Source organism: Benincasa hispida, chromosome 1, assembly GCF_009727055.1.
Source record: "Benincasa hispida cultivar B227 chromosome 1, ASM972705v1, whole genome shotgun sequence".
Classification (NCBI taxonomy): Eukaryota; Viridiplantae; Streptophyta; class Magnoliopsida; order Cucurbitales; family Cucurbitaceae; genus Benincasa; species Benincasa hispida.
This window is the reverse complement of record NC_052349.1, coordinates 17384928-17457016: the sequence shown is the minus strand read 5'-3', so window position 1 is coordinate 17457016 and position 72089 is coordinate 17384928. Positions and strand designations below refer to the sequence as shown.

Sequence of the window (72089 nt, the reverse complement as noted above, 5' to 3'; positions counted from 1 at the left end):
TAAATTATAACCAGACAACCCAACCCAACCCGAATTTTAAGGGTTGGGTTGGATTGGGTTAGAGACTTTATTTAGGTTCTTTAGGTTGCCAACTCGACCAACCAGAATTTACATATTTTTAATTAAAAAGAAAAAAATAAATTATAACCAGACAACCCAACCTGAATTTTAAGGGTTTGGTTGGATTGGGTTAGAGACTTTATTTTGGTTCTTTGGATCATCAACTCGAGTTGGTCCAAAAAAACACACTCAACCCAACCCATGTACACCTCTATCCACTTGTAGAACTGACCTTGTCATTATCAAATACCCAGTTTGCATCACAATAGCCTTCTAATACAACAGAGAATTTTTTAAAATGCAAACAATAGTTCATGGTTCCTTTAAGATATCCTAACAAACAACGAAGAGAACTCCAATGATCCTTATCAAGATTATGTGTATATCTACTCAATCTACTCACAAATATGCAAAATCAGGTCTGGTATAGTTCATTAAAAACATAACACTACCTACAATCATTGCATATTCAAACTGAGATACACAATCACCTTTATTTTTCTTAAGACTTATACTAGCATCATAAGAAGTTATTGTAGGAGGATCATCAAAGCGGTTAAACTTCTTTAATAATTTTTCAATATAGTGTGATTGACATAGAGAAAAACCATTTTCAGTTTTTCTTATCTTAACACCAAGTATTACGTCAGCTTCCCCTAAATCTTTCATTTTGAAATGGGAAGACAATAACAATTTGGTATTATGTATCTTCTCCATGTTTGTTCCAAAGACGAGCACGTCATCAACATACAAACATATAATCACACACTCAGCTCCAAACAACTTTGAATAAACACATATCTGAGGAGTTTACCTTAAACTCATTGTTTATCAAAGTATCATTGAATTTTTCATACCATTGTTTAGGAGCTAGTTTAAGACCATAAAGAGATTTTTTTTTTTTTTAGTTTACATACTTTGTTTTCTTGACCGGAAACTATAAAGCCTTCAAATTGTATCATATAGATTTCTTCTTCTAGATCACCATTGAGGAATATTGTTTTTACATCAATTTGGTGGATTAGAAGTCTGTGGATAGCAACCAGTACAATCAAGGCTCTAATAGTAACTATTTTTGTTACAGGGGAATACGTGTCAAAGTAGTTAATATATTTTTTTTGTGTATACCCTGCTACTACCAATCTAGCCTTGTATCTTTCAATTGAACCATCTGGTCTCATTTTCCTTTTGGAAATTCACTTGCACTTAATGAGTTACTTTCTTTTGGAAGATCTACTAAGTTCCAAGTTTGAATCATGATTAGAGAATCCAGTTCACTCTTAATAGCTCCCTTCCATAAACTAGAGTCTACATAACTTGGTAGGGTTGAGTTTACCGTCGCTCGTAAACCTGCACCTACGTAAATAATATTTATAAATCACCGAACTAACTACTTATACTAACTGGTAGTACAAGCGGCAAGTTTGGGGTCAAACCTCAGGGAAGAGCGAAAGATTAGTTCATCAAAGCTTGTTTTCAGTTAAAGAGATAAATTGGGGGAAAAAGGGTTGGTGTGGATGGATAATTGAAATTGCATAAAATAAAGTGCAAGAAAAATAAAAGATAGAAGCGCAATTAATCGAGATATCTTAGTTTAGAGGAATGGATTCACCCAATATAATTTAGATCATTGAACCAATTTATGATTTAAACTTCTTATTTATGCTTGGCACAATTAATTGGAATCCCAACCAATGGTCCAAATTATCTAATTAATCAAAATGCATAGAAAATGAGTCCACTCCATACAAATTAACAAATCGCATTAAATTCTAGGGATTATGCTAAGATCAGTGTTTAACTTCCAATGTCTAATTAAACAATCACTGTGGTTTTTCTTCAAGTTGCTAGGAGCGGTCCTTTTTGCCTAAGAAACCTATTGCTTCCATTGGGATTAACTTATAAATATGTGTCAAATATTACAAGTTAATCATAAAGCATTACAATCACACAACAAAATTATTGGGCGTCAATCAATAATTAAAATTATGCAATTCATAAATGTAAATTCGAATTAAACCCATAGACAAGTTTGTATACATCAATAAATCGAAATCTCAAGAAATTACATTGAGTTCCTCCGAATCCCTAAACTAATAAACCAAAATCTTACCTTTCCATGGAGGATGAAAAGCTACAATCTAGCATCTACTCGATTAACCACTAAAGAAACGCCCAAAATACAAAGTGGAGGTGAAACAATAGGGGAAATTCAACTAGAGGCTGAAGGTGGGCGCGCTCTTGGCTTATATATAGGGCAGTGTCGCAGCGTTGCAACGCTGCACAGATTAGCGTTGCAACACTACTCTGCCTTGTAGCGCACTTCCGTCTTCAATTCATAGCGTTGCAACACTGCTCTGTTTTGCACAAAATAGGTAGCTACTGCCTTATAGTATTGCGCAACGCTCATTTGAGCGTCGCAACGCTCCAGGGGTGTTTTCGTCTGTTCACATCCCTTTGAAGTCCGATTGCTCAAATTAGCTTCTAATTGCTCCAAATTAATCTCAAATAGCTCGTAGCAACTCATTTTAACTCCAAGATGCTCAATACCTACAAAATCATCAAATAAACACATTAAACATAGTAACGACCTAGAATTAAGATGAGGAAAAGCACATTTTTTGTGCTATCAGAACTTAAGGCTTTTTGGTAAGTTTTAGGAACCTCATCTATTAGATACAGATATGCAAACTGATAATCAATATTATTTGGCCTCTCAACTAAAAAAGTAATTAAAAAATCAGGACCAAAATTTTTCTCAATTCCTTATCTCTTACTTCTTCTAGGTTCTATATCATACATTCTATCTATGGTGCTAACATCTACAATGTCATATATACTACTAGAAGCTATATCATGCATACTATTAGACAAAGAAGGCATGGACACATAATCACTCACAATTAGTCGTTCTAAAAGATTCAGTGTTTTCCTTTTTCAATGGAAAAACATGCTAAAAAAATTATGCATCCCTATATTCACATACAGATCTATAATTCAAGCACATAAACCTGTATGCAACACTATGTTATGCATAACCAATAAACACACAATCAAAAGTTTTAGATTCTACTATAGGTTTCTTGAATACAGGATATGTTACCTTAGCCAAACATCCTCACACCCTTAGATATTGAGATTAGGTGCATATCTTTTCCAGTGTTCATAAGGTGTCTTATCCAGTTTCTTATATGGTGCCCTGTTAAGAATAAAACAGGCAGAAAGCACAGTTTCCCTCCACATGTTATCAGACTAGCATTCATCATTTCCTTAAGAGTTCTATTTTTACATTATGTTATACCATTTTGTTGTGGTAAATAAGGTACATTAAATTCATGAATAATTCTATTTGATTCACAAAATTATTTAAGCGTATTATCACTATGTTCACCACCTCAATCTGATCTTAACCTTTTAATCTTATTATCTACCTAGTTCTCTACTTCTACTTTATATTTCAAAAACATAATACCAATTTCATCTTTTGTCTTTGAAAAATAGATTTTAATATATCTATAAAAAAAATCATCAACAAAAGAAATGTAGTAACTTTTTAAACTCTACTTGTCGTGTTTTTTAAATCAGCTAAATCAGAGTGAATCGGTTTTAGTAATTCTATACTTATAGATGTGACAAGTGTAAAAGATTTCTTGATAAACTTTGTTTCTACACAAACAGGACATACTAGTTTTATATGTTTCAGATGCAACAATCAATTTTAAATCCTTAAGTTTCTTAACTAATGCAATATTCATGTGACCTAGTCTACCATGCCACATATCAAGTGACTCAACTATGTAAGCAGAATTAGAAGCACTTGCATTCAGCATATTTGTAAAAGGGACAGTATTTAGTACAAAAAGACCATCAGCAAGATATCCCTTACCAACAAAGTTTCCATTTTTAGTAAGAACAACCTTGTCAGCTTCTAGGACAACCTTAAATCCAACCCGATTCAACAGATTCCCAGATACCAAGTTCCTACATAAGGAAGTTACATACCATACATTACTTAGCGATAAAGTTTTTCCAGAGGTTAATTTTAAAAGAACCTTTCCTTTTCCAAGCACTCATGCGTGGTCGAGTTACCCATAAAAACACACTCTCTGTCAGTAGTGTTCTCGTAGTCATAGAAGCGCTCTTGGTTTGAACAGAAATGTTTCGAAGCTCTAGTGTCAAGTATTCAGTAAATTTTGTTTTCCACCAAGTTTCCTTCTACAACAGTAGCGATTACGTCACCTTGTTCAGCAAGATTAGCTTGTGGTGCAAGTTGCTGATTTGGCTTTCCTTTCCTTTAACTACATTGGTAGGATTTATGCCTTAGCTTCCTGCAGATATAGCAAATCAATTTTTTCTTTTCAATCTCCCACCAACAATTTTGTGACGTCCATTCTTCTTAGAAGAATTATTCTTTCCAGATTTCTTCTTATGATTTTTTGACCTGTCTTTATTAACAGCAGAAGATTCAACCAAGTTGCATTAATTGAATTTAGGTTTTCAAAAAAATAGCTTATCTTTTAGCTTGTTGGCTTCTTCCATACGCATGTGAATGGTCAGCTCCTGAAGTGTCAGACCCTTTTGTGTTTAAGATGATTTCTGTAATCGCTCCAAGATGGGAGAAATTTCTCAAGCAGCACATTTTCTTGGGGAATCTCACACGTTTTTATGCCCTCGGCCAGAACGTTGGCCACCAAATTTTCATATTCATGTATCTGCTCCAGTACTGGTTTCTCGTCTGTCATCTAGAATTATAGCCATTTACTAACAACGTACTTTTTGCGACCAACATTATCTCCTCCATATCGGGACTCCAACGTACTCCAAATTACCTTTGCTGACTTTTGGACCACAAACAAATCGAACATCGAATTTGTCATATGATTCAACAAATGGCCACGAACTGTTTTGTTGTCTTTTTCGTACTTATCAAAATCAATCGTGGAGGACTACTTTGATTGATCAGAAACATCAGAAGGTTGTTTGGAGGATTCTGGATTAAAGATAGTGATCACCTTTTTAGTATCAATAGGCATTTATGTGGTGAAGATGTAATCAATCTCCAGCTGCTCGAAGAAGATCAATAACTTTTGAGACCAGCGGCAATAATTTTCTTCGTCCAGTGGTTCGAGTTTAGACAAATCGGGGAAAACCTTACCATTCTTGATTGACATTTGGATAATTGCTTTTAGATTGTTAGAATAGATGTCTAGAACATATGTCACGAAGTGTTGCTGCGCCGTGGAGAAACCACTACCCTGAAAGCAATTACGGCGCGACTTTGGTGCTAAACACTAATGTTGATTGCTCTCCAAGGTTAACGCAACCTCCAAATTCAGACGTGCACTCGTCAAAGAATGGACTAGAACCAATGAGAAGATTGCTCGGAACAAAAGAAGAAGAAATGAACGGTCAAAATCCGAACGGTCCGATAACGAGCAAAAATGAACAACCAACAAAATAATAATAAACAGATTTAATAATACTTTTTTAAAAAAATTAAAAGGATAAGTAATAAAATTTTAGTTCTTTTTTCATGCAAGCGCAGTTACCCGAATCCACCCGTTCGATTAGACGAACGGTGGCAATGCCCACGTGTGGTGAAAGGATTATACTGCCACCATCAACACACTTTGGATTCTCAACTGGAATGCCTTGATATTTATATCCTTTAGGCAATTCTAAACCTATCCATGTGGGGACAAAACTTAACACTCTTCTTAACTTTTCCTCCGGACCTAACCCTAAAAGCCATTTCCAACCAGAAGTTTATCTAACTTCTTTGGCTCGTCCTCTCTCCTGCCAATCATGGAGGAATCTGACGTTGAGGATATTATCAAGCTCCTTAACAAAGAGTTGACTGTTCTCTCAGAAAACAACAATATTGTTGATGATATTAAAGAAACTGCACTTCAACTGGGGCATGTTTCTTTTGTTAAATGCTATAGAAAAATCAGTTTAGTGGTGCATTTTTTGGCGAGGGAAGGATTTTTTTTTTTTTTTTTTTTAAATATACTAATGTGTCGCTTGATTCTTCCTCTTTGGGAGAAGGTATCATTTTTTGGGCTCTTGATTTTCCCTCGTGAATTTCCTCTATTCTTGAAAATGATGTATTATGTAACTAAGTGGTTGTGGGTTTTGTTATAGTCTCTTATTTGTTAAAAAAAAATGAAGATATATTTTGGTTAAATGATGGGTGGAAATTTAATAAATTAAATGGTATAAATATCAATATCAATCTAAGTTGAGAGTCTAATTTCAATAAATTGAAAGTTTTCAATGAAAATTGATAATTTAGGCTTTGTTTGGTAATCTTTTTATTTTTAAGTCTATGTACACTACTTCCACTTCCAAAATTCTTCATTTGTTATCTATTTTTCACCAATAGTTTAAAAAACCAAGCCAAAATTTGATAACTAAAAAAACTAGCTTTCAAAATATTATTTTTATTTTTGAAATTTGACTAAGAATTCAACCATTGTACTTAAGAAAGATGCAGATCCTAAGAAATATGAATAAAATAGACTTAATTCTAAAAAAAAAAAACAAATAGTTAGGGAACAAAACCTTAATTAACTAGTTTGGAGATAAAAGAAAAATAATTTTGTTGTGTCTTTTTTAAATTCTTAATAAAGATGTTGCAAGGTATGGATATTAAATATTTGGGCAGAATTATTGATGCGTCTTCAGGTAACATTTCTTTTCTTATTTTTATGTTTATATTTCTCCTTTTAATAAAGAAAAATGGAGCAATGTTTGTATTTGTTTCATATTTTTTTTAACCAAATTTGTATTTTATTAAAACAAAAGGCATAAACATGCTTGGTTTGGTAACACGTGCTCGAGCGCACACAAGTCTTTGATGTTTTCAAAATTAACACATTAGAAAACTAGTTAGACATGTTTTCAATTTTAAGAATCTACTTAGGTACAATTAAAAGTTTAGACATTTTTTATATTACTTTAAACACAAATCTAAAAACTTAAAAACTAATTAAGGATTAAACAAAGTTTTAAAAAAGATCAATAAACAATTGAGAAGTTGTTGATTTGTGATTTTAGTGAATGACAATAAAATTTTGTAAGAATCCATTTATATTCAAAAGAAAAATATTACAAATCTGAATACGATAAATTCCAACTTTTTTCCTCCACTAAGGAGATAGAAGGAGGTGAACAAGAGAAGATGGTGAACTTGCTAAACAATTGCTCAAAAGATTTTACTGAGGTAAAGAATGCAATTGTCGAGATTTGGAATTTGGCGAGTCAGTTGGGTCCTATCTCCTTCTCGTTTTGTCCTCGTAAGTATAATAGGGTTGCTCACTATATAGCCCTTAATATTGTTGGTAAATTCTACTAGTTTTTGTGATTCTTTCATTTTGGAAGATGTTGGGTGTAGTCGGTCTTTCTATTTTCTGAGTTGGATCTTGGATATTATTTTTGGTGACTTATATCGGTTCTATTACTCTTTTGAAGTGAACTTTTATGAATGTCTTTAAAAAAGATTTTTTTATTATTATTATAAAATGAAAGAAAAAGGAGAAAAACACGTAATCCAATGGTAGTTGCCGTAGGTGGCCAGATTTTGACTAAAGAAAAGGTAATTAAAGTATTGTAAAATAAAAATCAGTTGATTTAGAGGATAAATCAAATATCCTTTTCAAATTTTAGAGTTTGCTCACAATTTTCAAAGCAATGTTACTTGCGAAACAATCCTTTGATTTTAATATAATTTTAAAAAAATGTTTCCATTTCCATCACATTTTTTTTAATTTTCTTTTTTCTATTTGTTCAGAAAAATAATTAAAAAAATAACGAACCACCAAGCATCAAAGAAGTGCTTCATCGTTGAAGATATTGTCAATCATTTTATGATTATCTCACTGACTATCATTTTAATAATATGAATATAATTTTAATTAATTTAGATTTTTTTAATTTGAGTTGGGCAATTGTTGGTTAAAAAAAAAAAATTAATTTGTATTGTCGTCTCTAGCTAAGATATGATTAAAGCTCATAACTTATTATTTATTTGTTTTTAGTAAATAATAGCAAGCTATAAATTAATAGTGATAAAGACGTTTAAACCAACGAAAAATGTAAATGAAAAGATATTTAACTCAATTTTTTTTTTTTGGAAAATTAATTTTATAGAATAAAATTCTAATTTCATCAAGATAAACGAAGAGATCCTCCAACGATGACATCTCCATTATGGAAGTTCTGGACAAATGAACAACTAAATCATTTCCTTAAATAGATTGGTATTGACTTTCATACAAGCGTTGCATGGTTGTCATCGATATATATGTTGTCAAAGCCTGATATAAAGATGAGCTAATAAGAAGTAAGCTTTTCTTTTTGGCTTCCTTTAAAATACACATGCCCCCAAGAGAACACAATCGGTCCCGTTTATCTTACAAACTTAATGTGATAGTTTTCCATCTAAGACTTTCTATAACACACGTTAAGTCATTACTAAGCATTCACTCGTTTATATAAATGTAATTTTATTTTTTTATTTATATTTTTTTAATGTTCATGAGCGTATGAGTCAATTTGTGCACACTTCAATTAATTCTTCTGAACAATCCGCTTCATCCTACAAATTAGGGTTGACTTTTTATTTTCACATTGGAATTTGACTTTTTAATAAATTAGATTCCAAGAAAATGCATAGGATATGATCCTCAACTTTTTTTTTTTTTCTTTTTCTTTTACTATATCCAAAAAAAGTTGCACTTCAAAACAATCAACATTTTTCAAATGGGTTTCCAAATGGGATATTCTCAAACCAAACTTAACCTTATCTTATTAGCTAAAGAAGCTGATGATCAAACTCTTTTTGTTAATTAAACCACTTCTTTCTAAATTTGATACCAAACTCAACACAAGTCCTACCTAATCTCATAAAATTTCATCTAAATAAAATATGAATTATCTAATTTTATGATGGATCTAGAGATATTGCCTTCAAAAAGCCACTTTTAATTATAGTTTATAGTACTGATATTTTCCCTATAGCTAGTTTGAAGAAATATGTATTTTAAATGTACTAAAAAATAAACAAATAAATTGTCAGGGGAAAATTTTACATATAACATGATTTATCAGATGTATAATATGTAGTAAAAATATATTATAATTAATAAAAAAAATAATAATTAAATACATCATTTAAAAAATATATTAAAGGTACCAAATAATGACACGAGGCAATTCTTAGACTCATATTTTAATAAGTTAGTCTCTAAACTTTTTGTTACTTAGTCTCTAAACTTTTTGTTGTAGTAACAATTTAAATTTCATACTTTAATTTATAATAAATTTTCAATTTTGTAACAATTTAGTTCATTTTGAACTTTAACATATATATATAAACAATTGAAATTGTCTTAAATTCATTGGACTGAAAATCATGTTTGTGTCAAGATGTTAGTAATTAGTTAGTACACATACTCGAAGTCAAACCATTAATTTGTCAAAATTAAATTCGATTTCATCCCTATATATATATATATATACACACATGAAAAACAAGGTATAATCCTTCCCTTGATAGGGGTTAATATTTTATTGTCCTCCAAGTTTTTGTTTCTTAATTTTTATTTGGTTATTAAGTTATCAAAATGTTCTACTTTTAGTCTTTAAATTTTGAGTTTAATTTCGATTTAATCTTTAAATTTCAAAATTAATATTATGATTTACTCTTAAATTTAAGTTTTGTTTCAATTTAGTGACTAGATTTCAAGATTTATTTTATAATTTTGATTTTTTACTAAGTACCTAATTTGATTAGTTATGAAGTGAAATTTAAATATTAATTCAATAGTCTTGAAACATAAGAAAACTTAGTTAATTATAATTTTTCAAGTTCTTTAATTCTTTTAAATTAATTTATAGAAATTAACATTAAACAATAAAAGTGAGTATTAGTAAAAGAAAATCGGTATTAAAAGTATAAGGCTCCGTTTGGGATTGCATTTGCAGTTATAGAAAGTTATTTTGTGAAAATCTTAACCACTTTTTTTTTTCTAAAAAAAAAAAATAACTAACTTGTGAAAGTTGATAGTAGTCGTTATTAAATTCGGCTCTAAGAATATGCTAAAGTTTTAATCATTTAAATATTATAATAATAATTGAAAATTTTTCATAGATAGAAAAAATGTTAAATTATTTACAGAAATAGCAAAAAAAAAAACATACTGATAGATACTAACTACTATCAGCATCTATGAATGATAAACTTCTATCAGTTTCTAACACGGATAAGTACTGATAGACTTCTATCCACCTTTATTAAATAAAATTAAAATTTTACTATTTTTTGTAAATAATTTTCTTTATTTTTCTATTTTTAAAAATCTCCATAATATTTTTCCATATTAATATATTTTTTCAAATATATTTTCAAATTTTAATTGATTCATTTTTAATAACAATTATTTTTCTTAAACTTTTATCAAATAATTTAAATTTAACAAAATTATCTTAAATTCAAATCATATAAATTTTTTTAAAAATATGTAATATAATAAATTATCAATTAGGAAAATTATTTCAAATTACAAAACTACTCAAAATATTTACAAATAATAACAAAATATCACAGTCTATTAGACCGCAATAGATCACGATAGACTACTATCTGCATCTATCCTGACAGATAGATAGACACATATACTAATTTATCGCAATTTATTGCAATCTATGACAGATAGACTTTTAAATTTTACTATTATTTGTAATTTGTAAACAACCCCATCAATTAATTATCGATGTGAAAATGATTAAAATAATAAGTTTACTTTGATTCATATAATTAAACTCCACCAATTTAATATTAATTTATTTAACAACGTAACTAGTTTTTCTAATTTTAAATAAAATTTATCAAATACTATTTTACTTCCTTCCATAACTGTTTTTTAAGAAAGAAATGCTAACCGCAACGATTTTAAAAGCTACCGTTATCCTAAACGAAACCTAAATCTTGAAACGTATAAATCAAATTGAAAAAAAAAAAAATCCAAATTTAAGGATAAAACGATTACATTTTGAAACCTATAAACTAAATCTAAAACTTTTAAATAAAAAGAAAATACAATTTTCTTGGACACGAACTAACATTTTAATGCAAAAATATCCCTCCAACGAGGCACAAAATCTCTCCTTTTTTTCTCTCTCTGTATGGGCTTTCACCCAAAAAAAAAAAAAAAAAAAAAATTAAAAAGAAAAAAGAAAAAATCCAAACAAATCTCACCAACAACATATAATTAATTACAAAAAAAAAAAAAAAAAAAAAAAAGGATATAAGAAATTTCCTCGTTTCATACACGAAATTTTACAAATTTGAACAAAAGAATATAATTATCCATATTCACATTTTAGTTGACGTGCAGGAAACTCCAACCAAATTAAAAAATTATTAATCCATTTCTTAATCCGTAATTAACTATATATAATACACCCCAGTTTCCCTCTCTTTCGTAAATACATCCATTTTTCTTTCCTTCTTTCTTTCTGAAACTAATTTAATTCTCTTTATCCACTTTTTTCCTTCCCATAATGGCCTCAGCCGAGCCTGAGTCTGCCAAGGCCGCGCCGCCACCTCCGCCGCCCTCAACCGCTGCTAGTGGTGGAGCGAACTTGTTTCTAGCCAGTGTAGGGCTGAGATTAGTGGTTTTTGCGGCGGCGGTGTCGAGTGTGGTGGTCATGGTCAATAGTAAACAGACCGTCGTCAATAAACTCCGGGGCGTCCCGCCGGGCATCCCTGTCCAGGCCAAGTTCGACCATTCCCCTGCTTTCATGTGAGTTTTTTTTTTTTTCTCCTCTCTTTCGAAACTTTTCCTTTTTTGGTTGAAATATATTTTTTTCTTGTTAAAAAATATTTTGGTCTAAACTTTCAAATGAACTTAAATTGATAGGGATTTAATTAGTCTCTACTCTAAACAATTTCATCAAAATTATGTTGTAATTTTTACAGCATAGTAAGTTAATCTTCATAATTTAAAAGTTAATTTGATTCTCAATTAATTTATCATTCTACACCTACACAAAATTTTATTAAATCATATTTATATTCTCCAGGATGGAAACTAATAGTTGTCTAATTGTAAAATAAATGAACTAAATTTATATTATTAAATCGTTACCCATTAAAATTTCGGAATTAAATTACTAAAATAAAAGTGTTTTTAACTTTAAAATATTGAAAGTATATAAATTTAATATAATATTTATCCTTTTTGTTTGGAGGGATTAAAAAATCTGATATTCCTAGAAGCACCTACTAATTTTAGTACTTAAATTATTTGTTAATGTGAACATAACTTAATTGGTATAAAGTCTTTAGTTTCAACTCATTTTTATTGTACTAAAAAAACTATATAAATTCTTTAAATAGGTAATTTATATGCTATATATATAGATTGTTTACATGTATTTTACTTTTCCTATTTTCTAATCATTAAAATAAATTAGAAAAAAAATATCTTTTAAAAAGTGTTGTTTTCAAACATACGAGAATGAGTCAATTTCTTTATAAATCAGTGATGGACAATCTATCATAATAGACAACAACATTTTACTATATTTAAAAATATTTCTAATTATTTAACTATTATAAATATTTATCTCTTAAGAATATAGTTTTTAAAATAAAGATAAAATATGTTTCCATATTAACAGTTTGTAATAGTGTAGAATAATATTGGGATAATTGATTGTTTGCATGAAAGTTAAATTGAATAATATTATTGTTTGCAATTTGCATATACCTAATAATATAAAGAAAAACCCCCGAGAGAAGTTGTATGGTGACCAAAATAGTCCAAATTCAACTCTATTATCATAGACCTCTTTTTTTTTTTTTTTTTCCTTTTTTTAATTAATAATAAATTAAATCTAATAAATATTATTGGCATTTGTGGTCAATTATTTATTATCGATTTAAATACTACTTTGGTCTTTGTATTTTTTTTTATTTTGGTTTATTTTGGTATTTGGACTTTTAAAATGTTCATTTTGATCCCTATATTTTCAATCTTGGCTCATTTTTATTTTTGTATTCTCAAAAAATAACTATCGATCTCTTGAAAGTGAAGTAAAAATGGAAATGAATAGACCATAATGGTCACTTTTTAAAAATTCAACGACTAAAATGAACATTTTAAAAATACAAAAATCAAAATGAATTAAAGTTGAAGGTATAGATAACAAACTTAACATTTTGAAAGTATAGAATCAAAATGAACCAAAACAAAAAATATAAGGACTAAAGTAGTATTTAAACTTTTATTATTATTATTATTATTATTATTTTGGTGAGAAAATTCGAAGTAGCAAGCTTGATTTTTCATTTAATTGTTTATTTGGTCATTAGACTCATTATCATACATGCAAGTTTGTTCAACCTTCAACGTTTAATTCCTATTTACCTTTGTGGATTCTTATATATTAATTTTATATATTATAGTCAAACTGCGCATTTAAATATTTTTTCCTATTCAAATTTCGCATAAATGCATTTCCATTCTTTTGTTACTGATTTTTATAGATTAAACTATCATTTTGATTTATCTACTTTAGGTTTCGTATTACATTTAAATATTCAATTATATTTCTTTACTTTTCAATGCATCTTAAAAATATTTTGCATACTTAAAAAAAAAAAAAAATCATCCAAAATTAAATTTTATAAAAACTACTTACAATAATGATAACTTTTATACAACAATGTAAAACTGTTTTTTCAATTCAGAAAGAAAATAGTAAAAGAGGCTAATTTTATTTAATTTTTTTATTGTTTTTCTTATTCTTCTTCTTTTTTTAATTTTTTAAATATCAACAAGAGTGTGACTAATTTTAAATTTATTTAAAATATGAGAAATCAAATTAAACCTTTGGAAAATACAAGAATAAAAATATAACAAATCCCAGACTATTGGGATCAAAATTGCATTTTTAACATTTTTTAGATATTGCATTTTAACCATTCAACTCACGATTAAAAAGGAAGAAAACAATTCAGTGGAGTTAGACCATTCAATGAAATTTAAACATCAATTATTATTTTTTTATTTACTTTTTTTAGTTCAACAAGCATAAAAATTCAATCACTAAATTCTTATTTAAGGACATATATTTAAATAAATTGAATTAGATTCGACTAACATTCCACAAATCAATAGCTATTAAATTTTGTTAGTTTTAATTCGTTTGAAATATGTTGTCCAAATGAAAGTCTAAATTGGCATTATTTTTAGAGTTAATACAATATTTGAATGGATAAATTTGAATCTAAACCTTTTTATTGATAGATTGATTACTTTTCTTTAAATTGGTCATTTTTTAGTTCAATTAATAGGAAGGTTTATTTGATTTTTTTTTAGTTAATCTATTTAATTAAGTTGTTTAAATGTATTTTTTAAAAAATAAATCTGAAATTAAGGATGTGGAGTTAAATTTTACAGATACTTCGTAGCTGCATTATCGTTAGCGGCACTTTACAGTCTTGCTACTATCCTCACCTCCCTTTTTGTCATCACTAAACCCAATTGCTTAACCAAGGTCTTGCTTCATTTTGCTGTCTGGGATACGGTAATGTCTCTCTCCACTATTTGCCGTTAATTAATGGTGATTAAATTTAAACATTTAAAAATCAATATTTTAGACTAATTTTAACCCTCTTAATTTTTCTAATCTATACTTTTTCTACTATTTCTAGTTTTTTTTTTTTTCACTATATTTTAGACGCAATTTAAAACCTCTTTCAAATTGAAAAAACAAATATATTTTTTTAGATTTTTATGTCTGATTTTAATTTTGTTTGCTATGATTTTTAAGACATCTAGTATAATAAAAATCCAAGAAAATTACGTTTGCAATATAGTTCTTTAAAAAAAAAAAAAAAAAAAAATCCACCCTATGAGCTCTCTTTCATGTTACCTTCCAGCTAATTTAAAAATATATTAATAATGTGATATAAAATTGACATAAATAATATGCACATATTTCAATTACTTAAGATGTGAGCATGTCGTGTAAGCTCTAGTTCTGATAATTTCAGGCTAAGAAAATTTTCTTTTGCAATATATTGTATTATATATTTTTTATTTCTTACGACGTTTTTCTTTCTTTATGTTGATGATTGGAATCTCAACTCTACGTGTATTCAATTTTTTTAAAAAATAAAATAAAATACATAAAGCTAACATGATATCATTCGGAGAAATCTAAAAATATCACCAAAAACTTTTTGTTACAAGACATACATTGTTAAATAACAATAACCAAAAAAACAAAAATTAATAGGTACAATGAATATTTACAGGTTTAGTTTTTAAAAATTTAATGATTATCGAATGAATCAAATTCGAAATCTTATTTAAAAAAAAAAAAAGAAAGAAAAGAAAAGTCAATATTCAAATTTACGTTCTTATATTTAAACTGTGATACTAATAGAGTATTTGGGACAATGAAGGTTGTTATTATAGTCTTATGTTACCATAGTTTGGTTATAATAATTTATATTTTGGTGTAGATTATTTTAGTTTAGTTTATAATAGTAGGTATTTGAGGTATAAACTATTTTAGTTTGAGAATAAAATAGTAAATAACGTAGCAAAAAAAAATATGAATGTAAAATAGTAAAAACGGTAGCAAATAGTAAATACTAAAATATATGGGAATTTTGAAATAAGATTGACCATAGCTAATTAGATAATATAAAATAATATTTACGATAGTAAAAGATGGTAATTATAATTTGAGAATAGTTCTTACCAAATAAACCCTACAAAATTTCAAAAAAAATAAAAAATAATGAATTTTTTGGAAATTGTGTGCAGTTGATATTGGGGGTGGTAGCCTCGGCCACAGGGACTGCAGGTGGAGTCGCATACATAGGATTAAAGGGAAACTCGCACGTGCGATGGGACAAAGTGTGTTACGCCTTTGATAAATTCTGCCGTCACGTCGGCGGAGCTTTGGCGGCGTCCCTTTTTGCCTCCGTCGTGCTAGTGTTGCTCGTTTGGATCTCTATTATATCTCTCCACGCGCGAATTCGCAAGTAGATTCACGCTCCTCTTCTCAGGCCTTTATTACCGCGCCTGTTTGTTACTGCTTCAGGATTTTACTTGTAAATGTGTTGCTTTGTGGTCTCGCCGATTTCTAAATATATTCGTTCCCTAAAAAAAACAAATTTTAGATTTAAATTAATTTGTTGTTCATGATTGTTTTTAGGATTTGTGTTTTGTGTTGTTGAATTTGAAGTAGGATTTATATATTATTGTGTTGTACATGCCATTGTTGTGGATTTTTCGAACTCTATTTATTAATAATTCGAATTTGGTTAGTTCATTTTTGTAGTATGATAAATTATTATCGTTGAATGTTGAGGTATGTTCATGTTATTCAATTTGTTTAATTGTTATTATTGTTTTTTTTCAAGATGTGTGTAATTGCTTGCAGTTTCTTTATTTTTTATTTTAATTTATTGTAGACAAAGATTCAAAAATTAAAAAGTCAAATTAGCCTTAAAGTTAATTAAAAATGATTATCCTAAAAAAAAATTATTCTAACTTATTTTTCATTAGAAAAACAATAATTAAACATAAATGTATCGATATGAGGACGATCTTCAATTCAAACATCTAAAATATTGGTCTTCCTTACATGACATGTCAAACGATGAGTTGTACCTATATTAAAGTTTAGGAACTTATTTGATACAGACATAAAAGTTTAAACACTTTTGAGAGTTTATATGCTAAATAGATATAAGTATTAAAATTTTGTAGACTAAACTTCGAATTTAACATTTTAAAAATTTTTAACTTAATAAATCTCTAAACTTGAAAAAAAAAATTAACATGTCGTGCTTTCAAGTTATGTTTAACGAGTTTCATTTTCAAAATTATATAATAATTTAAACTAAGAAATAAAGGAGAAAATGCCTACATTTATGTGTTGCAATTTTTATTCTCTCTCTAATTTTAGCTAAGGTCGCCTTCTCAAGAAAAATTAAGTAGAAGTCTTCCAGAAACCTATGAATGTCAGCAAACTTCAGAACAACCCATGAACTCCAATGAATTTCATTAATGACATCAAATTAAACTCGGATTAATCCATACCATTTAACAAAATTTTCAAAACTTTGTTAAATAATAATAATAACAAAAAAAATAACAATTTTACCAACATGATCATAAATTAACTTACATGAATGGAGGTTATCAATTTTAAAGTCTGAAGTTTGATCCTCACTCTTCGGTCAAAAATAACCATTTTTTATATTATTTTGAATTTATTTTAAAATAATTTTTTTTAATAAATAATGACAAAAATAGGGTTGGAGGAAAAATATTTTTAAAAAATAGGTGTTTTGAAAAAGTATTTGACAGATTTAGGGTAGTGTCCGGTACATGCTTTTCATGTGGCATACTCGTGTACCGGGTACACGAATCCATTTAATCCAGTCAGCTGACCATGTCAGTTGACTAGTTGACCGGTCAAGCGAACATCGTGTACCCGGTACAACCAAGTTCGCTTATAATTTTTTTTTTTTTTTAAGTATAAAAATATCAGTGGCCGGTCAAGCGATTTTTTTTTATTGACCGGTCAAGCGAACTCGTGTACCCACACTTGTAATAGTATCAGTGGCCCTGCTATTTCCAACACTTCTGTAAATGATAAATCAAAATCTCATATTATTGGCCAGAATTATCATTTTATTTGGAAATAGCAGGCATAGCGGGGCCACCAATACTATTACAAGTGTGGCTTATAGTCGATTTTCAATCGTAGCACGACAAGCCCAACTACAGGCCCCAGATCATCGGCCATTTAGTGTCAAGTATTATTTTATTCATATATTTATTTTGTTACCATTTTATATAAGAATATAAATTAATTTTATTTTTTATAATTTTAGATGGAGTGGTGTATTAGCTGTCTCTGAACAGTTAGCAAATATGTTACTCGTGTACAGGAAAACATTCGACATGCTGACGCCCAATCAGGTAGTAAATATGTATATAAATGAATATTTAAAATTTTTTATATGTATACTTATTATTATTATTATTATTTTGTCAGGTTATTTGGACGCCATACTCACAGAGTTGGTCATCATTACTTGATTATTGTCGTGATGGTGAAGACATCTGGTTGACTGTTAGCCCTTTTATATGCTTCTATATAGTAGAGTGGCATCATCCAGATCGTGTGCTGAGACAGTTCGAGATGCGAAAATGATACCTTCGTTGTCCTATACACTCCCAAAACTATGCCAAATCGATTTAAGGGGTAAGCATGACCAAGACTGGCGTTGAATCCATGCGGAGTATTTATCCTACTGGCATGGACGACATGATCATTGTGCACAGGGAGAATTAACAGATGAGCCAGCTGTATCAAACGACTACTTTCCCTGGTACAATTCAATCACGAGGCGATTTATCTCACCAGACGGCGCTTACTATTACTGCATGGTAAGATATTTCAAATTAGACGTTTTCCATATATATAATATGAATATTGTTTAATATTTTTTTTTTTTATTTTACAGAATAATTTTATCGGCGAAGTTCAACAATATTCAATGCAGAACAACCTTCCAAAATTGGGTTCAATGTGTTAGCAAACATTAATGAACGTAGAAGTATTATTCAAAACAATACGACTTAATGTTGCTGACACCGATCGAAGAGGTATTTGTCGTAGACGAGCACGACAACGGGGTGAACCTAATTTAAAGGGACACGAAGACAACCCCCATGAGGAATAAGGGCCAGGGGGTCGTTTTTAAATCTCACATTGTATCATTTTCAAATTGCAAATCTCAAAAGAACTAATTGTAAATATTATTTAATATCAACATAGTCAAGAGTACAAATTTTATGTCCATTGAGTTATACTAATTTTAGTCTTGTTTGTCCAACACATAAATTAGAACATTTTTATTACAAATTTTCCATTCATGAATTTTAGTTTTGTAAGCCAAATATATTTTTGTGTTTTACTTAAACTATTAATTTGAAATAATAGAAATACAAAAGTATTCAAAACTCATCTCAAAGATTTGTACATTCAAATATTTACAAATTTCAAGCTTATAAATTATGCAAACCTTCTAAAACTCATTCTTCTAAATAATACAAACATAAATCATAAGAATCTAAGGGCTTCCCAATTCTAAAGTAATTTTTATACTTTAAATAAAAAAAAATTTATAAGCGAACTCGTGTACCGGGGACACGAGTTCGCTTGACCGGTCAACCAGTCAGCTGACTGAATTAAATGGACTCGTGTACTTGGTACATTAGTATGCTACATGAAAATTGTGTACCGGGTACACGATTTCACTACCCTAAATCTGTCAATATTTTTCCAAAATACCTATTTTTGAAAATATTTTCCCCAAACCCTATTTTTGTCATTATTTATTAAAAAAAATCTATTTTTCTAGAGTTCCATCAATTTATTCCAAAAAATATGTTTCATAATTCATTAAATGTTCAAGATGGTAAAATTTGAAGTAGTAAATATTGCAACATTTAACAAAGTATAAGAAATAATTTGATGGTCAATCCAAACATATCTAAGTGGACAAATGCATAAATTACTATTACTTAATTCAATCTTCACTATATAATTGTTGTTATAAAAAAAAACCATTCATATATACACACAATTACGTGAAATCAATAGAACGTTTAGGGTATAGATTATCCAAATATTATAATAACCATATCTTGCTACAGTAAATATTTTGTAGTCTCTAAAGGGACATTTGAGGCAATGAATTAGTTATTATAATTGAGTTATAATAGTCTGTATTTGAGTATAAATTATTTTAGTTTGGGTTATAATAGTATATGTTTGAAATGTAAACTATTTTAATTTGAGAAGAAAATAGCAAACACCGTAGCAATAAATAAAGAAAATGATAAATGCAAAATAGTAAAAACCATAGTAAATAGTAAATACCGTAGCGAATGAGGATTTTGAAATAGTGTTTATTGTAGCTAATTGGAGAATACAAAATAGTACTTATTATAGTAAGAGATGCTTATTATAGTCCTAGGATAGTTCTCACTCCAAACACACTCTAATTAACTGTAATTAACACTATTTCAAAATTCTCATTTGCTACAGTATTAACTATTAGCTACAATTTTCTAAACATAAATTATTATAATCCAACTATAATAACTTAAGAATTAGGATTATAATAATTATAGTTGGATTATAATAATTAGCTTTGTGTTACAAACGTCCCTAGAAGTTTTGACTTTTGAGTAGCTACTATATATAGTTCAACTATATAACTTGTAACTACGTGGAAATTCATACGGGTTAAAATTAATTTTATTTTTCTTTTATTTTAAAAAAAATACTTTTCTAAAAGAAAAATTACGTAGGAAATTTGATGCGTGCAAGAACTCGCCACGTGTGACGCCATCGTCAAAGGCTTCGCCTCCAGTTCTCAACTTCAGCATACTCCGTTCGGAAGCAAGCTCGGTTAGGGATTCGATCCAATCGGTGGATTTCCTTGTTAGATTTTCTTCTTCCTATGAAATTCATCGTTCCAGGGCTTTGCCAGTTTCAATCTCCATTAACAAGTTTTCCCGGAGAAAGAAGAGAATCGAGAACAATCCAAAATGGGTTTGAATCACCTTCCCATTGACACTGCGCTGAAAATTGCTTCTTCCCTTCAGGTTCCATGGAGTTTTATGTAATTTTGATCCTTTGTACTTTACTGTAATATTGTTTGTGGATTAATCGATCTTTCTCTGTGTAATTCGGGGCTGTGATTCGGAACGAAGGCATCGGACATTTGTTCGTTGGGCTGTTGTTCGCGGTTTTGCAGGCAACTCTGCGATTCCGATTACCTGTGGGAATCTCTGGCAAGGGAAAGATGGCCTTATATCAATGGTTCTTCTCCGTCAACACTTGCACAATCCCCCATCTCCATGGTGCTCTTTCCATTATGTTTATCTCATTTTCTTTTTGGTTCTACTCAATTTAGGAATTCGTAACCCATATTGGATCAAAATTTTACTTATTTTTTTATATTTAGGTTTCTCGAATCAATTGAGTGATTTGAATTGTTCTTTTGTTCGTTCTGCCTCTTAATTCAAGTGTAGCTGAATGAGTCATTTCGGATTTTTCTCTGTCCCTATCTGTAATGTTTTGACTATTTTCTGAAACATACATTGGATATTTATCTAGAGTTGAACGTGAGTTCTGTCTGTCTCATTCCTGCTTTGGTTTTTTTTAGTGTCTGTTTCTCTAATCCATGATCATACTATGTTTAGTTGCCATGAAAACTCGTAAGTTATTAAATCTTAAAGACCTCGTTTCTATTAAACCTATTATGATTTGTATTGGCCCTTATGATCCCTCCCATAATGGTGTCTTGGATTTTTTAGCTTTTTGAAAATCAATTCAGAGATTTGAAAGCTTTTGTTCTTTCTGCCTCGTAATTCAAATGTAGTTGAATTGCTCCCTTTGAATTTTCTCCATCCCTATCTGAAATGTTTGAACTTTTTAGGGAAACGTGTACCGGTTTTTATCTTGAGTTTGAACTTAAGTTTTGCCCGTCTCATTCGTGAATTTACTTATACCTTTAGTTTGAAAGCTTGTTTTGTTCTGTAGTTTAATTAGGCTTTTCCCCATCCCCATCTGAAATGTTTAGTTTTTTTAGTGCAACACACAATGGATGTTTGCCTTGAGTTGAACTTATGTTGGCAATTTATCCAAGTCTTTGTTGTTATATTCGTTATGACATTTCTGTTTGTGAACAAACAAAATGAAACGTCTTGCAGGGTTGGAAAAGCTTGTACATCCAGAGACATATTGAGATATTGGGAAGAGCCCAAGCAGCGGTGAAGTTTATAGAACAATGCTCTCCTTCTACCCCGATTGAGGGCGGAGACTATCTCAGGACAATTGGTGGCTTGTGGGATTTGAAGCTTAGTTTTATAGATGCTCAAATGGTGCTTTTCAAACCTCAACTTAATGAGCTGCTGAACTTGGTTGGCTTACACTACTGTAGAAATTGGCTTCAAGTCCCTGTATGTTCTGCTGCTTTTGCCATTTTAGTTTAATCATTTGTCGGTATAATTCATATTTTATTCGTGAACTTTTAAACTCATTCCATATTGATCCCTTAAGTTTTGAATTTTTTATTTTGGTCCTTAACTCTCGAATATTTTGTTGTAGTCCCTTAAATTTGCATAAAATTTTCAGTTTTAGTCTTTGCTATCAATTTTCTGTAGCCATTTATCAAGAAATCCAGGTCTATTTTGAAATTTGGTACTTCTCTATTAGATATACACACTTCTAATAATTGTTTACATGGACATTTGCTCGTTAGATAAATAACTGACATATCTATGTTGAGTTTTTTGCTGAACAATTTGTAAGAAATCAATGGCAGGACTAAAACAAAATGTTTTGAGCTTTAAGGACCAAAGCAAATGTTTATAGTTCAAAATAGGATTTAAACCAATGGAGGGTTTATTTCATGTATGTGGGATGGTCAATGCTAGGAGCTTTTGGATTGCCTTTTGGCCATTACTTATGGTACTGGATACACATGATTTTATTTAGGTTAAATTAGAGAAAATATCCATAAACTTTTGTCTTTTGTTAAACATCCACCTTCAAAAGTTTCAATATTACTCCTTAACTTTCATAAAAGTTCCAAAACTATACTTTTAGTAGAAATTCTTTAGAATATTTTTACTGAGATTGAACCTGATTGGTATGGTGCTGACCTAGAATGGAAAATTGGACCAGCACACTATTTTAGGTCATCATCACATCCAAATCTTAATTTATGTCTAAACTTTTAAAGGAATTCTACTCTAAGGATGGTTTCGAACTTTTTAAAGTACAATTGTATTTTTGAAACAAGGAGCAAAATTCAGGGATATTTTCTATAATTTAAACTTTTGTTTACTATTAAATATCGATTGTTGAAGCCGAAGAACTTAGTGGTTTGAAATTTTTCGAAGTGATAAAACTAAAACAGGTACAAAAGAAACGACTGAATTTTTGGGTTTATTTTCAACTGTCTGGCAGGCCAATCAAGTCATGGAAGCACTTCAAAGATGCAAGGTAGCAGAGAGGTATATATGTGTAAAATGGTGGAAGCTGGGAAGATGGTTTTATGGATTCCGTATGAGAGACGAACAACAAACCCGTCGAGTCTCTCTGGCAGAACTCGTAACGGAAGAAGGGGAAGATGTTCTTGGGGTGCTTAGCCGAGGTGCCGTTCACGAGGTGCTCCGAGTTCAGGTTTCTGCAGGTGATCCCTTTGCCAGTCACTGGTCTTAACAAAGCACATAAAAACACCCTTAGCATCTCCCACGTAAGCATTCTGCAACTGCAATGATCTATATGCTATTAGTTTTTTCGTCATGTATTTCAAATAATTGCTTGTAGATTATTCACGCAGATATCAAAATGTAAATATTTGTTGCCCATTCAGATTTATTTTTACTAAGTTGTAGTTCACCAACATATGCTCATCAAAATTGGTGTATTTTGTAAATTACTAAGAGCTTTTGGCTCAAAGTATTGGGTTTCTGACAATCTTATTTTTTAGGCTTACTATTTCTAGGTAAGTTATACAAAGGGTATCTTTAAATAATTAGGTTTCTGTTGGGGTGTTATTATTAAATTTGTTGGTTTAATGAATTGGCTATTGCAGGCCTTAAGCTGCCTTTGAATACCTAATCCATGAGCTTCAGGAAAATAATAGTAAATCAAAAGGGCACACCTTTATAAGCTTCATCTCCAACAAAAAAAAGAAGAAAAAAAAACATTGTTTATTAAAAGCTGCAAGCCTGCAACATTTCTTATCTATCTTTCTTTCTTTCTTTTTTTTTCCTTTGTTCAATTTTAGTCTATGAACAAACATTTTGATATCGAAACTTCCAAGTTTGAACATTTTGGTTTATCTTTTAATACAATAAGAGAAGGGACTTAAAACCACGGATCTCAGGATCGCTAACACATCTCGAATGCCGGTTGAATTATACTTTTTTTTGGCCGTAACATTTTGATTTTTAAAATTTAAAAATGTGTATTTTAATCCTCCATTTATTTTAAGAAATAATTATTTTAGATATTAACACATTAATAACATAAATTTCAAGTAATTGTTTTAGCATATAACCAATCCGAAAAATCACTAAAACTCCTAAAAGGTTGCAGCTCTTACAAGATTAGTAAGCTCTAACAAGAGAGTGAGCTACCAAATTTCACAATCTAGAGGACATTTACAAACAGAGAACACCTAAAAGTGAACAGCCAATTTCAGAGATGTCCGATTAAGCATTTTCAAGGATTTATTTATTTTTTCCCTTAATAAAATTAGTAATAGGCTAGGGCATGTTTGATAGAGAATTTAAAAAAAATTCAACAAAATAGAGTTGTATTTTATGTTTTCATATATATGTTTGATAGCAAATTAAAAGATTGGATTCTAAACTATTGTTTAAATCGTGTTTGGTATAATATATTTATAGGGTAATTGCAAGATGTAGTACTTTTAAGGCTAATAATTAAGTGTATAGCAACATTATAGAAAATTGCAAATATAACAAAAATCAACAGTAATTTTATCGTTGATAGACTCTTATTAGCAATAATTGAATTTTTCTTAATTTTTCTATATTTGCAAATTCTTTTGTATTATACTATATTTGTAAATACTTTGGATCTAATTATTATATTTGCAACTATTCCATATTTATAAATCATAAAACTAGTTGTAGTTACCCAATACCCATATTTAGTTGACAATAAATTATTATTGATTTATTTATGAATACTATTTATGTTAAAAAAATTATATAATTATTATTTTATAATATTAGTATAAAATTTATAATATGTTACATAATACATGTTATATTTCTTTAAAAAAAAATGAATGAGTTCATAACATGAATATTGTATTTCTAAATGTTTTTATTTTTATTTAGAAACATAAAATCAGAATTCGAATTTTCTACCAAACAGATTCTTAAAGATTGGAGGAGTCAAATTTCGTTCTTCTTTATACAATTACACTTTTCATTTATTCCCAAACTACTCTTATACTTTAAAATATTGTTTATAAATTTTTTTTCTAAACTTTAATAAACATTTTAAAATACCCCTCGAAGTAGAAATTCTTTAAAGCTTTGGGATTGAAATTGAGATATGAATTGTGGCACGAAGGTTTGGATCACTACACAATTCTAACTTTTCATCTCTATTCAACTTTATTTTTATTTTCTTAGTTTAATTTATAAAAATTGAGAGGTAATATTACACTTTTGAATATTTTAAAGCAATGCCAAGTATTTGTTATAATTTTCTTAAAGATAGTATTTGTTATAAGGGTTGTTTCCAAATAAAGGAAAATGAGTCAACTTCATAAACATAGCAAAATATCACAGTCTAGCACTAATAGAGTGACATTTTGCTATATTTGAAAATATTTTCAACAATTTTACCATTTAAAACAACTAACTCGTTATAAGCCTTCTTTTTATTTACTTTTTAAAATAGAGCCATCAAGAAGGAAAATTTCACAAAATAACTCAAAAGTAAAAAAACTTTTCTATGCATGACCTCTTTCTAAGAATTTTGTTCTCATTAACCTTTTTTACACCCAAAATACCATTTTTGCCTCCGGTTTTAAATGCCACTCTCCCTCCTTTACTCTTCTCCATCATTTGATCTTCCCTTCCAACCACCGCATAACCCACCATAATTGAATGCAACTATTTATTCTCAACCAATATTGTACCATTAGAATTTAATGCTATTGGATCTTAACCATGGGACAAGTAATGGAATATCATTTTCAATTCTTCAGCTTCACTGAAACACTATTATTTTCCCTATTATTCTATCACTTTCAGTCAAACACATATCACTTTCAACTCCATTCAATTTATTTTGTAGCACTAGAGCGAGCATTCTTCGAAGAAGATCATTCTACATACCTAGAAACGAATATTGCAAGTGTTAACCGAAAGTGTTAGAAGTTCGTTCACTATTATTTTTTTGGTCGTGTACCATTATATGTGCAATCGCAATTGTGTATTATTAGATATTAGATCATATACTATTGTATAAACGACTGTATATGTGGTAGTATACGATTGTGTACCTCATAATATACGATCGTATACCCTTTTATAAGCGATCATTTACCAGAGACATTTTTGTTTATGTAATTTCAAGGTTTGATCAATTATTATAATTGGTGTATTGCAAATGAATCACGTTACTTCGCATCTTTGTAAGGTGCGGTGGGGAGTGGGACCAGGCCAAAAGTGGCTATGTTGGCATGAAAGGTCTAAAGATTAGACACGATATTATTGGGATTGGTGCCCTAAATCTTGTAGGGTCTTGTAGTTTGTAATTGTATTGTACAAACATTTTAGTTATTTAATAAAATATAAGATGTTTTATTTGACATTTAGTAGCATTAAACCCACAAACTAATAAACTAACATCCAAGGTTATCTTCTGTAGCTTAAACATATATGTGGAGATATACAAATAGATCATGTTTAAATGATAATCTAAATGGTCTGTAGTATATGGATAAGGCTAGATACCTTATCCTGATGACAATATGAGTATGACTCGCTTTGTAGATGTTACAATTGTTGTAAAGTGCTACAAATGAAATGATCCTGATCATTCATATGGAGACATGTGAGCGGGGGTATTCTATACAAAGGAGTTTGTATAAGATCGGATCACGAAATGACTAGTCTCATCATTTAAATCGTTCATAATAGAGACTTACATTTCACCAGGATGACCATAGGTGACATGACCTGAATCCTGAGTGAGTTGTGAACTTCTGTCTATGAAGACGGTCCTTTGATTTGTATGGGTGAGAGTGGTTAGATCGCCAACTCAACAAGCCCATCATTTTGGGGATTCATCTGATTGGAGAGTTGGGAACACAACTACACAAGACGGGATTCACTCATTCCTCGAGATAGGGAAAAGTAGATAAATTGTTTTTTTAAGGGTTGATTCTGGGGCTTGAACAATGTGACGCCACACCCTCTCCTGGCCTGAGAGGGGTTTAGTCATAGTTGGACTATGATTTATTGTTCATTAGAGGGATCAGTGATACTTAATGAGTTATGTAACTACAGGGGCAAAACGGTAATTTTGGCCTAACTATACTTATGAGCAATTTATGAAGGGTCATCGCGTTGTTGATTGGTTATATCCAATGGATACAAAAAAAATGTATATGTAGTGCGGAGAGTGCAATTATTGGTCTTTAGTTAGTGAAGTGTTCGACACTTAATGGATGTTGAGTAAATTAGTTAAAGAGATTAAATAATTATTCAAGTACAGTTGAAGCTTCAAGCTACAAGTCTATGAGGTCTCTTTTGTAGCTCAACGGGGATTTATGAGAATCAATTTTGGATTAATTTAAATTGTTCAAATTAATTGAGAGAATTAATTATATGTGATATAACTATTTTAGTTTAATTATTTAGGATATAATTACTATAATATATTTGACACATTATAATATAAAATTTATTTGAGAAGAAATAAATATTTGAATATGATTCAAATATTAATTATGTGAATTGGATTCATATAATTATATTTAATATAAACTATTTAATATAAATGAGATTTATATTAAATATCATTGTTGAGAGAATTAAACTATAGGTTATATTGTATTGGATACAATACTACACTGTAGGTTATATGTTGTATTTGATATAACATATAATTTAGTATATATTATATGATAAAGTGATTAGCATATAAGTTTGTTTTTATTAAAATTAATTTTATTTATTTTGAAAAATTAATTTTAGGGAAGAAGTTAAACTCCTTCCCCTTTTTCTCTCTACTACGTGTTAGTGGGAATAGAGAGGTTGAATTGACTTTTTCTTCTTCCTTCTTCACGGTTTTTACAGAAGGGTTCTGTAGGAATTAATCTTCCCCAATCTCTCAACTCTCTTCTTCTCTCTTAATTCTTTCCCTCACCAAAAAGCCAAAGCCCACATACTTCTGGATTCTCATCCCAAAAAATACATAGGAAATTAAGTGGTGGTGTCCATTGTGGGGTTTCAAGTTCGTGATTTTTTGCAAAGAGGGTAAACGTGAAGAAATTATTCTTCAAGGATTAGTTTTCATCTCCCTGTTCTCTTTTATTTTTCTATAAGCATGTTGTAATTTATCTCAAATACATAATATTTTGTTTCTTCTTTGAATTGTAAATTTTGTAAAATCTAGGATTTGGGTCTGATCCCGTTTTCGCTCAAGGGCCTTCAATGGTTCCTTCAAATATATCGTGTAGTGAACTAGCGATTCTTCTACACCAACGACTGAATATCGATCCGGATAGATTTGACATACACATCAAAAGTTGTTGTTACAATCTATTGGTCTAAGCTCCCCCGATCAATATAGTCGATGATGAATACCTTAGTTTTTTTTAAGGCAATGATGCATCTTGGATACCTCTGTTATATAAGTCAGACCGCATGATATTCATGGAACATACACTGAGAACATGTACCATCAAGGCAATCCGACCATTCCAACCACTCCAACTAGTTAGAACTTTGGCGTTCCAACTACATCAAGACATAACATTTTCATTATGTCTTCACTAGATGAGAACATTGAACCATGTAACCTGGATGATGATGGAAATGAAAATTGGATGGGTCACAACATCTAAACGAGATGCACCTCACAGACTCATGCTTACTATGGATACGGATAACCTCTAGGTCCACAACCAGTTCCAACACGTTTCATTCGTGTTCCGAACCTACTCATGGTGATGCCCTCATATCCAATATAGCCATATGTTCATACCCAACCATTCATAGAAGTACCTAGAGCATCTGATGGATTATCTTGTGATGAACTTATCTCAGTACCTCATGACTGTTTGAATAATGAGAATATAAAGGTTGATCAGATTTTCTTTTCCAAGTATGATTTATCTGTTAAATTGTCAATACTTGCAATAAGAAAGAATTTTGACTACCGTGTAAAGAAGTCGAAAAAGAGCTTGTTAAACGTGCGATGTTTAATAGAGGTGATGAAGTATCCAAGCATGCATACATGCGCACTTAAAATAAGGAGTGGTAATCATCGACAGGCTAAGAGTTTGGTTATTGGACAATTAATCAAGTCCAAATACGATCAAGTCGGTCGATCATATCATCCAAAGGATATAAATGAAGATGCCTAAAGAGATTATGGAGTGAATATAAGCTACAGACAGTCTTACCACGAATAGAATATGCATTGGTATATATACGAGGATCGCCAGAAGGATCATATGCCTTTGTTAAAGCATTCGATGAAACACTTAAACTTGCAAATCCAGGTACTTTGTTTGAGGTTAGGTTGAAATAGAAGATGAATAATACTTTAAATATGTCTTCATGGCATTAGGACCATACATTAAGGGATTCTTGAACTACATTCTTTTTGTCATTGTGGTTGATGGGATCCATTTACATGAGAAATGCAAAGGTATGTTGTTAATAGCAACATGTATCGATGATAATAATAACATCTACCCAATTGTATTTAGTATCGTGGACGGTAAGAACGATGCATCTTGGAGCAGGTTTATGACTAATTTGAAGGTTGTGACCGGAGAAATTCCAGAATTGGTCATTCTATTTTACCATCACATCTTAATCGGAAAAGCGGTCGCATATGTATTTCTTAAGGCATTTCATGCGCTATGCATATATCACATTCGAAATAACTTGATGACCCAATTAAAAAAAATGATATGAACTCACATCTCTATCTTACAAGCAAAGCATATAGGATGTCTGGTTTTGAAATTATTGAACCAAGCTCCAGCAGTATCCTGGTGTGACAAGATATCTTGAAGAAATTAAGGTACAACGGTGGGCAAGAATTTATTAAGTCCATTGTAGGTATGACAAGATGACCATAAATATAGTAGAATACTTTAATGTAGTACTAAAGGATGCTGCTAGAGAACTCCCCATCACAAAACTATTAGAGCACATACGTGAGCAGCTACAAGGTTGTTTCTACATTCGTTAGACAAATGCAATTGCATGCACAAACATAGTTTTTTATTATGAATTTGATATTCTAAAGCCTGGAGAATTGAATTCTAGAGGGTATCGTATTTTCCCAGTTGGCATGCATGTAATCAATGTACTGATGGACGTTTATGGGGGTTGGTGGATCTTCATGCACGTATGTGTAGTTGCATGGAATTTAACTATTTAGAGATTACTTGTTCACATGAAATTGTTGTTGTTGCACTATGGAACATAAATGTTCAAACTGTATGTGTAAAGTGGTTTATTGTTGAATGTGTATTTGCTGCCTATGCAAAATCGATTTACCCAGTCGGTCATAGGCAAGAATGGAGGTGACGATCGAACTTTAACGACTTTAAAATTTTACCACTGCAAAAGGTAGTAAGTGTTGGTTAATGTCAGACTGTTTGTATACCTTCTGCTGGGGAGGAGTCATGACAGATTCATAGGTACACAAGATGCGATAGCAGAGGACATAACAAAAAAATATGTAAACAAACACTGATAACACCAGACAGGGGTCCTCTTATTTTTCTTGCATCTTCATGAGGATTTTGTGTGCTTCTCTGTATGTTCGACCTGCCTTCTCTTACTCATACCATTTTCATGCATTATATGTGCATCACGTGTGTCATGCTACTCCGTATGGGATTGAGTAATTTGAGGGAATTGGTCATATTGTACTCAACATGATCACCATGTCCCACAGCTGCCTCATCATGATCAAATTTCCCAAATTCAACGATTGTGGGGAATTGGTCAAAGGAGTGTTAATCAGTTCATCATCACCACCTTCACGAACATCTTCATTAATCATTCTTCTTTCTTCAAGTACTTGGATCACATTGAGCCTAATTAGTCGATCCTCTTTGTACTTCATCTCATTTATCATCAGTACAAGTCTCGACGTAATAATAGTCTGTATATAAAAGATGACAAACAATAGTTAATATATCACTCGGCCAGTTACACGATCACACAGTTTAAGATAGACGACCGTGTAGTTAAATATAAACGATCGTCTAGTCTCAACTACACGATCGTCTAGTTTAAGCTACACGATCGTTTAACTTTAACTACACAATCGTCTATCTTAATCCAAACGGTCTCACAATTTAAAGTAAAATGCGGTGTATACATAAACACATTCTTACTTTTTTGTGTTGGAAGACATCCCTCTCTAGCATCTTCTAGGATGACGCTACCGAACATGTCCACTTCAAAATACGTGGGATTGTATTCTTGCTGACTTTGGTAGCTATGAACTTACTAGGCGAGGATAATAATTTGTAAGTCCATAGCTCACAATTAAATAGACAACATTGTTAGTATACAACATCATAAATCAGTTGATATTGAAATAAATTGGAACAGTACATGCCTGAAATACATGTGCAAATCCTTTTACGCAGTAAACTGTGACATGTTTGGGATTTGATTGTCTCCTTAATTCATGTATCTTCTTTTTTCGCGCAAAATGTTTTTCATACTTTCTGTTGGGCCTGCTCACTTAAATTCTTGAAGAAAAGCCCAAATGATGAAAACTGGTCTTCAGCTGATCCGATCCATGATCCAAACGCCTAGATAAGTTGCCCCCAAAAATTGGTAGGTAGATTACTTGGCTCTGGTTACTCCACAACCTTCTAGCTGACATGGTAAAATCCACTTACACTGCCTGATGGAAGAGACACCACTTTTTTTAATAGGAAAAGAAATTAACAAACAATTTTATTTTCTTTTTCTCTATAGTTTCACTCCTCTGTTTGCAGAAACTCTCTCTAACCCTCTTTTCTTTTTTATTATTTGCGTGAGTTTACTGTGTGAATGAAGAGGAAGATGGACATGCAATGTGATAAAGAGAAAGAAGAGAAGAAGAGCTACACGGAGATGTATGTGGTTCGACAATAGAATGCCTACATCCACGAGAAAGAGAAGAACTTTTATTTTCAAGAGCTAATTCACTTTCTTTACAGATCTTGTAGCTTTTCTTGTAAGCTTATGAAAAGATTGTACTACTAAATGTAAATGATGCATATTTATACTTTTAGCTGATACAAGTAGCTACATAACAAACTATAAAGAAAATGTAAAAAGTTGTTAAAGACTTGATTTGTATGTTTGAGCTTATTTATACTTCACTTTCCAATGTTCATTTATATATGATGGAAAACCAGTCATAATGTCTGAAGACTTTAGTGTTATCGACGATCCTGAGTGTCTTCAAATTAAATTGGGTTTTCTTATCTTTCCCTATCGTCACCATTTTTATGTATAATGCCAATGCAACCTTCACGACATCTTCGTCGTTCGCAAATCTAAACTTTTCAAATGCAGACTCAACACCATTATAGAGAATTGGTTTGTTATCTAACTTCGGTCCGAGTATGAGATGTCGCAGCCTTCACTGCTGGTATCCCTTTCCAATCTTTCCTTGGTTGGCCACAACCCAGTAACCAAATTAAAATCAATTTGTGTGAATGTTACCTTCTTCCCCAAGACATTGAAGCTTACGACATATGAATTCTCATTGGTGACCTTCCTTAAGAGAAAATGATGCACAAACTAGCCATTGAATACAAGGTCGATGTCCAGTAATGGACCAAAGCATGTTTTCCTGAATATGCCCATCTGTGTTTTGGTTAGTTTCTTCTTGATCACTGCATTCATCTTGCCAATGTGAGCCAAGCAAGTTATGGTAATAGAGAAATATTTCTCAACTGGGACTGAGTGCGCCATCTACAATCTAGCATACATATATGATCGGGTATTAAAAGCTATATGATCGGGTATTAAAAGCTATAAGATCGAGTATGAAAGGCTAAACGATCGAGTATGAAAAGCTATATAACCGTTTATTAAAAGCTATACAATCTAGCATTAAAAGTTGTACAACTGTTTAGCAAAAGTTATATGTTCGTTTAGCGAAAGTTGAAAGATTGTTTATTAAAAGCTATACGATCGATTATATAAATCTATGCAATCTAGTATTAAAAGCTATATGATCTTTTATTAAAGCTATACAATCGATTATATAAAGCTAAACGATTGATTATATAAAGCTATGCGATCTATATCCATGTATTAAATGAACCCTAATCACACCCATGTTCTGAATGATTTCAGAAAACGATTGACAAGAGTAACATACCTTTTAGATTATTGGAATGGTGGAAACGAAATTGAAATGAAGGCGAAAATGTATAGATATGACCGACGAGCAATGAACGATGTTGAAGACGACGGGAGAAGTTGAGAGAAATAATCGAGAAATGTTAGGAGAATGCGAATGATCACTAAGTAAAAGGATGAAACAAGCGTAAACTTATTTGGTTTTAAAAGTGAGGATTTAACTAGTATTTCATATGGTAAAAAGATCGACCATATAAAGTTTTTAGAAAGAGGTCATTCATGTAAAAGTTTTTTACTTTGAAGTAATTTTACAAAATTTTTCCATGAGAAAAGGAAGGAAAAAAAAAAAAGAAAAGAAAAAGAAACCGCGAAAAACAAATAGAGAAATCTACTTACTTATCGTCAAGATCTTACACAACGAAACAATTCACAGACACATCAAGGAAATGGGACTCCCTAAATTTCCAGCCTCACATTTTCATCTTACTTTCTTTCCTCTTTCACTTCTCACCATTTTCGCCGAGTTGATCGTAAGCTTCAGCCCACGAACCCATTTCCACCGGCGGTTCTACCTTCAGAAACAATGTCCCTTTGCTCCTCCGCCGGCGCCGGATTCAACCTTCTTTCACCGGCCAATACAACCAACTCAACCCGCTTTTCTTCTCATTTCGTCTATCAGATTCCGGTGAGTTCATTCTCTCTGTCTTTTCAATCTTCTTCTTTACGTTTATCAGACACCCCCAAGTTCAGTAGGGAAAGACGAAACACCATTGTAGCTTCTTCGACCCCAGTTGTTGAATCTACTCAATCTTCGTTTAGAGCCAAAAACCCTAAAGATATTAACATTTTGGTGGTGGGTTCTACTGGGTATATTGGGAATTTTGTGGTTAAGGAGCTGGTTAGTAGAGGGTTCAATGTCATTGCCATTGCTAGGGAAAAGAGTGGAATTAGAGGTAGAAACAGTAAGGAACAAACATCTAATCAGTTGAAAGGAGCCAATATTTGTTTTTCAGATGTGGCTCATTTGGATGTTTTGGAGAAATCTTTAGGGGATTTGGATGTTCCTATCGATGTTGTGGTTTCTTGCCTTGCTAGCCGAACTGGTGGCATAAAGGATTCTTGGAAGATTGATTATGAGGCCACAAAGAACAGTTTGGTGGCTGGAAGAAATCGTGGGGCTTCTCATTTTGTGTTGCTTTCTGCAATTTGTGTGCAGAAGCCCCTTCTTGAATTCCAGCGTGCTAAGCTTAAATTTGAGGCTGAGCTAATGGAAGCAGCTAAAGAAGAAAGTGGATTTACATACAGCATTGTGAGACCAACTGCTTTCTTTAAGAGCTTAGGAGGTCAAGTTGAGTTGGTGAAAGATGGTAAGCCATATGTGATGTTTGGGGATGGGAAGTTGTGTGCCTGCAAGCCAATCAGTGAGCAGGATTTAGCTTCTTTTATTGCTGATTGTGTGTTGAGTGAAGATAAAATCAATCAGGTTTTGCCCATTGGTGGCCCTGGGAAGGCGTTGACTCCATTAGAACAAGGCGAGATCTTGTTTAGGCTGTTGGGGAAAGAACCATACTTCTTGAAAGTACCGATTGGGATTATGGATTTTGCCATTGGAGTTCTTGATTTCCTTGTCAAGTTCTTTCCTGCAATGGAAGATGCTGCTGAGTATGGGAAAATTGGAAGATACTATGCAGCTGAGAGTATGTTGCTTTTAGATCCTGAAACTGGAGAGTACAGTGCAGAAAAAACACCAAGTTATGGTAAGGACACATTGGAAGACTTCTTTGAAAGGGTCCTCAGGGAAGGGATGGCTGGTCAAGAATTAGGTGAACAGACGATTTTTTGATATTTTCTGCAGAGAAGCCCTCGTTGAACGTGCAAGTTTGAGATGGACGGTACACGTGAAGAAGGTGTGTTGTTTCTTTATACAAATCCACACTGTTGCCTGAGTTCCTATCAAGTTTTTTTCCCACATAACATGCATATCTGAAGGGTTGTATATTGTCACCATTACTCTTCAAAACAATATCATTATGTATTGAAATGTGTCATATTTTTTTTGCTCCATAATGATTCTTCTGCCGAGCATGCTGTGTCATGATAGGTAGTCATTTTTTTTAGTATCTTCTTCATTAATTGTTGCTTCAAGTGTTCTATAATGTTTTCATTCCAGAGTTGATTATTTTTTAATCTTTCATGTTCCTCAATGAAGGCTCAGTTTCTTAAGGAAAAAAAAAATTGATTATTCTTCAAGAGTCTGAAATCTAATCTAGAATTAGCCTCAAAAGTGTGGGGAGAAAATAATTAAACATTTTGCAACTGCTTAGTAGCTCCCATCATTGCTGTCTTAACCGTAGCCATAAGTATCTGCATGGCGATGGAAAATGTAAACAGAACGCAGACTTATGTTTTTAAGAGACAACAATCCATTTAAAACTGTTGGCCCATGTGTGAGAGGCAGGCAAACACGCTAAAGAACGACGATAAAAGGGTTAAAACTACAGTCAAATCGAAACTTCTAATACATTATCTTTTGGGTTTCTTACATTTAGACTTCCTAAAATTCTCTCTGCACCTATTCATAATCATAAATCATTCTAGTGCTGTACTATTGATCTTTCTAGGAGAAAATATCTTCCAAAGATGGAAACAAGAGCCGATCCTATCAGAATAAACCAAAGTTGGCTCAGTCCGTTGAACCTTCTTGATTGGTTGGAGTTGTTTTCATATGTGTGAAAATCAATCATTATACAGTTAGTTTCAGTTCAGTTGGTTTAGTTGATTCAGTCTATTCTGATTAGGAAGTCGGTTTGGTTTTGAGGAGAGTCAATTTCTGCTTGATTTTTATTCACCCCCACCCCCTAGAGAGGAGAAAACAGTCAGCGCCAAATCGATCGATTATACCCATTCTTCCTACATGGCTGATAACTATATAAAGAGTGATTGAAAATTCAACAGAACTTGTGTGAACATACCTTAGAATCAAAACTTGTCACTATTGGACTTAAGCACGAAATCTCCCTCTTTCACCAACAGTGACCTCTCAATTCATTTCTGACTTCCAAATGTGAGATGGAGAAACCATTACTTGTTATTGTAGCTAAAATGTTAAGCTGTACTTGGAATATAAAAGATCCAAGGATTTCCAATGAATACCCAATTAGTTGACCTGTTTAGCATCTCCAAGCTGACAATTTATTTCATATGCTTTGTTTGGTTATTAGCATAGTATAGCCTCATATGGAACAAGCAAAAACCAGAAGGGAATGACATTATACCTAACCCCCACCCTCTACTTCTCTTGCCTTGAAGTTTTTCCTATCTTCAACTGTTGAAAACGACGATGGATGTCCAGATTTTCCGACACAAGATTTAGTTAAATTAAACCTTACTCAAACTTGTCCTTGGAAAAAGAACTGCCTTTTACTTCATTTTTGTTCAAGGATTAGCTAACTATTGAAGTTGAAAGTTAATTACGTCGTAACCGTGGTCTGTTTTCGAGTAACTTTGTTTTGAAGATGCTCTGTTGGATGTCAATGTAGGCTCACCAACCTTTTTACTGCCTTATTCTCCCTTCTTTTGTCCATTGTTTGTGACTTAGATTAGATATATTCTTTCAAAATGTAAGTCAACATAAAACTTAATAATTTGATCTTTATAGCCTTATAGGGTCTAATATAATTCTTGTTTGAGGAATTTAATTCAATCTTATTAGATATCAAATTGATTTGTAGTTGAAAGACTACAATGAATAGGCACATTAATCAAGAAATAAAGAATAGTTCTTGGTTTGAATCCCATTAAAATTGGGAATAATTTGCATTGATTCTTACCTAGGAGTATATGGAATGTTGTTCTAATTATTCCCTCTTTTGTGGTTTTGATGACATTTTTAGGTTACCTTTTTCCCTCTCCCTCCTCTTTATGCTTTTCTTGTTGTAGTTCTTTCCTTCATTTAAATTTCGGTTCAAAGTATAATTCAACTATTCAAGACATGCACTCTCGATCAAGAGATTTGAAGTTTGAATCTCCACTCCGCTGGTTGAACTTCATAAAAGAAAAAAAAAATTATTATTTCAATAATTATTTTCTCCATTTTCTAGTATTTTTGTAAAAAAATATTTGTTATAAGTTTAAATGAACTAGGGCACCCTAAAGTTATAAAATATTGGGAAAAAAAATTGAGAGAATTTTTTGAAAAAAAATATACAAAAACAATAAACACATAATAAATCGTAATTAAATTTCATTAAATGAAATATTAGGTCGAAATTAAAAATAGTAATCACTATAACATATTTTAGATATACATTTTATGCATTAAGGACATCATGTCCCTTTGTCCCTTGTAGTAAATGAAAAATGATTATAGACCATCACAAATAATATTCTCATTGATAATTTTTTATAAAAAAAATCACAAATATTATTTAAGAATATAAGGAACAATTTTACATATCAAATAGGTTATTGACGATCTCGACTCATAGGACAAAATTATCAAAACATTAATCATCGAGCTTCATAATTAAAAAAATGTAAATGAATAGTTTGATTAAAGTTGTAGCTTGAAATTTTCATGGGAAGGCCAAAACTTTATATTCCAGCTTTCTATTTATGTAATATTTCAATTCTAGAATTTTAAGGGCAAATTAGGGGGAAAAACTATATAATATATATATATATTATATATATATATATATATATATATATATATATATATATATTCATACGGGATATTTAAATATTATTTTGATCATGGTATTTTTGGCTTTTTTTTTTATTTTTTTTTATTTTCATCGATATATCTTTAAAACGTTCACTTTGGTGTCTGTACTTTAAATTTTTTGTTTTTCATTTATTTTTTAACACCTTCAAAACGTTTATTTTAGTTCATGTTTTTTTTAAAAAAAAAATGGCCATTTTAGTTCTTAACTTTCATTTTTTAATTTTAGTATGACACTTCATTCACTAAATTTCTTAAAATGTAATTAATAACGATTCATTCCTTCAAATTGGAAATTAGATCTATCATCCCGTAGTTTTTTATACTAACAAAAGAATCAAAATCAAAGTGTGAGAAAAATCGACAAAAATGAGAAAGAAATTATAAACATCAAAATATATTTAAACAAAGTGAATAATTAGAAGTAGTCTAAGTTGCACCTATCTTTATACTTTTCATTTCTTTTATTTACACTTTTTTATTAAAAAAAAACATTTAAAAAATTATGTTACGATACTATTTCATTGGGTGTTGGTCGGACTACATAAAGAGATGAGTGCATATGGACTGCATCTAAATTTTCTCCTTTGAACAAAATAAGAAAAAAGGAGGGAAATTTATGTGATTGGAGAGATTCGTGGTCCGAGGAGCACAGACGAGAAAAAGTGAACAGTACTTTGCCAGGTCAGCACTCCCATGAGGATAGATCCCCATGAATGAAATCACTATGTTCCCTCACTCCCCACGGACGCTCACACCCAATCCCCATACACTTCTCCATTCACAACCCGCCACGTATCACAAATTCCCTGAACACACGTATCGCCTCCTCATACGGTGAACAAGGAGAAAATGAAAATATAAATAATTGACTGAGAGAAGTTGCACTAAAGTTAGTGTGGGGCTTTGGCCTTTTGGTCTTTGGGTATGAGGAAAAGAAAAAAAAAAAGTCCAAAACTGAAGAAGAAAGAGAATTTTAAAAAAAAAAAAAAAAAAAAGATTCACAGAATTATATTTCTCTCTCTTCTCCTAACATTCTTTCTTTTTCTATACAAAATCCCTCTTTCTCTGCTCAAGTCCAAATTCCCAAAAGTAAAGAAAGAAAAAAAATCATTAAATTATTATTTTTTTTTTAAAAAAAAAAAGAAAAAAAAAACATCTTCCTTCTTCTTCTCTCTCAGTCAGTTCAGTGACTGAACTTGAACTGGGGGAGGCCCAAAAGTTTTGGGGATTTTTTATTTTTTTAAAATGAAAATTTACTGTTTGATATGAAAAAAAGAAGAAAAAATGAAATGAAAATGGATGGGTTGGTACTTTTTGGTGTGTAATTGAAGCTGTGATTGTTTTAAAAATTGAGTAGAGAGTGGCAGCACAGCAATTGTGGCCAACGCCAAATCATTGCTTTCTCTTACTTTTGTCTCCAAAAATCTTTCTGCTTATATTATTTCACTTTCATACTTGGTTTCCATTCCCATTTTTTCCTCTTCCGAAAGCAAAAATCATTAGGGTTTTCTTTTGGGTTTTGCTCTGATCATCCTGTTTTGATTTGGGTCGCTGCCGGAGTGAAATTGCCGGAATGTGATGGGGGAATGATTCGATGAGTTTTCTTCTACTGTGGCTTCATTTTAATGGGGTGTGTTTTTGGGCGAGAGGTATCTGAGAATCCCGTCCAGAAAGAGGAGGAGGAGGAGGAGGAGGGGGGGAGGAGACAGAAGGCGGAGGAGGAAATTAGGGTTTCTGTGAAACCGGAGGTTACTCAGGTTCAGCCTAATAATAATAATGCTCGCAATGGGGGAACTAGGAAGGAGGTTGAAGATGATAGAGGTTCAAGGCAGAGAAGTGAGCGGCGGCGAAGGCCAAATCCGAGATCGAGTAATCCGCCGAAACATGTGCATGGCGAGCAAGTCGCCGCCGGATGGCCTTCTTGGCTCTCCGCTGTCGCCGGTGAGGCTATCAATGGATGGATTCCTCGCCGTGCTGACTCTTTCGAGAAGCTTGATAAAGTATCTTTTCTCCTCTCTTTCTCTTCTATGAACTGAATTTTGACTGTTTAGAGTTTGAATTCTAGTTGAAATTATGGAAATTAAAGGCCAGAATTGTTGGGGAAGAAGTAGGTTATTCTCCGTTGGCTATTTTCATCGATGTTTATTCTTCCTAAATATGACAATTTCTCTCTTTCAAATCACCATGTTTGAATTATGGATCATTTTTTTCCCTCTTTCCTTCTATGAACAAGACTGGAATTTACCAAAGTTATATATAATGTTGTTGAACAGATTGGGCAAGGGACGTATAGTAATGTGTACAAAGCAAGGGACACATTGACAGGGAAGATTGTGGCTCTAAAGAAGGTTCGTTTCGACAATTTGGAGCCTGAGAGTGTAAGATTTATGGCTCGAGAAATTCTCATCCTGCGACGTCTGGATCATCCCAATGTTGTAAAACTCGAAGGTTTGGTGACATCCCGGATGTCGTGTAGTTTATATCTTGTATTTGAATACATGGAGCACGATTTGGCTGGACTTGCTGCGAGCCCCACAATCAAGTTTACAGAACCGCAGGTGTGAAGATACTATGTTGTTTGATTTCTTTATGAGATCTGGCATGTTCTTTTGGATGCATTAGTATTTAGTTCTAATTCTTCAAATGGATCTAGCAGGTTAAATGTTACATGAACCAATTGTTATCAGGGCTTGAACATTGTCACAACCGTTATGTGCTGCATCGTGATATAAAGGGATCGAATCTTCTGATTGGTAACGATGGGATCCTTAAGATAGCTGATTTTGGATTGGCTTCCGTCTTTGATCCCAACCACAAGCAGCCAATGACAAGTAGGGTGGTTACTCTATGGTATCGACCTCCTGAACTTCTTCTTGGAGCTACTGATTATGGTGTTGGTGTAGACCTTTGGAGTGCTGGCTGCATTTTAGCAGAGCTGTTAGCTGGAAAGCCTATCATGCCCGGTCGCACGGAGGTAAAGCTCTTAACTAGTCCATATTTCTTTCTGCCTTCAGTTCATCAAATGGGGGCTTTGATCTTGTATAAGTCCATATCTCTTAGATCTCATCACTTCTGTCACGATTGAGCATATTCAGTTTAGTAGTTGCTAGCTATTATCGTTTGACCCTTTCTCAGGTCGAGCAGCTACATAAGATATTCAAGTTATGTGGCTCTCCTACAGAGGAATACTGGAAAAAGTCAAGGTTGCCACATGCAACCATATTCAAGCCTCAACATTCATACAAGAGATGCATAACAGAGACATTTAAAGACTTCCCACCATCTTCTCTGCCACTAATCGAGACACTTCTTGCAATCGACCCAGCTGAACGCTTGACCGCCACTGCTGCTTTACATAGTGAAGTGAGTTCATACATTAGCTGTAGCATACACAAACTGCATCATTTTTTAACTTCAGTTTTATGTACAGTACCGTCTACTGCCTCGTTTTTTTTTCTTGTCCCTACTTTGTTACTCTTCTAAATCTCGGCATGTTAGGTATTATATAGCAATCACTTTCTTTTAAGTTTTAACTTTCATAGGTAAGCTAAAAACTAGTTTAATTTTCCAAAAATTTATCTAGAAGCAAGCCATAGCCAACATTCATTGCAAAAGCCGGATCTCTTTCTTTGATGAGGGGAAGGTAGTAGGTACTTAGAATTGTTCGGAAAATAGGTCAAGCAGATCTTATGAAGCTTCTTTGAAATGGAAAGAAAAGAAGGAATAATTGAATCTTGATCTGAGTAGTTGTTTGCTGTGCTTGTAAGACATTCTTGGTTGAAATAAAGAAAGGTTAAATTACAAGTTTAGCCTGAAGTTCATATACGTGTCAAATAGGTTATTGGATTTTAGAAAGATTTTAGTAAGTTTTGAACTTTAAATTTTCTGTCTAATAGGTCTATAAACTTTAAAAAGTGTCTAGTAAGTTCCTAAATTTTCAATTCTTTTAATCTAACAAGTCCTTGAACTTTCAGTTTCGTGTCTAATAAGTCATTGACCTCTTTCACATTTAAAAAAAATTGTGAGCTTGTTATTGCAAACAAAATTGAAAGTTTATTGATATATTAGACACATATTTCAATTTTCTTCGTGTAATAGTATTTGTTAGTTTTAAAAGAGTTGAATGTGTCATTGATCTATTAGATATAAAATTAAAAATTCAAGGACATATTTGACATTTATCATTTTAGACCTATTAGACACAAACATAAAAGTATGTGGACCAAATTTGACCACAAAGAAATTTTGAGCCAAGTTTAGATTGGTCAAAAGAACAATCTGCGCTGTGAACCTTTGGATCAAAACAGAGGTATGTGCAAAATAGATTCTCTTCCACATAGGAATCTTTTGGCCATGCAAGCTTGATCTTGCTGTAGATTGAGAGATGGCATCTTGCTCCATGGCTAATAGTTTTCACCATTAGATCTACGCCTCATGATTGCAGAGTAGAGTTTTTTACCCTGTTATTCTTCATTGACGCATATTCCCGTGCCCGTCCCTCGAGCAAGAGAAAGAAAAGCACTTTTTACTTTAGGTCTTGTTTAGTAACCATTTTGTTTTTATTTTTTATTTTTGAAAATTAAGTTATTTTCTCTCAATTTCTTACCATGATTTGCATCTTTTTTAAGTAGAGAGTTGAACTCTTAGCCAAATTCCAAAAATTAATAATAATAATAATAATAACTATTTTTAAAAAAAATTTCAAGATTTGCCTTGGTTTTTTAAAATATTGGTAAGAATTAGATAATAAGACAAGAAATTTAGAGGTGGAATGAGTGTTTATAGACTTAATTTTCAAAAAGTAGAAACAAAAAATCAAATGGTTACCAAATGTAGTATTACAGATCCTTCTATTTTTGGTGTACTTGTAGTGACATTTTGTTGACTTTCTCCTACTCCGCAGTTTTTCACTACCAAGCCATATGCTTGTGAGCCTTCCAGCCTCCCCAAGTATCCTCCAAGCAAGGAAATGGATGCAAAACTCCGGGATGAAGAAGCAAGAAGGTCGATGATGGATTAAGACTCGACTTCTTATTTCTGGAAACAAGAATTAATAAATATTAGGATAACCTGTGGATAAATCGAGCAATTAATTGTCTTATTTTTCTGACTTTGAGCTGTGTGAATGCAGGCTAAGAGCTGCTGGCAGAAGCAATGTAGAAGGGGTGAAGAAATCACGAGCACGTGATCGAGCTGTTCGTGCAATTCCTGCTCCAGAAGCCAATGCTGAGCTTCAAGCCAATCTCGATGTATGACTTATAGTTGGTTTCTCCCCATCTCTCACCGGACACACACAATTAACTGTACTTAGTACCCCATATTTGTCTTGAAAAATCTGAGATCCATATGATTGATTTGATTTTCTTTGTTTGTTAATGAAATTGGTGCTCTCTACAGAGGCGGCGTCTCATAACACACGCAAATGCGAAGAGCAAGAGTGAAAAATTTCCTCCTCCACATCAAGATGGAGCACTTGGCTACCCTCTAGGATCTTCGCATCACATTGATCCAATCTACGATCCCCCCGACGTTCCATTTAGCACAATGAATTTCTCATATCCAAAAGCAAACATTCACACATGGTCTGGTCCTTTGATGGATCCAGCTGCTGTTGGTGCTCCTAGGAGGAAAAAACACACAGCAGGCGACGGGCATTCATCAAAATCATCTAAAGACTTACGAAAAGATAAAAATTCTGTTCGGATCTAGTTCACAAAAATCAGTTTCGATGATCGCAAATGAGCTTCGGATAGCTTTAAGTGATCTTCATCCATCATCTCTAAGGTCAAAACTCGGGAAATTCAATTGAATTCTACGGAAGAGGTAAAGAGTATATCATTTCTCATTTTTAATTTTCAGTTTTCTATATTTTTGTAAGATCAGATGCTTCGCTGGTTTGTATATTTTTTTTCTTTCTTTCTTTCTTTTCTTTTACCCATTCTCATATTCTCTTCACTGTGTTATAAAACTAGCCTACTGAAATATCAATAAATTTGTCTTTGGAAATCCTTTTAGTGATCCTTTGAATTCCATTGCTTCATTGGATCTGAAGGCTTTTCAGATTCAATTAAATTTCTGCTCTCTTTCATCATTTAGTTGATAGATTAACTTTCTCAAATTTCCAGTGAATTTGGATGTGAAAATCTGAGTTTGGTCGTTGATTTAACATACCCATACATTGCTTGATTGTTTGTGTTACCATTTGAATATTGAAGCTGGAGATTGAAGTGTGTGGTCATTACCTTTGATCAGTTGAGTTATGTTCTAATCGACAATTTGTGATATAAGACGAGATCTAAAATTATATACAAATTGTATATTTAACTTTAATCGTGTCACCATAGCAAGCGGAAACTACATACACTTAATTGTTATAGCTCAATAAAACCACCCTTAAATTTTTTATTTTTAAAGAAGTTGTGAACATCACACCCCTATTTGTACTTAATATACATGCATATTCAAATTTCATTAGGATTATTTTACCTTTTTCTATATCTTAACAAGTTTGCTGTTTTTCCACCTATCAATCCCAATTGACCCTTTCTTAATCATCATCATCATCATCATCATTATGAGTTAAATCCCCATTGAATCATCGTATAATTTATGAATATGCCGAGGTGTTATATTATATATAGAGGTCGTTTGTTTGCGGGCATCCTCGATTTTCATGAAGTGGGTATCTGGTTGTTTTGCGTTTTGTGAGATGTCCCAACATTTAAAGATTCCCAAGCATCCTAACATACACGAACGAAGCGCATCTGGAGAGTTTTGGATGTCCTCCTAAAACATGGGTTTTCCAGATTTCATGTTGAGAGCATTCTCAATTTACTTTTTTGTTATTCATTTTTTTTTATTTTATATATATATATATAATAAATAGTGTCAACCATGTATATCATATATTTTTAGTTATATCATAATTCTTATTATTTTTTAGTGATATATTCAAATTTAACTTTAAATTAATATTTATTTTATAAAAAATCTTAAATTATTTACCTAGTATTTTGTTGAGAAAAATAACATATAAAAATAATATAAATTGTATTAAGTTTAAAAGAATTTCAAATTAATAAAAACAAATATGTTATATAAGTTCAAATTATATCAAATTAATTATAAAGTAATAAATAGTTGTAAAGACATTCTTAAAACTTTATGTAAATTTAAGACATTTTCAAGTAGAAATCCTACTAAACAATCACAATTATCAAAATATTTTTAGATATTGTAAAAATATTCCTACAAACAAACGTGGTAATCTAAAAATATCGAACATCTATAACTCCTAATATATATAATTCCGAGCATCTAAGATTCTGGTTATCTACGTTCCAAAAAACAAAAGGTCCCATAGTGCATGTAAATTAGTTGTGTTGGGACAAGTTTCTGTTATTGGTTATTGTTCACTTAGTCTTTCTATAATTATAATACAAACGAGGGCAAATTACAAAAACCACCCTGAAATATGGTGGTAGTTGTAATTATACCTCAAACTTTCAATTATAAAAATTGGTCTCTAATCTTTTATAAGTGTGTTAAAATTGTGCCCTCAAGCTTACAATAATCTTGAACTCACAAACTTACAATAATTGTAGAAATTGGACCCACAAATGATAAACATCAGGCTAAACACATATAAATGTTATAATATATACAATTATGTAAGTTTGAAAGTCTAATTTGACCCAATTTTAATATTTATATAATTTTGAGAGTTCATTTTTTTAAATTAAAAATTAAAGGATATAGTTACAACTACCACTATACTTTAAAGTTAGTTTTTACAATTTGACCAACAAATAATATTATATTTTACTCGATAAAAATGGATTCAAAATAGAAAACAGCTTGGAAACGGTGCTTGATTGGATACATACGCCTGATAATCATTCCAACAAAATCATTTTATTTAAAAAAATCATCAAGTAGATTTGCTTTCTTAACTACAATTATACTTTATGCTCGAGTTGACAACAAAATCATTTCATTATAATTTCTCAAAAATGAAAACAGAAATTTATTTATAGTAGTCTTTCCCACCTGAAGTATTGTTATTATCTTGAGTCTATTATTATTTGCAGTAATAAAAATTTCATCCTGAAATTAATATGAACACTGAAGAACAATTTGATACAATTATTATTAAGTTTAACGTTTGCTTTGCCACTAAAGAGAGAATCATTTTCTAATTTCTAGTTGAGTTAATCCGTTTTAATCTTAATGTTTTTCAAACTAAATTAAATTTCAAACTTGTCCATGCAAAATTAAAACATCCCTTTCCAGAAAGAATGAATAATAACATAAAAATAAAAATTTAAATGGTCTTCAACGCCAACTTGAACATCACACTAGTCAAGGATAAGGTCAATAAATATATATATATATATATATCAAAACCTAACACCAAAAACTATAAACACTACTTTCATCTATTGATTTTTAAATTTTGATCAATTTTGAAAACTAAAAACAATCCGCTTCTAAAAAGAATACAAATTTCAAAAACCAAAGACCAAATTCAGTGTTATAAGAATGGCGTGCCTCTAAATCTGCATCAACCATTGACGATTCCTTGGCCCTCACCATCATCACTAACAAAGGGGGTGGACGTCATCGAGGCAGAATCAAATGAACTCAAACACAATTAAAGATAAAAGATAAAAAAATAATAAATAATAAATCAAGCACCTAAAAGTATATAAATTATTATATAGGAATGGGGCCTCTTGGTGCATCATCGGATCATTCACAAAAGAGTTAATATATACATCAAAGAAAATAAATATTCAATGTGTACTGTAGACACAAAAAGTTACCAAAAATTGGAGATATGAGCTGTGAAATTCAAAGCCTGGCTTCCAATTAAGCCCCCACGTCTTCTTTCCGATTCAATTCAAGGGTCTCTCATGACACCATTAATTGCTAGACCCATTCATGTCCACTCAATAGCTCTTGTTGTAAGACAGAAAATCTCACTGACTGCACTAACATGATCCTGTTGATTCATTCAAGGAATCAGAATAATGACCATCAAATGTCCCAAAAGGTTAAAAATATAATTGTTTTTTTTTAAAAAAAAAAAAAAAAAAAAAAAAAAGAAAGCTCAAATTTTAAGTTTGTGTAAAACCTGATCAGTAGAGATGTCTCATTCACAGGCGATCTTTGTGTCAAAGCTACTGAGGCAGATGGCAAAAGCTTGAAACGCTGAGATTGGATATCTGTAGTCCATCGTAAATATATCCTTTCCTACTTTTCCAAATTGAAGGATGATCTTCTCGTGTTCAGGTCCGGCAAGTCCATTTTCAGGTGAAGCAACTAACTGAAAGTTTTTCACTGAAGCAATTGTCACTCGCCCATGGAAGTTCAAACACCAACATTGGAGCTGTTCGTGCCACCGAGGCGCCTTGTTCCTAAGCACTAGAACTCCATCTTTCTGATTAGTTGAAGATCCCGATGGTTGATTGTCCGTGTGATTCGACTTTGACCAGGAAAATCTCAATGATGGAAGAAAGTCTATACGACTCGGCGAGAATTCAGTCTGTATTGGAGCCACCCCTCCTGGCTCGATTGCAGAGGCAGGAATAGCATCCATTACACAGTGCATTCTCCTTGGACCCCTGCAAGTAATACAAACCATATTAGCCTCTCAACAAGGCAAAAAAGCGGATTAGTGCGTATCTCGCTCATTCAGCACAAAGTACTACACATACAATGACGATCATTCTCTTATTGGAAGGATTTATTTATTTACTTATGCTTTCGTCATTATCAATAATACAACTCATCGCGTTCTGGAGGGGGTGTGTCACCTCCCGATACGTACCTTGAACCCAAGACGTTCAACTCATATGAGATGTGAGCCACAGGGTAGTTGCCGGCAGGAACTCTAGGCGACACTTGTTTCAGGCCCACAAGCCTAGAGGAACGACTTTTTGAAATCTTGGCTCCCGCATGAGGTGGCTGTCCATCAAAGATTGTGAACTTTGTTCCTAAAAAATTAGATCTTTAAAAGAAAAATAAATTAATATTTGAGTTAATATAAAAGCAAAAAAAAAAAAAAAAAAAAAAAGAACTGTACAGTCAACATCAAACACCTCCTGGAGCCCTACCTTAATTTTCCAACAAAGGTGCCACTTGCCTTGGACATGTCATCAGCATGCAGAGATATTATATAATCAGTGCAGGTGGCCCGTCGACACTTACGGGCAGCAAGAAGAAACTTTCCATCGTCAGCAAGTGCTGTCGCCAAAACCAAAGGCCAAAAATGAGCGACTTTATATATGCTCCCATTCCCCTTTTTCCCCCATAAAAGATCATTGTATATAATCAATAAAAATTAAAAAGGGGGTCATTATCCTTGGAAGATACAAAAGTAGCGACTAGCAAAGAAAAATCTCCTGATTAACTTTTTAAAATAATCTAGCAATTAATCGAATTAACCGCCGAAAGAATAAAGAAGGATAGTGTCAAACAACTTGCTCTAGTGACGGAAGCTTACCACTAGTCAAACTAAGGTAAAGGCAATAAGTTTGTGCGGATCGATTCCGTTTTATGAAGCAATGAAGAAGCAAATCCCTTGGACCAGGCTGCCAAGCCCAAAAAAAACATCAAGATAAGAAGGAATGTTGTGACGCACAAACTAAAATCAATTCAAATGGTAAAAGTATTGAAAATATTTACAAGATAATAGTAAAATTTTAGAACTATTAATGATAGAAACTTATAGAAGCATCTATCATTGATGGTTTTAAAATTTTGTTATATTTTGTAAATATTTTAGTTCATTTTTCTATATTTAAAAACAGCCCCTAATAATATCTCAATAATAATTAAATAATTCTTTTAGTAGTTATAGACAAATTATTCTTCCCAAAAATTAATAAACAATAAATAAGTATGTAAATTTGTGAATAGATATATATGTACGGAAGTATAGCATCATAAATTCCAGAAAGGAAATTCAAGTAGCCCAAGTATTTAATTTCTTCACCGGAAATTGGAACTGCAATAATGTACAACCTTATGAGACACTCAACCAGTTGTACCTGTATATAGAAATGAATACTAGAAAAAATAGTGAATAGCACTCTCAAAAAGTAGAAGCCAATAATTAGAGTGGACCTAAAGTATTGCAGCTAAACGTGGTCCCTAAAAAGGTAGGAATACCTATTGTTGGCAATTTTCCAAATGTTAAAATGACAAATTTGTGGAACTGGAAATATATGAGATGTTGCAAATGCCACCACTAAATCAGACCCAACTCATACTAGAGTTGAATTTTCATAAACTCACCTTATCTCCATAAGCAAATGTTATTACAGAATTATGCTGCTTATGGCTTATATACGAATTAATATACAAATTTGATATCCTCAGATAAAAATATGCACGCGGATTTCTTTATCCCAAAAAGTGAATGAATATATATATTTAAAAAAAATAATAAAAAGGGGTGCACGCTAGTTCTCTTTATATCATTAAAGAACACTTCCCAGTCCCAATCAATTCCAGCTAAACCTAAACCTAATAGAGTTTAAATACCAATAAAAGAAAGGAACTATTAATTAAATTGTTCATCTTCATCCCAAATCTTGAACTAGAAGAGTCGTTTCTAATTCTTGGAATAAGTTAACCTAGATTACACTCCACAAATATGCCCTACAGGAAAAGATAAACAGGACAACAGTTTATGTGAATCTAAAAAAGGAAAACCATAGAAGACGACTGCTAATAATGGACAATCTGAATCAACAGCCTAAGCGAAAAATAGGCCCGCTGAATTTCGGGAACAACAAAAACACAGTAGATTGAAGAGGCTTGATTAGATAATATGATTAAAACACAAAAACGAGAAATACATTTAGAAATTAGAACATAAAATCGAAAATCAACGCAATAGAATAGAGAAAAAGGAATTAAACCTGCTTGACGGAAATAGGAAACGTCAATCTGGCGGAAACCTCAGGAGTTTTAACAATCTCCTTAGTAATCCGTCTCCAACTCCGGCAAACTCCAGCGCAAGCCACTACGGTCTTCCGCGGAGGCCAAGCATTCTCAGAGCTCTCGATTCTAACCAAAACCTCTCTCAACAACTCCTGAGGCATGTAAGCCCAACAGCTCTGGGCCAAAGCGTCGCCGAGTTCGGGCGTGGATCCATCCTGAACGACGCGGCGGGACCTGGATCTCATTTCCTGAATTATACTCTTCAAAGACATGGAAAGTGAAGAGAGAGTGAGGATTTGTGAAGAAGATGGGGGAAATGAGAGGAATCTTGGAGAGGAAATTGAAGAGAACTTCCGGGAAAGGGAATGGGATATGGAAGAAGAAGAAGAAGAAGACGGCGTTGGTTTGGAAATTGGAGAAGGTAAGAATGGAGTTTTGAGGATTGTGATATGCAATGAAATGTGTGTACTGAAAGCCGAATTTTTGCCTTCCCTCACCACTGCTTTCTACTCTCTCACATTTCATAATTGTCTTTTCAATTTTTCTTTTTTTTTTTTTTAATAATTATTAGTGTATTTTCTTTTTTTTTTTCTTCCTTAAAAAAAAAAAAATCTATTACAGTCTATTACATTGGAGGAAATTTTACTCTTTTTTTTCTTTCTTATATTTGAAAACAAACCTAAACAAGGGTTTTGTGTTGAGGCCTAATAATTTAGACTAATTTGGTAACCATTTTGGTTTTTTACAATTAAGTCGGTAGACACTATAAGCACATCCAAATTTCTTCCTTTATTATCTATTTTCACCTATAGTTTAAAAAATCAAGTCAAATTTTAAGAATTAAAAGAAAGTAGCTTTCAAAAAGTTGTTTTTGTTTTTTGAATTTGGCTAAGAATTCAGCCATTGTAGTTAAGAAATATGTAAATCATTGTAAGAAACGTGGATAAAATCGCCTTAATTTTCAAAAATAAAAACAAAAAATCAAATGGTTACCAAATAGAGTCTTAGTCTCTACATTCTAAATTCTAAGTTTTGTATTTTCAAATTTGTAACTATTTACTCTATATACTTTATGATTGTCAAGAATATTATTAAGATTAAAAAAAAAAAATCTAATGTAGATTGAAAAATTAATTAGACTAAGTCGGTTCATAATAAAAATGAACATTTATTTATTTATTTTTATTACTATTATTTTGAGATTTAACACGGTGGGGACTAAATTGTTATAAATTTGGAGTATAAAGATTAAATTGTCGAAAATTTGAAAGTACTAGACTAAATCTTTACAAACTAAATTTAAAGGCCAAATTGTTGTTCTATGAAAACTCGAAGATAAAAAGTGTGTTATGAGGGTTGCCCCATGCATAGCCCAAAACTCATGAGGGACCCAAGCCAAGGAAAATCAATGCATGGGGAAACATGTCCCAACAAGAAAAAGTCAGAGTCCCAAGTTTCAGGTCGACCAATTGAATTGGTAAATATATACCAATCGAAAAATAACATTATCGTGCTCTTTGAGTGTTGCAACTACGCTGACATTGCCGGAGTTACACAAAGCACGAGTGCGTGTCAGAAGAAGGACAGAATAAATAGTCTCATTCAACGATTCCATAGGGGAAGAGTAAGTAATCTTCCAATGAGAGCTCTAAACTTTTATGTGCTTGGCTGAGTTATTCACTCTTTATACTAACTTAGGCATCAGAGTGTGATAAGCTACATCGGTGTAAGGAACTCTCGCGTAGGTCAGCTGATAAGGCGAGATCAGATCCAGAGAAACGAGCCGACGGATAAGTCCATGAGAGGCCCACAACAATGATGGACGCATAGAGTTTCTCACACTAACAGTATGTTTTAACTTTCTTCCCCCGACACACCACTAAGGTATTTAACAAGTTCTTACTCATCCCATCCTACATATCAACAATCTTCTACAAATTTTCAACCATGTCTAAACAAATTGTACTCCCAACCAAGAGATCAAAGATTTATAATCCCTCACCCACGTGGTTGAACTCTAAAACCAAAGTTTATAGCCCGCCTTATTATTATTATTATTATTATTATTATTATTATTATTATTTCAGCATTATAGAATGTGAAGATATCATATAAGGTCTAAACCCGCTATACTCAAGTTGACATATACTATTAATATGAAAAATATATAAATTTATCTATTTAAAATAGTGAAATAGTTTTTTTTCTCAAAAAAAATGAAATAGTTATTTATTAATTTAATTGCATTTTGTTATTATTTTTTCTAAAAATATCCGCGACATAAAATTTTATAGATATTTTCGTCAAACTTTTCCTAAATTTAACACTTCCACATTTGTTGTATTTGTTTGTCCTCATCTCCACATTTATTGAAATAAAATTAAAAAAGGGAAATTGATTTGTTTTGAAAAATAGAGGTTTGATCCCTAAAATTTACTCTAATTTGTTATTTGGTTTAAAGTTTAACAATTATTTTGCCTCTGTAATTTCAATAAATTTGAAATTAATTATTAATTATTAAAATTTCAGTCAAGAATTAACAAAAACAATAAAATGGTCTATTCTTATTTTTCACAAACAAAAATGATCATTTTTTAGGTTTGGAAATTTAGCTAAAATTTTTAAATAACAAATAATTTTAATTAGATAGAAATACAAAAATATATGTTTTTTTTAAATTATATTTTCTAGATAGTGAAGTAGAAACAAAATTGCCATTAAATATTCCAATGAGAGTGAGGGTTGTAGAATTTGACCACCTATTTTGTCTTTCAAAACTACTTTTGAAGATAGCTTTTGGATGACATGTAAAAATTACAATTAAGGTAATATATTTGAAAGGAAAAATAATAATTAATTGTGTAGGTAATCCATGAAAATAGACTTTGAAATTGGGAGGAAAATGAGAATGAAAAAATAACTTATAAATTAAATTGATATTTAATATCTGTTTGGTAACTATTTTGTTTTTTATTTTTTATTTTTGAAAATTAAGCCTATAAACACTACTTTCACCTTCAAATTTCGTTTAAAAAATCAAGTCAAATTTTGAAAACTAAAAAAAGTAGTTTTCAAAAAATTATTTTTGAAAGTTGGAAATTGGCTAAAAAATTAATCATTATACTTAGGAAATATACAAATCATTATAAGAAATGTGGATAAAATAGTCTTAATTTTTAAAAACAAAAACAAAAAAGTAAATGATTATCAAACGGGACTTAAATTTATTATTATATTTTTTAAAAAAAAGTGTCCAACATGTTTTACTAAAATATTTTAGGAAAAGATTGAAGTTGTTCCCTTTGATATTCCCAATCAACTTTTCAGTTTTAAAGCTTTTGTTATTTATTTTTTAAACTTGGCTTATATTTCAAACCAAAAAAAGTTTAAGATTGAATTAAGATTTGAGATACTAAGACAAACTTACTAAACTTTTGAGATGAAACTAGAAACATGTGTAATTTTAGAGCTTAAGATTATAGCTTAGTCAATTGTTTTTATATTTTTTTTATATAAAAAAAAACTACCAAATTTTAAATATTAAAAAGAATTATTTTCAAATATAAAGAAATGAGCCAACTTACTTATAGATATAGTAAATTATCACTGTCTAATAGTGATGGACACGGCTAAACATCTATATATTATGTCTATCACTGACGTATTAACATAGGTAGAGTCTATTGGCGTCCATCATCGATAAAACAATGATACTTTGTTATATTTACAAATATTTTCAATAATTTTGTCATTTAAAACAATTAGTTTAATTGGTATCTAAGAAAAATCAAAATCAAAATTTGTTTGAATAACAAAAATAAATAAATAAAATTAAAGTCTAAATGCTTTTTTTTTTTCCTTGCATCATATTTAAATGTGGAACGCGTAGGAAATTGGATTAGCAAAGCATCTAAAACATTTAAAGCTGCTCAAAAATAATATATTTAAAAACAAATGGGTGCTTAAAATTAAAAATATTTTTTTTATTAGAAAAAAAAGATATTTTAAGAGTTGGATTTAGCAATCAACAAATATTTGATTACTTATTGAGATGACATGACAACATCATCACTTTTTTCTCCTATTTACATTTTTAGGGTAGCAACAACTTGCAATCATGATTAAAGATTAAGAAGACTAAATACAACATTTATTTATCTAAACAATTTGTTTAAATTTTAACAAATTACAAATTCAATTGGATTAAAGATTAAGAAGACTAGATAGAACATTTATTTATCTAAACAATTTGTTTAAATTTTGACCAATTATAAATTCAACTGGATTAAAGTATCCTTGAACTTTAGCATTATTTTTTTAAAAAATCTCTATTCTTTCAAAAGTTACAGTATCATCTTTGACATTTTATTGACATTTCAAAACTATCTTTGAAATATAAATCTTGGATAAAATGACATTAATATGAAACGGAAATTAAAACCAAACACCATTATACCACATCGTTCCCGACCATCACCACTTTTAAAATACCACAAAATGATAATGATATTAGACATAACTTGGGACCAAACACCATCACTCAATTTCTATTAATCACCATTCTGATGAAATTTTACTTCAAAAATAGTTTTGTTTATGAAATGTCAAAGGTAATGTTAGAATGGAGACATTATTTGAATGGTGGTTGAATATATATATTTAATATAAGTTGCCAATTTTTATTTTTTATTTTTTTAAAAAGTCATCTTAAACATAATTAAAAGATTAATGGTATATTTTTGAGTAACCTAAAAGAGGTATGATATATTTTAGATTAAGATACTAATTTAGTCTCTATACTTAAAAAATTATTTAATATTAATTTTTGTACTTTCAATTGTCTAATTTTAATCCTGGTATTTTCTTCCAATCTTAAATCTAATCCTTTTATATTCATTTAATGTTAGCTTGTCAAAGTGGTAATCTAGCATTTTTCTCCCAAACTCCTTCATTATCTTGCCAAATTAAAATTATCCTAAAATTGCAACAAGAGATTGTGATCATTATTTTTATTTTTTACTTAATTTTTTATTGAAAAAAACTGCATATAAATAATTTTTAATCTAATGCTACTTTGGTCCTATACTTTTGGCTTTACTTCATTTTGGTCTATGTACTTTCAAATATTCATTTTGATATCTATATTTTCGAATATAAATGTACTTTAACGGACTAAAGTTGAACAAACTTTAAAATAGAGGGACCAATATGATATTGAACCTACTACATTTTAAAAAAGAAGATGCCAAACTTGAAACAATTTCGACCACTAATTTTATTAGTTTTGATATAGGATTGTTTTTAAATATAGAAAAATGAACCAAAATATTTATAAATATAGCAAACAGTCACTGTCTATCAGTGATAAACGTCAATATACTACTATTATCTATCACCGATAGATATTGATAAATCTATAAAGTGTATATCACTGATAGTGATAGACCGTGATACTTTGCTATATTTAATAATAATTTGACATTTAAAATAGTTTTCCTTTGATATATAAGATTTAAAACTAATTTGATTAGTTTTGAATCTTTGTAGGTTAAAATTATATACCATAACAAAATCTAATCTATATCTATATGTAATTTTGCTATGTTTTAAATATACGGTAAGTTTAGCTTATATAGTTCAACTAATTGAAGTATATATTTTTATGTAAAATGTCAAAATTTTGAACTAAAGACAACATTACTATTATTTCTTAGGAAATGAAACAATATAAATTTATGATTAGAAAAATGGAAATATAAATGCACTTAAATGGAAAAAAGAGAACACAAAGACTTGCTACCACATGCTTTTTTCTAGTTGGTAAGGATCAACCAGCTCCCACCACATAGCCCATTCATTTTTATATTGCTTGTCAAAGTGGTAATCAAGCTTTTTCTCTCAAAATCCTTCATTATCTTGTCAAATTAAAATTATCCTTAAATTGAAACAATAAATTCTTATAATTATTTTGTTTTTAACTTTACTTTAAAAAAAACAAACCTTCTTATTCATGTTGGTTAGTTTAATACTACTATAATTCTTATACTTTTGGTTCATTCTGTTTTTAACTTTATTTAGAAAAGAAAAAAACTTCGTACTAATAATTTCTACTCTAAAATTTACTTTTTAAGACCTCATATCTACTTTAAATAGTCTTCATTACTATATATGTAATTATTTGACAAATTATAGATGATTTGATTCCATACATATGCATAAAGATGATGATATGTTACTAAAATTGAAAAGTATAGAAATCAAGATGATATTTTAATCTAAAAAAAATACAAAATATAAAATGTAAATAAACAAGTTTGATTTTTTAGATGCCAAATGAGCCATTTGCGACTAATGAATCCATGCAATTTGACGATTAAAAAAGAGAATAATATGAATTTTGATTCTAAATTTGTCAAATTGTATACCATGTAAAAGGCTTCATAAACTTGTTAATTTTAATAAAACAATTTTTTTCATACAAAAATTGACAATTAAATAACTTTGATAAAACTCATAAATTTCAAGGAAAAAAAACAAATATATCTCTATAGATGTTTTTCTCTAAAATTTTATCAATTTTTTTTATCATATATATGTCTTATAACTATTACACGTATAAGTTAAAAGTTATTTTAACGATATTTAGAACAAGAATTTATTAAAATGCTATTAATGTTATATTTTTTAAAACGAAAGATTAAAATTGTAATACTCGTCTGAATTTCTAGTTTAAATTGACAAAATTGAAGGTTTAGAATTACCATGAGGTTAAAATTGACTTTTGCTTCCTTAAAGCCTTTATATATATATATATATATATTCTTTAAAGAAAAGTTTGTATCTTTATATTTGAGTTAAAGATTAAATTTTGAAAAGCATCGTCATAATTTGACTTTATTTTCCAAATAAAATAATTAAAATAACTGGGCCCACGTCAATTATGTCTCCCATTAGAATGGTCCCACAGTTAGAGGCCCACTTGTAGCCAGACTTATCTATTTGGGGTTTTTACCTAGAAGGTGTAAAGAAAACCTATGGAGTTATTTTTTGTTACTGAGATGATGTAGAATGTCTGAAATTTTAATGTCCAGAGATTTTTGATGTCTGTGTTTGGAGAAAAGAGTAATGTTGTCTGAGTTCATATGTCTATGTTTGAGTGTGCAGAGCTATTATGTCTGAATTCATATGTCTATGTTCGGTGTGCAAAGTTCATATGTCAGTGATATCTAATTTAGTTTTTTGTACTTTAAAATAATTTGCTTGTATAAACACTATGGTTTTTTTTAAAAACAAAAAATTTATAATGCAATTATTGTATCAATTCAGTTTTTTGTATTCAATTATTGTCTTTTAAATAATTCTTTATTATTGTTGTTTAAAAACAACTCAGTCAAAATATAAGATTAATCGTAAATAGTCAACAAAATACCAACATTTAAAAATAGAAAATTTAATTATAAGCCAGGGATGGACGTACCAAATTTTTTTTTCTAAAACCTTTTTCCATCTTTTAATATTAAACATATATATATATAATTTTCAATCATGACTTGAATTTTGAAAAGAGTTTTCAAAACTAAGACAAATAAAAAATTTAAATAAACGAGTGAAAGTAGTATTTATAAATTTAATTTTTAAAAACTATGGAGAACTAAAAGATTGTGAATGGTTAGTTAAATATTTTAGTGAGACATTTAAAGAAAAAAGATTGCCTTTGTCTGATTTTAGAGATTTTGTCGAGGCTTTTGTCATATATATATTCACGGATGAGTTTTCTATTGAGGTTTTATAATGAACTTTGAATAGTAGAATTTGAATATTGATGTTGTATATGAAGATTTTTTTTTTTTTTAAATAGAAATTGTGTACAAAGATTTAATCCAAAATATTGTGTTTTTTTTTTTAATGGGCATTATACAGACAAATAATTTATATACTAAGCAAATAAAAATAAAAACTTGAATGACATAATTTATAGATAATAAATTATTAATATACTCTATCACAAAACACTTGAGGAAAAAACGATATATGTGAATTGAAGGTAAAAATGGGTGCATGAAACTAAATTGAAATACCATGGTTTCTTAATAAAATGAGTATAGTGGAAAAAACAATTACACTTGACCTATAATGAAATAAACTCAATAAAAGAAAAGAGTAAAGAAATAAAAACGTAAGTGGGCCATAGGATGGAGGTGGAAAAGGTGAGAGAGTTGTTAAATGGGTTATCGTACACATGTTGAAAGAAGTGAAAAGGTGAGATAGAGTGATATAGGGGCCATATCATCTCTTCACGTAGCATATTGGGTCCCGACCCTATATTTTATAAATGTCTTACAATTTGGATTTTTTTTTTTCCAAAAATGACTTTTAGGTTAATTTTAGATAATTGTATCATTTTTCATTTATTTGTGTCCGATTTTTATATATTTTTTCTTTTTCGAAGCTACTTTGAGGAGAGAAAATACATTTATTATATAGAGAGAAAATCTATTTAATATATTTTTTCTCATTTATCAATTAGGAGAGAAAGTACATCTATTGTAATTTTTTTTTCCATTTTTCCAATTTGGAAAAAAAATACATTTAATGAAATTTTATTTTTTTATTTATGTTGATTTTTTTGACGAATTAATGGTTATTTTAAATATACCTTAGAATATTTTGACGGATTCATGGTTATTTTAAATATACCTAAAACATTTTGTTAGGTATTTGAAAATATTATAACTAATATATGAAATATTCTACAGTTTATAAATTAGAGATTGACTCAACGTCTGACATAAATCACAGTATAAACCAATATACAGTATAAATATTCATAAATTTAATTTACACAACAGTATACATATCATAATACATGAAGTAAAAAAAACACTCTCATTTATATCAAATAAACGATATATATATATATCAAATTTCCTATAGAAGCTAAAAAGAATACATATATATCACAGTATATATAAAAAAAAGGAAAAAATAAAATTAAAAGTTGAATCGAGTCTGCCGTTTGTCTCCTCTGAGTCCGCCGTCACCACTCATTTGCTCTGAATCCATCATTGTCGTTCGTCCACTTCGAGTCCACCATCGCTATCTTATCGTCCCGTGCTCACCTCGTCGCCAGATCGTCCCATGCCATCCGTCTCCCGCTCGTAACTCACACCGTCGGAAGGAGAAACGAGATGGAGGGAGGAGTAAGAAATGATCTTGAAGCATGGGGGAGAGAATATATGCATAAAGGAGAGAATAATATATAAATAACGTATGTGAGGGTTAAATTGTAATTAATAATTGATATTAGTGAAAATAGGAAACCAAGTCTTTTTTTTATTATTAATTAATAACATAATATGGGTATATTTTTAAGGCCTTCTAGGTAGAATCTCTATCTATTTAATAGGGGTTTGCTCCAGGGATGTTTCCTAATTCAATAGCTTAGGAGTGCACAGTTTCGAAATCAAAAGTTTAAGAATCAATTATTCCTAGAAATTTTATTTCAAGTGTCCAAACATGAACTTGATTTCATATTCATGGACGAAGACCTTCTTTAAGACTTCTTAAATGTTGCAATCCTTTATTTTTTTTCGTTAAAATAAGATGAAAATTGATGTAACAACTAATGTGTAAGAATTTAGGTTAAATAATAAATTTAGCTACTAAAAGTTAGAATTTAGTCCTATAATTTTAAAAGTTATAATTTATGGTTGATCAAAGCTCATATGTCTATATGATTTGATAAAATTATCATAAATAGTCATTACCATATACACTAGTTAGGAAGATTTTATCAAATTATATAAACCATTCTAATTTGCTTCAAGTCATACGGGCCTAAGTTTGTAATTTAACAAAATTTGAAAAACGTTTATAATATCATCTACAACATTCTTTATCTTAAATTGGAGAGGCAACTAATATGCAAGATTAGTAAGGTGAATGATTTTAACGATAATTTTTATAGATGAAATAAACGGTAATAATCTCAATCTTTTATATCATTGTCAATAAACAATAAGGTTGTTTTCAGATATAGTAAAATAAGTCAACTTAGTTACAGATATAGTAAAATGTTACTATCTATCAATGATAAACAACGATAGACATCTATTAGATCTATCAATGTTAGTCTGTTAGGATAGACACCGATAAATATAAATAGTGACATTTTGCTACATTTAAAAATTCTCCAAAATTTTTGTCATTTAAAACAACTACCCTAAATAATATCGCCCACATCTTTTGATTCTTACACAACATTTAATTAATCAATTTTCATCTTTCAGTTTAACGAAAAAGATATATTTTTTAAAAAATTTATAGCTGGAAGTGAAGTTTTTTAAACAAATTTAATGTTGGAGGGTAAAAACTCAACTTTTTAAATATAGGGCATAATTGAAATGTAACAAAGTTTAAGGAAATCTTTGAATAATTTCCGGTTGATAAAATCAAAAGTTCCCCTTTTGTTTTAGAAAAATAAAGAAAACAACCAATGACATTTTTTTTTTCATTTTAGAAACAAAAAATACCCATAATCCGTTTAAGGTAAAGTTCCATTAAAAAGCGTTTTTTTGCTTGGTAAAACTTTTTTTTCCTTATCTATATATATATATATATATAAAGCACTCTGTAAAAACTTTTTGATATACGAAGTTTTCGTGTGGTTAATCATAAGTTGCCATCCAAGCACAAAGGAATACATTCGATTAAGATAATGTTCTTTTATATAAAAATCTTAAATTCGGAATCTTTCTTTGATTTGCTAAGAAATTCAACGACTTTTTTTTTGTTTTTTTTTTTGAGACGTTGCTTCAGCATTTATCCATTAATCAATTGTTTATACATACAACAAAAATAATGTAACCAATATACAGTAAAACCACAAAATCAATTTTTTTTTTGTTTGAAGGTTCAAATAAAAATAAAATATTTTTTTTAAAAGAAAAATCATTTCGCCTTTGGAACCATGAAAAATAGTGCATACTGAAATGTCAAAGATTTGTCAAATAGATTTTTCTAGATGGCCAGTCCTCGTATTACGGCAACAGCGAACCAGTGGGAGATATTTTTAATTTAAAAAGACAAACAGAAGATTTTGGAACCATTAATTTTATTATTCATTCAGAAAAAAGGAAAACGTGATGCAAGAAACATAGAACTTCATTACCATTTTGAATTAATCAACTTGCAAACAATTACATCAATATTTTACTGTGGTTCAGCTTTAAAGATCAAATATTTGAGTTTTTTTTTCTTTTTTTTCTTTTTTTTTTTCTTTTTCTTTTTGGGATAATCGCAATGGAACAAAACAAAGGAAATAAAAGATGATAAAAAGATTTGAGATTCGTTGACCGTTCTTATTACTAAAGTGGTTTTTATGCTTGAAAATTTATATTTAATGATAACTTGATAAAACATAATACACCATGCTCAATTCAACCTCAACCAGCGCTTTGACGAGGCATTTAGGAGTTGTCTCCATCTTTTTTTTTTCCCTTTTTTTTTTTTTTTCCTTTTTTAAAAAAATTCTTTTGGCATTTTTGTTTCTTCCAATTTGGAAGATTCAGGGAGAAGTTAGGTTTCTAAGTTCCTATAATTAATAGTGGTTTTTTTGTTCCTGATCTCTTGAAGGGGGCTTTTCTTTGGGAAGTTAAAAATAAATAAATTAAATTTAAGAAAACGTGCTGTTTTATAAGAACTCATAAAAAAAAAGTGGTTGTTTTTGTTCCCAACCTCTTCAAGTTCTTACAAAATAACACGTTTTTTGAAAACATTTAATTTAAAAAAACCAACTTATTGGTTTGGACATTCTCGATATCTCAACCATTTTCCAATGAGATTCGATTAATTTTTTCAAATATTATATAATCTCCCCAAATCTTATACCAAACCTTATATATTTATAATTTTTTTTGTAATTAACTTATCTTTACTAAATATTAAAACGTAGTGTTTCAAATATTTAGTCAATTTATGTTTTCACAATTATATGAATTTTCAAACTTTCAAATTACCAATTATATTGATATCAAATGATCGCACTTTAATTTTTAAAATTTCGGAAAAGATTAAATTTTGCAAAAAGAAAATGTAAGATGAAAAATATATAAAATTTCGATATTAATCTCAGAAAAATTAACACCAAGATTGTATATATCTGAACTGACAAATTAACACCAAGATTCTATATATTTCTCATATTTTGCAAAATTTGTTTTTTTAAAAAATTTCAAAATCACAATTCAATCACTTAAAAACTATTTGGATAACTAAAAAATTCAATATAATTGTGAAATAAAAATTGGGCTAAATATTTAAAAACTTACATAAATATTTGATATAATATTTGGTTGAATTTGTAAAAATTTTGAAAATATATAAGATTTTGGAAGACCGTATAATATTTGAAAAAATTAACCGAATCTTGATGTGTAATGGCCGAGATGTACTAAGAAGGCCCAAATCAATAGATAAGTTAAAAGAAGTTGATTTCTAAATCTCAATGACAAATCTCACCCAAGATATTAGTTTTGAAGAGTGAACTTGAAGAGGCTATTTTTTACAATTTCCCCTCATATTTTTACCTAATCATTTTTTTTAAATGTCGTTTTTTAATATTTTACTCAAATATACACTTGAATTCCAACCCAATTTTCGAAAACAAAATCAAATTTTTTAAAAATTATTTCTTTCAATTTGGTTTCTTAAAGCAATTTCCAAAAGTAGGTAACAAAAGTGTTGGTGAAAGTAGGATTTATAAATTTAGTTTTCAAATTAAATACTTCTTAAACGCAAGGACCTATTAGACACAATTACAAGTTCACTTTAAAATTGAAAGATCAAATAAACATAAACTTAGAAGTTATCGATTAAATTTGTAATTTAACCGAATATTTGTACAACCATGACAATTTAAATTTAGTTAAAGGTCCAAATTCTAAATCCGATTTACCCAAACCTAGCATTTAATCATCTATTGTGTTTGGGACGAAAACTATTATAATACTATAATAAACACCTCTTGTTACCGTAAATACTAATTTGTATTCCCCAATTAGCTATAGTCAACACTATTTTAAAACCCTCGTTTGCTACAATATTAACTATTTACTACAGTTTTTACTATTTTACATTAATCATTTTTTTTTTTTTTTTGCTATAGTATTTGCTATTTCCTTCTCAAACTAAAATAGTTTCACCTCAAACACATACGATTATAACCCATATTAAACAATCTACTCCCAAATACAAACTATAATAATCTAGGACTAATAATCAACTCCCTACTCAAACACCCCAGTAAATTATAGGCCAAACATTTGATTCACAGATTGAATATTCTATAACCTAAAATTTTAAAGTCAACGCCTATACTTAATCCAAGAACTACGACCACAAAATAACACTAACATTTAAAACTCCCCTCTCAAACAACCTCGTCAACATTTTTCTGTGTCATAAATCCAAATAATAGAACGATTGGCTCAAAATCGATCCCTTCCTAAAATTTCAAAGCTTGACTTTAGTTTTTTAAAATTAAACTTATAAATACAACTTCTATCTATAGATTTACTTGTTTTGTTATCTACTACCTAACAATGTTTTCAAAATCCATGTCAAGTTGTGAAAACTAAAAAAAAATGTTATATTTAAAAACTTATTTTTGTTTTCAGTATTTGGCTAAAAATCACATGTTATCATAACAAAGATGACACTATTGTAATTAAATTTTGTGAAAAGCACAATTTCCAAACCAAAAAACAAACTTTAGTAACCATTTATCTTTTTACTTTTGATTTTCGAAAATTATATTTATCCACATATTTCTTTGTTTTGTTATCCATTTTCTACTAATGTTTTAAAAAATCAAAGCAAATTTTAAGAACTAGAAAGAGTAACTTTTAAAAACTTATTTTTGTTTTCAAATTTCGACAAAAAATTTAAGACCCCGTTTAGTAACCTTTTTTTTTGTTTTTTAAAATTAAGCATGTGAACACTACTTCCTACATCTAAATTTCTTCCTTTGTTATCTATTTTTCTTCAATGGCTTAAAAAACCAAGCAAACTTTGGAAATTAAAAAAGTAGCTTTCAAAAAGTTGTTTTTGTTTTTCAAATTTGGAAAAGATGCAAATAATTGTAAAAATGTAAATGAAATAGGCTTAATTTTCAAAACAAAATAATTACTAAATGGAATCTAAGTGTTTCTAGAAGAAATGTCAAAAACGAAAACAAACATAATATTTTTTTAAAAAAAAATTGCTACCAAACAAGACCTAAGAGATTATTGGAGACCTAAATTTTTTTTTCAGATCACAGAAACTCGAACCTTTGGCAGCAAACGGCATTTGCCCAAGTAAAACTGGTAGTCTGGTAGAGCCCTAGCCAAGTAGCTTTCAAAAGTTTGCCCTGCATGATGGGAAAGAGACGAGAATGGCATCACATCAAATTCAAGTTCACATGTTTGTAAAACCAAATCAATTATGTCTAGCAAAAGACGAAAGACTAACCAGTGACAAAAATGGAAGATATTTCTTCTTCTTTTTCCTCCGCATTGAAATATCAGCCATAAATGTTGGCCAGTAACGCGGAGCATATGACAATTGGTGCGAAAAGTCTGTGTTGCTGTCACCGCACCACACTATTTCATGCCTAATTTTGCTGTTGCTGAGTGTGGCTGGCTGGCTGGCTAGTGGCAAGAGGCCTGCTCCTAAGATTTTCCACTTCATTTTGAATAGAACAGACTCGCACTAAATTTCCACCAACTTACTCCAAAAAGTCATTCTAGAAAATTAAAGCCACCCACCCACGCCCACCCCAAAATATCTGGAAATTTAAGCACTCAATCATCTTATCATACCTTAACTAGTTGATGCACGATAGGATACTAAGAAAATATTTCTATGCCCTAAACAAGAACATTTTAATGGGTTTACTGACTTTGTTTTTTCTAACTAGGCATACTGTATCTTGTCGAAAACTCAGTCCACTCCCTCCAATCTTTGAGAAGACTTTGTTTACACCAAGATCAACTCCAGGACAAGAAACTCTTAAAGCTTTTAAATTCTCAACGTGTCATGGTGAGTTTAGTTCAATGGTTATTGGTATGAACTTCTTTAGAAGCCAAAGATTTGATGCCCCATCTCAACAATTGTTGTACTAAAAAAATCTCAACGTAGAAACTTTAACCTAACCAAGAATCTACCTTCCAAAGAAAAGAGAACAAATCAATTAAGATTTTAATTCCTTCAGCGCTATTACTGTCAGCTAATATATGTATATCTGCACAGGATTTCTACCTGAGATTCCAGAAAAGAAGTACTATTCAAGGACTTAATATCTTCTGCTGAAGATCAACAAATACAGAAAATTAAAGTGATGGTATATGAAATGGCTGAAGGGCAGTTTTACACTTTGCAGTGAATAGAAGAGATTAAATACAAAGAAAGAATGAATAATTTTAAACAATTTTCATTGCCAATATCAAAATACAGAATCTTGGTCCTAACCTCAAGTTTTAGGGTTAATTACATGTACCACTGTGCCTACAAAAAAGTGCCACCAAGACTTCTATACAACAGGGATACTTCTGTTTGGCTGTTGTCTAGTCTATCCTGCAAAATCATGAATAATAATAATAAGCATTTTCCTCTCCTTATTAGATTTAACATTAATGTCACAATCATGAGGATGTGAAAGATAGTGAATATCTTGATTAAGATAATCCTAAGTAATTAAGGGGGTTGGATACCTACTTTTTTACCAAGACCAAGCCAGATTACCATGTAATATCTTAACTTCCTCTACCCCTCTATTGTCTACCAAGAAACCTGTTTCTACTTATTAATATGACCCTAATATACTCTTTACAGATAGTAACACTAATTTCACTCTCAAAAGAATGTAAAGATTTCATCATATGGGCACACTAACTTAATTCTTTTTAACATTTTTTTTTTTCCATTTAAAAAGAATCCTTAAAAGAATGGTGAGAAACAAAATTACTTTCAATTCAGGGAGTCATAGGTACATCCAAATCAAGTCCATTGTGCTATAAGTTCCAGTCATAGATTCGCGTGACACCCAAGCTTTGCAATTTTTGGTCTTAAAGAGTTACTAACAACATTGTCACAAAACGAGGAAATCAATTAAAGGGGGCAATAAATTTGAAAATTACATCAAGCAATACCTGAATTACCTTCAAAATAGTTAGGTCTAGCCTTCTAGGTAGATAGTCTTTTTTTGTGTCAATTCAACTGGAGCAATCTGTGGCCATGCAACACTGCTGCCAATGACAAACTTATTTGAGGCACCACTGGCAGGCAGACATTTCCCGGATGAGAATATGGTCAGATTATGGTCAGATTTCCATGCAGAGGTTAAGGGCTGAGTCGGCTGACTATCCATCTGTTTTCCAAGGAAGAGCGATTGTTTTACATCAGTCATCCTGATCACAAATTATGCAAGCTGATGCTCAGGTAAAATTTAACAATTAGTGCAACATAAGATTATCCTAGATGAACATAATAATATGTGCAACAATGCCATTTAACAAACATTATAGATTAAATGCCTATACGTACGTCATAGTCAAGTGAAATTTGTGGGGCAAGGGGTGCTACAGGCTGACTTTCTATAACCACAAGCCATATGATTTCCTTCAGACAGAAGATAAATCATGCGGGACACAACAGCAGAAAGTACATCCATCCAGCAATGCTGGAAACTATTTTTCAAGCAGAGTGACCTTGTCCAACATGTCTGAAATACAATTTAAAGTTCCTTTTTTTATTACTTTTTCAATCTTGGAGACACTCGCAAAGACGTGTTTGAAGAAATGCAGAAAAATATTTCCAAAAAATATGAATTTATTATCAAGACTAGAGATATTTATCTTGAAAACTAACATATAAATAAATAGATTTCACTCAATAAAATTTAATAAAGTAGTGGGAGAATATGTGAAGATGATGTTTAAGATGCAACTTTCTTTTCAGTTTTCCCTGAAAAGGAATGCATTATGTGGGGCAATGGCGTTCTGTTGGAAAATTTTCTGTCCATGAAGCAATATAAATTACTTTACAATGTCAAAATTTGCTTGAAGACTTGAAATTGAATGGATAAGAATACAAGTCTATCTTAACTGCTTTAAAATATATAATTCAATATGTTTGAATGCATTCACGTGCAAAAATATAATTTGTCCCTAAAATGCTCTTTATCTGTGTCTATGCTTCCAAATCAAAGAAAAACTGCCTTTAAGTCAATACATAAGACTATGTCAAACAAAACCATCATGGAAAAGGAGGGAAAAAAAGAGAGGAAAAAAAACGTCTGTTGACTATGCAAGGAAGTCCATGTTTTTACTACATAAATGAATGACTCAGAAGACCGAGAAACCATTACATAAAAGATAGAGAGGGACCATTGAAAATAATAGAGATAGATACCTTATTTCCAATAATATCACTTGTTTGCTCTTGAGACGACTCCTCCTGGGAAGTATTGTGAAATAGTTTTATATTTTCCTTAGTCATTTGATGATCTACCATATTACAAATTTCCTTGCTAGAAGCAACAGCCTCCCAGTAAAGATAACCAAGGGCCGAACGCAAACGGTTATTTCTTTGAGAGTAATATATTTTACTTGCAAGGGGAAACGGAACATCTGGTGGACAACATCAGAAAATTGTCATCAAGCAAAACAAAAGACATGCAGGAACTTAAGAGAAAGAACTAAAACATAGTCAGTAATTCTAAACATCTCTAAAGGATGTAATCAGAAGACTAAGAAATTTCTATTCACAATGAAAGATGAGTTTCCAGTATCCATCAACATTCGTTTATGAACATCAGAAAATTTATAGAAGCTACTAACTCAAACTAAATTTGATTTCAACTGCTGGTGCTGAGATACACGCATGAGTATATATGCAGCTAATATTTCAAGTTAAACGGATCTTAGCCTAAAAGGCAACTAAGAAAGCTCTGTAAGTTGCAAAAAGTATGCTGCTCTCTTCCAGCGAGTACTATGCTTTATTTACATATTTCTAGCTATGTTCTAACATTTACACACATTATGCTTAAGAAATGACAAACAAGGAGGGGAAACGGGTCTCAGGGGCATATTTTCTCACTTCTAATTTTTGTTTTAGCTGACGATGGTTCTAAATCAGATGCCAGTAACAGCCCTTCACCAGTTATCCTACAAGAACATAAAAGTGAATCATATACTTGATGACCATTTCTCAACAAATGGCTGCAAATTATGACATCTTTCATTAATCTAGATGCCCAAACATCAGAAAAACATAAGCACCCCTAACAGGAAATACACCTTTCCAGCTCATGGATAACAAGGCTTACCATAACTGATCAGAATGATCTAATGTTAGCAGAAAATTGCTAACAAGGAGATGCAACAACTTGAAACAGAAAGTACACCAAGAAAAGAACTTGAAAAATCTTCGTATCTTGGCAAAACCAAGTACAGAATGTTCCCCCTCCCAAAAATATATATATAGATATACATTAAAGAATGAGAAAAAGGAAATTCAAGGATACAAGCTCCCATAAAAAGTGAAAAGAACAAGTTGCCACAACCAAAAACTATAAAACCAGAATAAAACATTGAAGAAAAAATTTTCCCAAGATAATAGGAAGTTTTGTACACAATATAATTGATAACAGATCATAAAACAACGAAATTCCCTTTTTTAAGAAAAAAGATGGAGAATTGTATACAATTTGGACCGCTTTGTCGAAGGATGTATCAGACTAGCTGCATGGTCTACAACATCAGAACAGACTCCTGTATCATCATCCAGTATAGTTGCCACAGTACAAGTTGAATTTCCTGAAGGAAAATAAATCGTATGAAACAACTTGTCTAAGCCATTGTAATAGGAAGGTTGAGAAATAATTAAATTATAGTTTCCCTAGTATGTTGTTGTTGCTCAGCAATGGCATGCCAATTAAATTTGATTTGAAGACCGGCTCATCTCTTAAATTTAAATAACAATTTGATCCCTTAAATCACTAGAATTGAAACGTGTATTTATTTAAGCCAACATGTGTGTGTGGGCGCGCTCTCATGCCCTCATAAATCCTAAATAAAAAAAAAAAATAGAAAATAAAAAAATTAAAAGATAGCACAAACACAAACTATGGATAAAGGAGGATCTACTTTTTGTCAACTTGACCATTTCAAATTGGTTATTAATTGGAAATGCAGGTGCAACAGAATAGTTAGCATATGTTGATTCAGACCCTTCTTTCTCCACAGCTGATATATCTGGGACAGATTAAGAACTAAGAAAAATGTAAACCTAACAACACGTTTAGCCTGCACCTAGAAATCATGAGAGAGAGAGGGGGGGATGAGGCTCATAAACTTCATTTAATAACTTTTCTCAAATTCAGCACAAACTCAGGTATGAAAGAGACAAGAAAAACAGGAAGGACAAAAGAGAGAGGTACATCTTCCAATTAGAAACAGGAAATAAATGACATGTAGAAGGATACTAGCATCAACAGGTAGTATCTTTTTCTTCTCCTTCCTTGAGTGTTTTCTATGACCCATCCCACCATCAAGGTCCATTATAGTTCCTTGTCCAAAGCCTAATGACCTGCAAAGTTCTGGTAAAATGATATGAAGCTAACTCAGGAAAGCATCATGTCCAACCTAATACATACAAGACTTTACGACGTGGAATCCTGACAATAATTTTCAAATTCCATTGGTCCAGCCAAGAGTAAAGTTTTTTTTTTTCTAGTACACCCAAGTGTAAAGTTAAACTAACAAAATATAGTGCAAGCCTAATACTGAATACCTCAACAACCATAATATAAGGTAGGATTCATAGGGTAAAAATTAACTATAGACAGGAAAGAACAGATCAAAAAGCACGAGGCAAGTTTGGACTAGGATTGATATTACCAAAAGCTTTGGCTCAGAGTACAAAATGACCACGAACAAAATCATAATAAGATTCTTTATAATAAAACAGAATTTATCACAACCCAAACAAGTATGGATGGAATCCCAATAACGTTCAAAATCAAATAATAATTCTTCAAATGGGAACAAACACTATGAATATGAAATCTGACCATAATACAAGCATAGACACCAATCTTATGCTGCGTGTTGATGTCAACATTGGACACAGATACACTAAGATGTAAAAAAGAGTAGCACACATATTTCAGACCACAACAGACAATAAACGTAAAGAAATTTCACATAATTTGATTGCAGAGAACCAGAAACATTGAGTGCCCCATCCACAAAAAAAAATAAAGAAACAAATAACAAACCTGAATGAATGATATATTGGCTGGCCTTTACTGGCTTCTTACAAATATTGCAGCAAACCTACACGGTCAAATAAAAGGAGAGAAAAGGTAAATTCAAATGAATTAGGAAACACGATATAGTAGATTATTGTACACTGGATACACCTAATCCAAAAAGGTAACAAAAGCTGTGAAGTAATAAAACGATCTGAAAAGGACCATCTTTGCTTCATCGTACATCTTGTAAAAATGACAAAACATTAAATAGACAAACTACAAATGTCATCAAACCTTACCAAGTTCAGAGGATCAACCATAGGCTTCAAACCAAAAACGTGCATATCTGCAAAATATAGTCAACAAGCTGCTTCAGAAATCAAAATGCCAACTAACAAAAACATCATACTCATCCCACAGTACCATATGCCTATGGTCAAAGAGAATATTCATTTGTAACTAAAAAATAAAACATCCAACACTTTACCGTGCAATAACTAAAGTGGGATTAGGTACACACCTTCCTCGTCAATTAAATTTGCTTCATCTGCATCACGAAGTTCTCTGCAGATAAATTCAGAAGCAAATTTCTGATGACCAACTTCCTCTGTCCAATAGTAAAAAGGGCATTAATTATGACTCTGTATGATTGATGATATGTAACTAAGAAGATGACGTTATTCCTACAATGATCAATCTAACCAATAATGACTTCTGACAACCAGAAAAACAGCAACATTAAAAATAGAAAAACAAATACAGAACTTATACCTCTCGGTTTACCTGCAATACTTCGAGAGAAACTCCCAGCAGCCAGAAGCCTTGTCATCACTGCCATCCTCCCATTTCCAACTGAGCATACCATTGAGACTAGGAAAATGTATTATGTACGGGAAGGAAGATGTTCTACACCGCTGGGAACAAAAACATCTTCATGATCATTCTTTAAAAAATAAAAGATAAAAAGTGAGACGAACACACCGGCATTGCTAATTTGCCACAAACAACAGAATCACTTCATCGTTGCTAAATTACACTGGAAATAAAGATCTAGAGAACTAGACTAAATATATTAATTTATTTTTTTAAAAAAAAAAAACGGCAGTGCTCAGCCGGGAAAAACACCAACTAATTAATCTAACTATAGAACTCGTTCAACACCAGAATCATATGATGACTCGCTAAACTTTTCATAATACGAACAATCAGTCGACATGCAATACAAGCAAAATACACAAATACTCAATCGAACAAACAAAGCGACATAATACAACAAAACAAATGAGTAAACAGGGGAAAATCATACCAGAATATGTAATCAGAAGCAGCGAAAACCCAAAAACAAAAACAAAATTGATAAAAACAAAGCAGGAAACGAGCATTAAAAAATGAGGAAACGGCTGTAAACCGCGACTAACCAGCACGAAAGCTCCTCCAATCATGCAGGCGCGTGAAACCGGTGAGAAGGCGGAGAAATTCGAATCAACTGCCGAAACGAAGTTAGAGAAATTTGAGAGAAATGCTGCGGAAGTGAAGGGCGAAGAGGATGAAGAAGATGAGAAAAACAGTGAAAGGGGAAAGAGGAAACCCTACGGAGGAAGCAATACAGAGAGAAAAGAGAGAGCGGGAATTTTTCTCTCGTCTCTCTCTCTCTTTTTTCCTCTGTGTTTTTGGTTTTCTTATCTGAAATATTTGAACCGGAAGAGAGTGTTTTCTCTCTCGCCGCGCAAAGAGAAGAAAATGTGAGGTGGCACTGGCAACTGCCAAATCAGAAAGAAGTTCGTCGCCATTGATTTGATAGATTTTTTTA

The 72089-nt window shown here is 31.0% G+C and overlaps 6 protein-coding genes across 20 annotated transcripts; 4 read left to right on the top strand and 2 right to left on the bottom strand.

Moving 5' to 3' along the window:
* The first annotated feature begins 11554 nt into the window (after positions 1-11554).
* On the top strand, positions 11555-16379 carry LOC120092077 (CASP-like protein 1D1). Its single transcript, XM_039050281.1, has 3 exons — positions 11555-11867; positions 14532-14658; positions 15909-16379. The coding sequence occupies exons 1-3, from the start codon at positions 11626-11628 to the stop codon at positions 16131-16133; spliced, it is 594 nt and encodes a 197-aa protein (XP_038906209.1). The 5' UTR covers positions 11555-11625; the 3' UTR covers positions 16134-16379.
* A 4132-nt stretch (positions 16380-20511) lies between these two features.
* Positions 20512-23696, top strand: LOC120082593. Its single transcript, XM_039037877.1, has 4 exons — positions 20512-20780; positions 20889-21038; positions 21891-22139; positions 23152-23696. The coding sequence occupies exons 1-4, from the start codon at positions 20724-20726 to the stop codon at positions 23404-23406; spliced, it is 711 nt and encodes a 236-aa protein (XP_038893805.1). The 5' UTR covers positions 20512-20723; the 3' UTR covers positions 23407-23696.
* Positions 23697-33733: 10037 nt separating this feature from the next.
* On the top strand, positions 33734-35461 carry LOC120069854 (divinyl chlorophyllide a 8-vinyl-reductase, chloroplastic). Its single transcript, XM_039021671.1, has one exon. The coding sequence runs from the start codon at positions 33889-33891 to the stop codon at positions 35146-35148; it is 1260 nt and encodes a 419-aa protein (XP_038877599.1). The 5' UTR covers positions 33734-33888; the 3' UTR covers positions 35149-35461.
* Positions 35462-39030: 3569 nt separating this feature from the next.
* LOC120075218 (probable serine/threonine-protein kinase At1g54610) lies at positions 39031-44049 on the top strand. The gene is made up of 7 exons (XM_039028432.1): positions 39031-40031; positions 40305-40589; positions 40688-41005; positions 41167-41394; positions 42935-43035; positions 43163-43280; positions 43429-44049. Exons 1-7 carry the CDS (start codon positions 39657-39659, stop codon positions 43738-43740), a joined length of 1737 nt encoding a protein of 578 aa, XP_038884360.1. The 5' UTR covers positions 39031-39656; the 3' UTR covers positions 43741-44049.
* Positions 44050-46684: 2635 nt separating this feature from the next.
* Positions 46685-50498, bottom strand: LOC120075229 (tubby-like F-box protein 3). The gene is made up of 6 exons (XM_039028441.1): positions 49962-50498; positions 48539-48626; positions 48150-48279; positions 47864-48043; positions 47168-47657; positions 46685-47035 (listed from the first exon to the last, which is right to left on the bottom strand). The coding sequence occupies exons 1-5, from the start codon at positions 50253-50255 to the stop codon at positions 47186-47188; spliced, it is 1164 nt and encodes a 387-aa protein (XP_038884369.1). The 5' UTR covers positions 50256-50498; the 3' UTR covers positions 46685-47035; positions 47168-47185.
* A 14919-nt stretch (positions 50499-65417) lies between these two features.
* Positions 65418-72047, bottom strand: LOC120087804. Of its 15 annotated transcripts, none has more exons than XM_039044728.1 (13): positions 71873-72045; positions 71698-71765; positions 71063-71193; positions 70800-70843; positions 70579-70625; positions 70304-70361; positions 69509-69622; positions 69171-69278; positions 68729-68840; positions 68122-68189; positions 67435-67652; positions 66183-66391; positions 65418-65598 (listed from the first exon to the last, which is right to left on the bottom strand). In XM_039044728.1, exons 2-12 carry the CDS (start codon positions 71719-71721, stop codon positions 66200-66202), a joined length of 1116 nt encoding a protein of 371 aa, XP_038900656.1. In that variant the 5' UTR covers positions 71722-71765; positions 71873-72045; the 3' UTR covers positions 65418-65598; positions 66183-66199. The 15 variants fall into 15 exon arrangements, with proteins under 15 accessions (XP_038900656.1, XP_038900723.1, XP_038900692.1 ...); XM_039044795.1 differs by having other exon boundaries at positions 71063-71185; XM_039044764.1 differs by having other exon boundaries at positions 70800-70886; positions 71051-71185; positions 71873-72044.
* Positions 72048-72089: the final 42 nt, after the last annotated feature.

Coding starts and splice junctions, on each gene's coding strand:
- LOC120075229 (XM_039028441.1), bottom strand. CDS start 50,255: ATGTCTTTGAAGAGTATAATTCAGGAAATGAGATCCAGGTCCCGCCGC. Junction 48,280..48,538: donor TTACCTTAGTTTGACTAGTG/GTAAGCTTCCGT, acceptor TTTTGGCGACAG/CACTTGCTGACGATGGAAAG. Junction 47,658..47,863: donor TTGAACGTCTTGGGTTCAAG/GTACGTATCGGG, acceptor TATTACTTGCAG/GGGTCCAAGGAGAATGCACT.
- LOC120082593 (XM_039037877.1), top strand. CDS start 20,724: ATGGGTTTGAATCACCTTCCCATTGACACTGCGCTGAAAATTGCTTCT. Junction 20,781..20,888: donor AAATTGCTTCTTCCCTTCAG/GTTCCATGGAGT, acceptor TTCGGAACGAAG/GCATCGGACATTTGTTCGTT. Junction 21,039..21,890: donor CACAATCCCCCATCTCCATG/GTGCTCTTTCCA, acceptor AACGTCTTGCAG/GGTTGGAAAAGCTTGTACAT.
- LOC120069854 (XM_039021671.1), top strand. CDS start 33,889: ATGTCCCTTTGCTCCTCCGCCGGCGCCGGATTCAACCTTCTTTCACCG.
- LOC120075218 (XM_039028432.1), top strand. CDS start 39,657: ATGGGGTGTGTTTTTGGGCGAGAGGTATCTGAGAATCCCGTCCAGAAA. Junction 40,032..40,304: donor CTTTCGAGAAGCTTGATAAA/GTATCTTTTCTC, acceptor GTTGTTGAACAG/ATTGGGCAAGGGACGTATAG. Junction 41,395..42,934: donor CTGCTGCTTTACATAGTGAA/GTGAGTTCATAC, acceptor CCTACTCCGCAG/TTTTTCACTACCAAGCCATA.
- LOC120087804 (XM_039044711.1), bottom strand. CDS start 71,721: ATGATTGGAGGAGCTTTCGTGCTG. Junction 71,194..71,697: donor TTGGAGGAGCTTTCGTGCTG/GTTAGTCGCGGT, acceptor TTTTGTTCCCAG/CGGTGTAGAACATCTTCCTT. Junction 69,623..70,303: donor CCAATATATCATTCATTCAG/GTTTGTTATTTG, acceptor TCATTTTACCAG/AACTTTGCAGGTCATTAGGC.
- LOC120092077 (XM_039050281.1), top strand. CDS start 11,626: ATGGCCTCAGCCGAGCCTGAGTCTGCCAAGGCCGCGCCGCCACCTCCG. Junction 11,868..14,531: donor GACCATTCCCCTGCTTTCAT/GTGAGTTTTTTT, acceptor TAAATTTTACAG/ATACTTCGTAGCTGCATTAT. Junction 14,659..15,908: donor ATTTTGCTGTCTGGGATACG/GTAATGTCTCTC, acceptor AATTGTGTGCAG/TTGATATTGGGGGTGGTAGC.